This window comes from Pinus tabuliformis, chromosome 9 (genome assembly GCF_031772625.1).
Source record: "Pinus tabuliformis cultivar Carrire ecotype Pingquan chromosome 9, CPIR1, whole genome shotgun sequence".
NCBI classification, from domain to species: Eukaryota; Viridiplantae; Streptophyta; class Pinopsida; order Pinales; family Pinaceae; genus Pinus; species Pinus tabuliformis.
The window spans coordinates 1,873,379,894-1,873,451,982 of record NC_142307.1 but is presented as its reverse complement, the minus strand read 5'-3'; positions in this window follow the sequence as shown (position 1 = coordinate 1,873,451,982).

The window sequence follows — 72,089 nt, the reverse complement described above, 5'->3', positions numbered from 1 at the left end:
AAGGAGAGGACTCTGTTGAGCAAAGCGACATTGAATGAGACGAAGTTTGCTTATGTAACCAAAGAGAGTAGTAGTTCAATTATCTGGTTGCAGGTTACAAATTCAGTTCACAGATTTGGACACAATGAGAGTAGTAGTTCAATTATCTATTTTAAGCTTGCTTGATTTATTTTAAGTTTTTCCATTTGTTTGGTTTTTTCTTCAAAGTATGCTTCTTTCTTCATTCTGCAAGACCAACCATGTATGCTAGAATCAACTACCATTCTGTTGTCATTTTGTTTCTTTCCTCGTATTGTTTCTTGAGACTGACCAACCAACTATGTTTGAATTAATGTCAAATTCATAAAGATGGAATGCGTGTGAGCCCATACAACTCACTGAGTGTTAGTCTGAGGCACACGTGAGAAGTAGTATCATTTTGGAATATGGAAAGAAAATGTAACAATCGTTTACTGATGTTTACCTGTGATGCAAATGTAACAATTATTTACTGATATTTACATGTGATGTGATGTAGATTAAGAGTCCCATCATGTGGTCCAGTGATGTAGGCAAAGAGTTTTGTCTCGAGTCTTTCCCTTTCTTGGTAGTCCTCCTAGGGGCGTTGGAGGCCCACATGTCCTGCCGCGTGTGGAAAGTATGGGAAAAGGAGAACCACCCATATAGAATGACTAGCTACAAGCCAACTGAGAGACTAGCAAGAGTGAGCCCGACCCTAGCACAAGAAGACCAGTGGAACCCAATCCCGACAGGAAGGAAGGGAAACAGTATCACCCGAGGCTTGACGAAGAAACTATGTGCAGTGAAAAACGACTCTGTTAATGTAGTGAACGACAACTATGTGATGCAGTGAATGACTTTGTGCAGTGAGTGACATGGGTGGTTTCATTCTTTGAATGGATTCTATGCGCTGTTACATGGCTTTTGTGAACCTTGTTTGTGTGAATTACTTATTTTTGCTGTGAAGTCAACAACTTTCTCTTTGATGTGATGTGGCTTCATGTAGTGAGTGAATGGCTTCTTTGACACAACTTCATGCAGTGAACGACAACTATATGCAAATGAGAAAGCTTGAATTTATGCAAAACCCTGAGGCCAACCATTGCATCTCTCCTTTACTGATTGCAGTCAACTTGATGGCTCTGGTCAGCTTTCTGCGACCTAGATGGCTGGGCTCGGCTTGCTGCGCCCTAGATGGCTCCACTTAGCTCATTGTGGCTTCGATGGCTCTGCTAAGCTTGCTGCACTCTCGGGTAGGTCTGGACATGAAATGTAGTTGAGTAAGGACTCTTTTACAATGTGAGAATGTGAGAACTGGAAGGCGTCTTTTACAGTGCCAGAATTGCATGCAAACATATAACGATGTGGAAAGGGCTACATAGGCATGTGGAAAGGGCCTTTGAAGGGTACCCTTGGTTGTAGTAACACTCGATATAAAGAAATTAAAACGTTGCACCATAAAAATTTAGATAGGAGAAAACTAACTTTGTATATTAAATATTTTGATCAATGAAAGTGCTATTATAAAACTTTGATTAAATTACAATGGAAAGAAAAAAAAGACCAAACCAAAAACCAGTGAAGAAATAAATTAATAAGCGGTCAACGATGATACAATCACTATAGTCCTGCTATAATGACTCTAATAAAAAGGAACTTACGATAAGAAGCTCAACGCTTCACGCTTAGTGCAAGTATACATTTAATAGGCATTACACTTAATATGAAGTGAGTGGGTTGTCTCAAAAATTATAGATTTTCCAGAGCTGCGAGAAGGGGGTTACCAAGATCGAAGCAACGATCGTTATGCGGAAAGTTTCAACTATTTACGTACCACCGTTGGAGATCCATTGTGCAGATTAATGCTACAAACGGTGTATTTTCACTTCGTTATTAGCAACCACATATAAAGGTGAAATAAAGAACATGTGTGAATGCTGTGAATTCTTTAGCTTTGTCCCACATTCCAGCATCAATTAAGCGAGTAGTTATCGTAGGTAGTTATCGTGTTGATTTACAATGGAATTATTTGCTCACCCCGGTGGAATACATTAACAAGGATTCAGCACACCAGATCGGCTGTCGAGTGGGATCCTGTGTTGGTAACACCTCGGCTGTATTGGTGATCAACCATCATTCCTCAGAGCTCTTTGCCATGAAGCTTTCAACTCAAATCCCTATTCTTGATATTGTTTACGTATTATATGTGCATAACTGCGGTAGTCAATTTGCAATATTTTATTTTTCTAATATAATGTTATCGTACCGCATTTGTGCTTCACTGGAAAGATTCCTCAGCACATGATAAAATAAAAATAAAATAGCATGTTTACTCATAGACTACTCCTATTGGAATTGGGCACTTTAATGATTTTACTAATTAAAAATTTTGATTTGATGGACTAGTTGCCACTATATCAATGGATAAAATTCATATCACTAACTTTTTTACATATCTAAATCACATATTCAAACCAACTTAAATTATTTTTTTACAAAATATGATTAAAAATTTACTATATCATTTATTAATTGACAACTCTCTAAATTAACAAAAAATGTAATAATATAAAAAATGAATCAAACTACAACATTAAAATGAAAATTTACTATGCCACTAATTAATATCCATCATCATTAACCATCAATAATAAAAAACAATAATAAAGAACATAATGCTACAGTTATGAAAAGTCCTCCATCCTCTATCCTTGTTAGCAACTTGGCATTCGAGCTTTTGAAATTCCCTCTAATTAGTAGTAAAACAAATTCCAAAAAAACTACACCATTAAAATGAAAATTTACTATGCCACTAATTAATATCCATCATCATTAACCATCAATAATAAAAAACAATAATAAAGAACATAATGTTACAGTTATGAAAAGTCCTCCATCCTCTATCCTTGTTAGCAACTTGGCATTCGAGCTTTTGAAATTCCCTCTAATTAGTAGTAAAACAAATTCCAAAAAATTGCGTCCTCCCGCATTACAAAATAAAAACAATGGCCATTGAAACTTGACACCTCGGTTATGTAACTCCTGCCTATTCGCCTTAAATAAATACAAGAAAATTAAATTTTCACGAAGAAACATTGTTATGGCACTTGGTTATGTAACTCCCATGACCTCGTGCCATTGCTCGGTTTGCCAAATGGCTTTCACTCGTATTTTTTAGATCAAGATTATTGCTTGCAACGAACTATTTTGATAATCCCATGCTATTACCATTTCATTTTGTTGTAGCAACATTGTTATGGCACTTGGGTTATGTAACTCCCATGACCTCGTGCCATTGCTCGGTTTGCCAAATGGCTTTCACTGGTATTTTTTTAGATCAATATTATTGCTTGCAACGAACTATTTTGATAATCCGATGCTATTACCATTTCATTTTCTTGTAGCATAATTGTTATTATGTGCATTTTGTTTTACTAAAGACATATTTATTAATTTATTAGCCTTAGTTTTCAATTGGTTTCATGAAAATCTTTTACACATTTAATAATTTTTGGTTCATAAAAAGCTTTGTAAAAGTTATAATGGTCTTGTTAGGTTGATAATTAATTGGTAAATACCTATTTGGTTTTAATATTAGGTTGATAATTTTTGTTTTTAGCTTTCTATTGTTAAAAATTTTAATGTTAGTGGATGTGAAGAGGCGCATTTAAGTAAGGCTACACCGTTGAAACTACCTCGATATTGTAAAATTTAGAATGTCAGGTTAATATTTAGATATATCATGCTTGTAAACAATTTACAAAGTTTATTTTTTAATACTATTAGATTTACTAATATATTATTTTATGTTTATTAAAATTTAGGTTAATAATAATAATAATAATTTTCTTTTTAAGAATTTAGTATAATAAATTTTTTTGCTAATACTATTATTAGATGTAATAATTTAAATTTAATATATTTTAGCAATTAACTTTAAAAAAAGGTTAATAAGTTACATCATTGAAACAAATCAGATATTTCAAATTTTAGAATGTCACTCTAATATTTGTCATATACTATGCCTATAAAGAATTTTCAATTTTTTTTTTTAATATGATGTTTAATTTTTTAATATTGTATTTAGTATTAGGTTTACTAATATATTGTGTTATGTTTATTAAAATTTAGGTTAATAATAATAATAATATATTTTTAATAATTTAATATAATATTTTTAGCTAATAATTTAATTTAATATATTTTAGCAATCAAATTTAGAAAGCTTAAGTACCTATCATATAAATATAAAAAAAAATAGATTAATTTGATTAAAAGTTTAAATTCATACATTACATAAATAATTTATTTTATTAATTATAATTTTAACGAAAAGAAGGATTAATTTAATCAAAATTTTAAATTTATACATTAAAATATTTAAATTCTTTTTCCTAATTACATTTTTTTTTCACAATGTAAAATTAAAATTACAATTTGTGCTTGGAAAATCTGGAAAAAAAAACGTTGAAATCTCACTTGGTTAAGAAAAAATGAATCTTGAATAATTAGCATTTATTGTTTAATAATATTAGAGTTAATATGAGTGCTTTAGTTCATCCACGCTTGGGTTTTCTATAAAGGTCTTAATATAGGTTTTTATATTACTTTAGGTTTTAAGGTTTGGTTTTATTTTTAATATTTGTTTTTTTTAATATTAGATTTTAATAGTAAGTTTATTAATAATAATAGATTTATATTAATGTTTTTTTATTGAGGTTAATGATTATAATATATTTATATTAAGGTTTATATTAAAGTTAATAATAATATTAGATTTAATATAATTTGTATTAGATTCAATATTTATATTAAGTAATGATTATTATCATTATAAATATTATTATTTTGATGATGATGATGATGATGATGATGATGATGATGATGATGATGATGATGATGATGATGATGATGATGATGATGATGATGATGATGATGATGATGATGATGATGATGATGATGATGATGATGATGATGATGATGATGATGATGATGATGATGATGATGATGATGATGATGATGATGATGATGATGATGATGATGATGATGATGAACCTCCACTGAGACCAAACTTTGGTCTATCAGACCTAAAGAAACAAATTATTTAGTTTGATTTAAGATTTTATTCCTATGCTCGAAAAGTTTGGAGAGAAGCCTCTAGAGCTCACTATAATTTTGACATTGTAAAAGGCTAGGAAGGTGAGTATTGCGACAAAGATTATGAAACTAAGATCTAATGTGGTTGTACGTGGGGCACTCTAATAGGAAGTGGTTTTCATCCTGGATGTTCCTATTCTCATAGATATGGCAGATCCTTTCCATCCATGGTGTTTTAGGAACTGCCCAACTACGTGTTTCACTATGAAGCTCATGAGAGTTTGTTCTAATCTTCGCTGTATTAATTTTCTTCTTTGAACTAGTTAAAATAGAGAGATACTTTTGATCTTCTAGGGAGCTGATTACCTTCTTATAATAACTTAACTTAAGTAATGATTATTAATATTAATTTTATTTTAATATTAAATATTATAAATACTAATATTAATTATTATATAAAAATGAAATTTATTATTTGAAATATTACTATTCTTAATATTATTAACATTATTAATGACTAATAACATTATTAATGACTATTAAGATTCATAGTATTTTAATATCAAAATTTAATATTATTTATTGATATTAATTTTAACATTATTATTAATTTTAATTTTAATTTAATATATTAAAATTAATATTAATTTAAATATTAATTATTAATATTAATATCAATTAATATAAATACGAATATTGATATTAATTTTATTTAAGTATTGGGGGTTTTCGTAGTGCGTTATATTAGATATCATTTTTGGGATTCAACTGCATTAAGTCATTCATCTATGACTATTTCCATGAGAGATAGTTGTAATTGACTAATTTCTCATGAATTTTTAATATTTATAAATATTAGTTTTAATGTTAATTATTAATATAAATAACATTAAATGATATTAATTGTGATGATTATTAATTAAAGAATTAATATACAATGTGAATTATGTTTAGAAAATTAATATTGATGATATTATTAATCATAATAAAATTTTTGAATTGTTAACATAATAGCATTAATATTATTAATAACATATAAGTTAGAAAGCACCCCTTGAGTGCTTCCTCGGAGCCCTGAGTTTTTCTGAGAACTGCGAGATTAGGGTTCGGGCGATGGCTTTTTCTCTGGTGAACAGGGTATTGTTGTGGTCACCAACAACCCCCCTCTTTGTTTGATATTAGTAATAACATCAAGAAAAGGGGGACCCTTAACCAAAAATCCAAAAAATATTTTGTTTAAAAAATCTTTTGTATTAACTCCCTAAGAGCTATATCGTGCCGAAAAGGTAGAGAGAAGCATTTTCCCAAAGCGCATAAATACACTGAAAAAAAGAGCGACGCGAGAACCCATCGCATCGCATGCATTTAAAGCGCTCAAAAAGGGAAAACCTAAGGAATCGCCGACGGCCGATATGCGACGTCGCACGTCGCAATGTCGCATAAGCAGCACAGAGTGATAAAGCGAAAACCTTGCGATCTTGCGATCTTGCGATCTGCGACCTGCGATCATACAAAACTGCGATCTGCGATATTGTCAATTTTCGATAACACTTAATGACGTCGCAGTCCTCGATACTGTGATTCCAATCGCAGAAAGGACTCATCGCAAGAATTCTCTGACATAAACGGTAAACCCAAAATTAGGTGTGCACCTTACGGGAAATTAATAATTGTATGCCTGTGTATCCAAAGATGATTGTGTTGCGTTTTTCGAAGAGTCAAGTCATAATGGGTGACATAATTATGCATTCATTGGAGCTTAATGCTTTCATGTCAATCTTTTCTTCGTGTCTCTTTTCATTTGCGTGAACTATAAGGCAGCAACTAATATAAATCTATATGCAGGAAACATCTAAGGAAAAGTGCCAGAGCTAGAAGAACAGAGAGGAGATGACTTCGAAAATGGATACCGCATACAGCAGGACTACGGATTCCAGAGTATCACTCAACAAATACTGATGGAAATAGACTATCCAGGACTCAGAGTCAAAGGCGCACAAAAGCAAAGCGTTTACGAAAAATCCTGAAGCCTAAATAGGGTAAAGCAAAAAGAAAAATGCTTAAGGGGAAAGACGTTTCAGAAAAGCCTGGAACAAAGAACGGAAACAAGTTTCAATTCAGAAAATCGTTCAGGCAACAAAGTCCCCAACTCATTGAGTCATTCGCACGGCCGAAAACCGAAATAGCAACAGCACAATCAGTTTGAAAGAAATCTTAGTTGTACTAAGTATACACGCCGTGAAGACACTCCTCCAGAAGAACACTTTCAAAAATATCTTCTAGTTTGTCAGAAAGAGGTGCCAGCTCTTGTTATTTCTAATTTTCAAGCTCGAACAAAAGGAAAGGACAACCAGCCGACTCTTTCAGGGCGAACAACGCATCGCTTATAACACTGAGGAGCAGATACAGAAATGGTTAGAAATTAGATTCAATTTTTAGAAATAAATTTGTTTTAGTAAAAGGGCGGTCATTTGAAGCCGTTCCCTAAATTTGTGTAATTAAGATTAATTAGTTAGTAGTATTTAACCCTTCTTATGGCATTTGGAGAAGGGCCCGGAAATCTGTCAAAAAACTTGTCCTCCGAACATGCACTTTTGGACCCTCGGAGGGGGTTTTTGATGAATGGATGGATCGAGATTTATTTATGTTTGCATTTTAATGTCTGTTACTAATGTTGCACTTCTGTACTCTTAGCAGATATTAGAACAAGTAGAAATAAATCGTTATTGCTTGAATTTTATTAGTGAAATCAGTCATAAATGGTACTTTTATCTCTTGACTAATTTCTGCTTATATTCCTAAAGTGATATGCAGCTGAGTTCTTTATATGTTAATGTATGAATGTGTGTATTACCATTTGGCACTTCTGTACGGTGGAGTCATTTATTTGTGCTTGACATATGAATAACTAATTATGCGATATGTTGTTCACAACTGTTTTGCCTAACTTTTTATGCAGAATGGTTTATCTTAATGGATTTCTATTCTTATGATAGTTGAATGATCTTTATTACCAGCTATTGTTCGAAATCTTTCTAGATCGCATAATAGAAGAAAAATACCCCAGGTTAGTGTAGATTAGATGTATTGTTTTTCATTAGATTACAATAGCATAGAGTTAGTTTAGAAGTTAGAATTAAATTATCTTAAAATACCCCTAGATCAATACCATCAAACTCTACACACACACACACACCTCACATTGGGAAACTGGTCGCATTACCCCCAGTCAGACCCGCTACTCCAAACGGGCAAGGAGCCGCCAACCAGGTTTTGGACTGGGTGGGTATCCCCGTTGTTGTTGACCCGATTTCGGGACCCTCAACATATTTCGCGCTAGAAGGAGGGTATGAGCTATGAATGGCGCATAAATCAAAATCTAAATACCATTCTGAGAGCAAATCACCCTCACCAACTCCCCCGACTTCTCCGGTACGATTAAACTCGGAGCTAGAAGTCGCTCGGGCATCCACCGCTGCTACACACTCTAATATATCAGACCAACTTATCATTGATCCCCCTAAACTTCAAACTTTGATTCGTAAACTCCAGGGATTCTCTATTTTTACTCAGAGGTCTCATAACTCTAAAGGCAGCGTGACTTCGCAGTACAATCCTGCTCATCCCCTAACCAGATTGAAGAGTGAAACGTTCGACATCCAGCCAACTGAAATCCCTCTCCCCACTAGGAAAAGAGAAAGGAAAGCACTTCTAGAGTCTGACAGAGAGACTCTTTCATCTACCTCGTCCATTTCAACTCCCTCACCACGAAGTCAGCCACCCACATCTTCACCCCAGATCACTCACTCATCTTCCGCAACCCTTCCTCTTCAAACATCAAAGACCTTAATATCTTCATTTTCTCAGCATCAGGGATCATCTTCTGCACTTCCATTGACTAGCAGCTCAACGATGGCCCAGTCTCCATGGAACAATCCTAGGGCGGTTTTAATGCCTCCACCCCTAAGCCCTATACCGACCCATCTTGAGAAATGGTTGCCTAAATTCAATCCAGAAGCAGGCATGCTAGCCGAAGAACATATCAATAATGTCATGCTTTCTGTTAATCTCAACGGAGTTACTAACGAAGACGCTGTTGTCCAGCTTTTCCCTTATACAATGCAAGGAACAGCCGGGTCGTGGTACTTTTCGTTACCTTCCGGATCCATCACAAGCTGGGACATTTTTCAAAGTCAGTTCCTCACCAAGTTTGGTGATGACAGATCCACGGCGACATTGATCAATGACCTATCTAATCTTAAGGCTGAGGCTAGAGAACCCATTAAAGATTTTAACTTACGGTTCAATAAGATCCTCAACAAAATCCCCGCTGCTTCACAACCCAGCGAGGAAGTAAGATGTGAATGGTACATCACGGCTTTACCTCCAAACTTGGCTATCTTCGTAGATAGGGCAAACAAGACCACCTTAGTTGACAACTTGACATAGGCGTTAGCAGTGGAAAAACGTGTGGTAGCCCTAGAAAAGAGATCTACTATAGAAGAACGCAAATCTACGAAGATCTCTTTCAAAGAAGACACCAAGAAGAAGCAAACGAAAGATCCTTTCGATTTGGAAGGATTACAAAAAGTGTTGAAAGCCATGTCCAATGAGATGATTGATATTAAGAAACAAGTAGCAGAGACTTCTTCGAAAAAGCCCTATAGGAATTTTAAAAGAAATCCTCCCATGGAGGTAAAACCACCCAGTGCTGTCTCAAACGTTGAATCTGAAGAAGACGAAGAAGAAGAGAATACCACTGAAGGGCAGACTGACGATGAAGAAGTTATAGAACTACAAGGAATGTGGGACTTCATCCTCCCACAAGAAGAGGATCAAGAAGAATTTCCTGTTAGCACGAGAAGAAAAAATCAACTTGATCCTCCCCAAACTACCTCAAAACAAAAGGGCGCAAGCCCTGCAACAAAAGATAAGGTCGCAACAAAAAAGACAACTGCTAAAGCGACCCTGTTTAGCCCAGTCCAATCTGATCAAGCACCTCCATCAAGAACACTGATAGTGTCGGATGAAATGGAGTATAACATCATTGATGACATGAAGAAGACTAGGGCTAACATCACTCTTTATGAATTGAGTAAATTGAAACACCAGCAGAAAGTAATGATGAAAGAATTACATGCTGTGCCTACTACATCTTTACCTACAGTTGTAGCTTCCCACAATCTGGGAAGGCCTCCAACCAACGCGATCAATAAGATTGATCCAAATGACATCACCTTGATTGGAGGAAGATCAAGATCTCATAGTCCTCCTTTTCTTCTCACATATGAAATCTTCAATAAAAACGTGCACAATTGCTTGGTTGATTCTGGTGCTTCAACGAATATTTTACCCAGGTCAATATGTGCCAAATTGAATGTGAAACCTCAAAAATCCACAGTACGTATAGTTCAACTTGATCGATCCCAAGTCGAAGTGATTGGTGAACTTAATCAGGTGACCATAAGATTGTCGTCTAACCCAAAAGTGTGTCAGGTTATCGACATTCTAGTAGCTGATATCCCTGAGTTCTATGGTTTGATTCTTAGCAGGGATTGGTCGGAGAAACTCCACGGATATTTCTCAACCGACTGGTCGCACATGTGGTTACCATACAATGGCAAACCAAATCAGATAAAGGTTGAACGAGAGTTGCACCAAAAATACATAGTGACAGAACTGGAAGGAGAAAATGAAGCCATAACATACAATAGTAGCATTGTAGGCAATTACGCAGTAGATTCTTTCCTCGGCAATTTCAATGCCCATATTTCACCTTACTTAGAGAATTCAGTTTTATCCCAAGTTGAAAATTTCTCCCAAACTGATGACTCAAAATGTTTTAGTTTTTTAGATAATTCTGTAAATACATCTTTATTTTGGAAATTATATTTTGATGGGTCTAAATCCAATGAAGGAGAAGGAGCAGGATGCGTTCTGATTAGCCTGAACGAGAACAAGATTATGCTCACATGCAGACTTGAGTTCGATTGCACGAACAACACAGCGGAGTACAAAGCCTTGGTTCAAGGCCTATACAAAGCAATCGGATTTAACGTTAAGTATCTTCAAGTCTTTGGAGATTCTGAGATCGTCGTAAAACAGGTACGTAACACCATACATTGCCTGTCAAGTCCTTTAAAGCACTATCAATCGTTAGTTCAAGATCTCACTGCACATTTCATAGCATTCAACATCTCGTCAATTCCAAGAATTCAAAACACCAGCGCGGACCTGTTAGCTAACGTAGCCTCTAGACTTATTCCTTCTGAAGATTTTAGTCCTGATAGGTTTTCAATAGAATTAATCTTTAGACCATCCATCCCTAACAACATCACCAATTGGAGAGTATTCAACGACGATCCTGGCATCGTAAATTTCCTTACTTCTGAAGGATCCTACTCAAATCAGATAATCGACGAAGGCCATCATGATCACCAAATACAACAAAATGGCACTGACAATGCTATACGGAAATCAGTGGTCAGGTTAGAAGATTTATATGATTTGAAAAGTCGGTTTAAAAGGTCCACCAATGCTAAACTTTACAGTTCTACCCTGAATTATGAATTAGTAAACCTAGGGATCGATTAGAAGCCACAAAACGTTAACCTAGGCCACAACCTAGCTCCAAAGAGAAATCAGCATATATCCGTCTTCTAAGACAGTAGAAAGACGTTTTTGCTTGGAATTACGATGAGCTGAAGACTTACAACACTTCTATCATTCAACACACTATCCCTATGATTGACAATGAAAAACTTGTCCAACAGAAGCTCAGGAAAATCCACCCCAACTTGGAAAATTAGATAAAAACTGAGCTTAATAAGTTGTTGAGAGCCAGAATAATTTTCCCCGTCAGGCATTCCAAATGGGTATCCAATATGGTACCCGTTAGGAAGAAAAACAAAGACATTAGAATCTGTATCGATTTCCGAAATCTCAACAAAGCCTATCAGAAAGATAACTTTCCCCTCCCACCTATGGAACAAATATTACAGGCAGTAGCAGGCTCAGAATTAATGTCTTTCCTGGATGGATTTTCAGGATACAATCAAGTACTGGTGCATCCCGATGATCAGTTAAAGACTACGTTCCGAACCAAATGGGGCACTTATGCATATCGGAAGATGCCATTTGGTCTGATCAATGCCGGAGCTACCTTTCAAAGAGCCATGGACATTGCATTTAAAGGTTTAGTCAATAAATCGGTAGTGATTTACCTGGACGATATAACAGTGTACTCCAAGAACTGAAGCGTGTTGGAAATAATACTGAGAGGGGGGGGTGAATCAGTATTATCAGATCAATCAAACTTTTTCAATGCTCAGAAACATATACGCTACTTCAGTTAGGTGAACCAGCGTGTACACGCTACTGTGACTAAATAAAACAGCGTATAAGAAGAAAACTCATAATTTAGTTAGCTTACTCTTCAGTTAAGTTCATCAGGACATTATTCACCACATTAACAGTAAACAGGTGCAGTATAACAGAACAGATCAAAAGCCACACACATGAACACCAAGATATAAGGTGGAAACCCAATGTGGGTGAAAACCACCTGCTGCAAGTTGTCTCTATCTTTCTTTAATATGAAACTTCAGTTTACAATATTTTGTACTGGTGCAGCCTTATACCAGTACGCAGGCTACAACCTGCAGAAGGCTACAACCTTCTCTCGTTCTCCAAACTTCCTTGGAAGGGAGCTCCAACCCCCTTTGCTCTTGTACTAGCCAAGATACTAGTACGTAGGTGCTGACCTACAATCTTCTTTCCTTCAGATACCACCTTTCATACATTTTCAGACTGGATATTCCTGAAGCACAACATTACAATCTGTAGACCCCAATTCATTCAACTTTCACAACAGATCATTGAAGCATAAAACAACCAAACTTTGAATCACTGAATCACTGAACCCTGTCAATCACCAGTTACCAGAACACAGAGCAGACTACAGAACTCTGCAATAACAGTCAGACCCCACTGTAAACCCAAAATCAAGCTTCAAAAGATATACGCTACTTCAATGAGCAAAACCCGCGTATACACGCGTTTTTACCGAAGCCAACCTGCGTACAGATCTAAAAATAAACTTTCTCAATTTGCAGCTGTACCAGACATCAGTTAGACCCAGAACATAACATTGCGACAATATGCAGATCTAGAAATACGCATAATCAACCATATCATGATAGTGCATTTCAAACCATTAGATCCCGATCTATCCTTAGATCTAGTCTTCCATCAACCGATGTGATCTCTCCTTGGCTTAGATCAAGCAACCCAGAACCTGCATATCAGATCTCTTTCTCTTTTAGATATTCAAGCCTTGTCGAAAGATGATTTTGCCTAATGATCTTCTTCTCCTTATATAGTCTTAGGCCTTGCTCAATACCAAGAGCCAAAACCATAGTAACACAATACCATCAACTTCAAAACTAGGGATCGACACGCCCGTCGAGACACAATGGTCCGAAACCATAGGCACAACTTCCAAGGACTAACCACCATGGACCAAAGGTACTTTTCCACATACACGCGCTTTTTCTGAATCCAACTAGCGTGTACACGCGACTTGGGCTTAACGAACCTGCGTATATGAACTTCCTTGGCATGCTGTACTAAGATCTGTCTTCTGATTAAGTTGCCATCACCTGTACCAACCTCTGAGTGAGTTGCCATCAAGGACAACACTTGAATCATAATGCCAACAATCTCCCCCTTTGGACTTGATGGCAACCACCACACCAAGTCACTCTCCCCCTTTGACATCAAGGGCAAAGGGCTGTGCTCCCCCTGAGGACATGCTGATACCTCTGCTTGGCTGTGCTGACTCATGCTCCCCCTGACAGTAGGCCAGATCTGCAAAAGATGTTCTTCAACAAGAACCAAGACTTATACACCATAAGGGACCTTCCTATCACCAAAAGACTCAATACATACATCCATACTCCCTACCAAGAGGGGACATATCAGAAACAACCAATTATATTACAGCATTCATCCCAGGCATAGTGGGGAAACCAACATAGGCCGTTACATGACCTTGACACCATAAAAGAGATATCACAAGAGAGATACATGACATAGAGACAACAGATCTAGACCAAGACTTATGAAAGTCACCAGCAGCATATTATAAACATCTTTTTAGATCAGCAACCAGGATTTCTTTCTGAGCTCCTTTTCCTGAAATCAACAACCAAAACATCTGAATGCCAACAATGCTTTATGAGACTTTTAAGCTGCTCCCCCTGAACCTGTGCCTGCTGCACTCCCTGAAACCATGCCTGAAGAATTCTGACATACCCATTGCTGTTCAGAACTCCAGAGTTTGCCCTTGCTGTTCAGAACTTCATATACGCGATTTCTCCTGCATGAACCAGCGTATGGACGCGGATATACTCTCTGCAACAAGCGTACACCATACACGCGACTTTCCCAGCATAAATCCGCGTGTATACGCGTATATACCTTTCGTAACTTGCGTATACCAACTTTTCTGTAGAACAGACAAGCTTCAACAGCAGGATGAAGCATCTACTACTCCCAGCTTTTGTCTGAGATATTCAAAAGTTTCCCTGGGCAGTGGTTTTGTGAGAATATCAGCAACTTGTTCCTTAGAAGGAACATACTCCAACTTGACCTTCTGCTCAAGCACTTGTTCCCGAAGAAAATGGTACTTGATTGGTATGTGCTTGGTCTTTGAGTGCATGACTGGATTCTTTGAAATGCTGATTGCACTTGTATTATCACATAAGATAGAGACGGGTGGAGTGCAAGTGATTTGAAAGTCCTGCAAGGTCTGCATCATCCAAAGAAGTTGTGTGCAACAAGATGCTGCAGCCACATATTCTGCTTCAGCTGTAGATAAGGCAATCGAACTCTGTTTCTTGCTGAACCAAGATACTAATCTGGAACCCATGAAGAAAGCACCACCACTTGTGCTTTTCCTATCATCCACACTTCCAGCCCAATCTGCATCTGTGTAAGCATGAAGAGTGAGATCTGTATTTCTAGGATACCATAAGCCATAGTTTTGGGTCCCTTGAAGATATTTGAAGATTCTTTTGACTGCCTGAAGATGAGTTTCCTTTGGGTTGGCTTGAAATCTTCCAACCATTCCTACTGCATGTGTAATATCTGGTCGAGTACCTGTCAAATAAAGCAAACTCCCAATCATGGATCTATAAGTGGGTTGGTGAACTGCTGCTGATTCATCATTTGCACTGAGGCTGCATCCTGTAACCATGGGTGTACATACTGGCTTTGACTCTTCCATGCCATACTTCTTCAAGATCTGCTTGAGGTATTTGGTTTGAGACAAGAAGATACCTCCTTCATTTTGTTGGATTTGCAATCCAAGAAAATATGTCAATTCTCCAAGAAGTGACATTTCGAATTCTTTCTGCATAACCAAGGCAAAGTTTTGACTCATAGTCTCTTCATTGCTGCCAAAAATAATATCATCTACATAAACAACAAGAATTAGCAATTTGTTATTTTCAACTTTTATATAGAGATTGCTATCTGCTGATCCTTTTGAAAAGCCTTGTTGGTGAAGATATTTGTCCAACCGATAGTACCAAGCCCTTGGAGCTTGTTTGAGTCCATAGAGTGCCTTTTTCAATCTGCATACAAGGTTTGGATCATTCCCAAGAATGAAACCATCTGGCTGCTCAATATATACTTCTTCTTCTAAGTCTCCATTCAGGAAGGCTGATTTCACGTCCATTTGAAATACCTTGAAGTTTTGAAAGCTTGAGAGAGCAAGGAACATTCGGATGGCCTCAAGTCTTGCCACAGGAGCAAAGGTCTCTTCAAAATCTATTCCTTCTTGCTGTGCATACCCTTTACAAACAAGTCTGGCCTTGTTTCTAATTACTTCTCCATTTTCATTTAATTTATTCTTGAAGACCCATTTTGTTCCTATTACATTCTTATCTTTTGGTCTAGGAACTAATTCCCAAGTGTTGTTCTTTTCGATTTGCTCAAGTTCTTCATCCATTGCTTTGACCCAACATTCATCTTTGCATGCCTCTTTCACATTTTGTGGTTCAATGGAGGAGAGTAATGCCAAGTAGCTTGAAGCTTCTGCAAGTGTCCTTCTTGTTTGTACTCCTGCTTCTTTCTGCCCCACAATCTGAGTTTCTGGATGATTCTTTTGAACATATCTGGATGGAGTCTTCTCTTCTATTCTTGTCTGCTCCTCTGGTTCTTCTTGAGATTCTTCTTCTTCTTGAGGTTCTTCTTCTTCATCATTTCGCCTTTGAGAGTAACCTTCATCTTCTTCAATGTCTTCATGATGAACTTGCCTAGGAATATATCCCTTCTCATCAACCACTATATCAATACTGTCAACAATTCTGCCAAGTCTTTTATTGTAGCACTTGTATGCTTTGCTATGTGGAGAATAACCAAGAAGAATGCCCTCATCTGCTCTAGGTTCAAGTTTGCCAAGTTGCTCATCAGTATTCTTAATATAACATTTGCTCCCAAAGATTTTGAAGTGCTTCACGGAAGGAGTTTTACCACTCCAAAGCTCATGAGGTGTTTGAGTGCTGTTTACTCGGACATTTGTTTTGTTAAGAATAATAACAGCAGCATGTGCAGCTTCACCCCAGAAGGTTGCAGGAGTACCTGATTCATCGAGCATAGCACGAGCCATTTGTTGGATAGTTCTGTTCATTCTTTCCACAACCCCATTTTGCTGAGGAGTTCTAGCTGTAGAGAATTCTCTTCTTATCCCATGTTCATCGCAGAAATCGAAAAATTCATTTGATGTGAACTCCCCACCTCTGTCAGATCTGAGGCACTTAATTTTGTGTCCTGATTCATTTTCAGCCAATGCTTTGAAGGATTTGAATTTTTCGAATGCTTCATCTTTGTGCTTCATAAGCCCTAACCAAACAAACCTTGAGAAATCATCAATGAATAATATCAGATATTCTTCTCCTCGAGGTGTCCTTTTCCTAAATGGACCACATACATCTGTATGGACTAGCTCAAGAGGCAAGCTAGCTGATCCTTCCTTCTCTGGAAAGTTAGTTCTGGTTTGCTTTCCAAACTGACAAGATTTGCATATGGTGTTGTCTGGAATTTTGATATCTGGAAGATCGCGAACTGCCTGATATTTGCATGCTTTCCTTATTTGTGAGAAGCTTAGATGTCCCAACCTTCGATGCCATAACCAGTGCTCTTCATCCTTGCTAAGATAGCATTGTTGTTGTCCTTCTTCAAATATGTACAGATTATTTGGAGTTCTTTTGCCTTTGAGAACTGTTTTACCTGTATCAAGATCACGAACAAGACATCCATTCGATCTGAAAATAACCTCGGTTTTTTGATCACACATCTGGCTGACACTTAGTAGATTATGCTTCAATCCATCAACATACAAAACATTTCCAGCCTTGACCTTTTCTTTCAAAGGAGCAATACCTTTTCCTTTTATAGTTGCAGGAGTATCATTTCCAAAAGAAACTTTCTTTCCCTTTTCTAAAGTAGAATAAGATTCAAGTTTTTCTTTATCACCTGTCATATGTTTCGAACATCCACTGTCAATGTACCATAGATTTTCCTGTCCTTCTGCATAAAATGCTATCCCACATCTTTCTGTTTGAGGTTCCTTTATTCTCCATGTTTTGGTGCTCGTGGCTTGTTCCTTTTTCTCCTGAAACCTGCTCCTGCATTCAGAGTCTTTATGACCAAAATTATTGCAAATAGAACATTCAACTTCATTTTCAAGAACCGAAAAGTTGTTATAGGTCCTTTTTGTAATCCCTGTCATACTTCTTTGTTTTTGAGCTTCCCTAGTCATGATTGTTTTATATGCAACACATTGAGCTGCTTTGTGACCAAAGTTATGGCAAGAAAAGCATTGTCCATTGAAGAAGCTTCTGCGGTTATTGAATCTACCAGCCAACTGATTGTAATTTCTATTTTCATCTATTCTTGAGCCAAACTGAGAAGATTTTACCTGTGGTTGGTTGTAGCTTTTGTTCACCCTTAAGAAGGATTGTCCCTGATAGTTTCTGTTTGTAATTCGTCCCTGCTTTACCTGATTATCTTCATTGTTCTTCTGCTCATTTCTTCTTGCTGCATCAAGATAACTTTTTGAGGTGGATGCTTGAGAGGTTTCTCCATTATAGCCCAAACCTGTCTTGTTTAGAGGAGACCGCTGCACATTGATAATCTCATCCAAAGTTTCAGATCCTTTGACAAACTTAAGATTAATAGCTTTTGTTTTCTCAATTTCTTTTCTGAGACCAACAATTTCACCTTCTAGTTTTTCAAGATGTTTTTCCTTTTCATCAATTTGAAATTGCAAAGTATCAATGATCACATTCTTTTCTTCTATGCATCTCTTGAGTCTAGTAATTTCATTATAGAGATTATCCACATCTACAGCATCCTCATAATCATCATCTTCAAATGCCATTAACAGCTTATATTTATTACCTTGTTCATCTTCATCACTGTTTGATAAGCCATCACTATCTTCATGGGTGTAGTAGCTTTTCTTATTTGCACTTTGTTTCTTGTTCCATCTAGCAGGTTCTTTTCCTTTATCCTTATAAGGACATTTTGCAGCATAATGACCTACTCTTCCACAAGCAAAGCATTTGAAAGGTAGCTTACCTCTGAACCTTCCAGAACCCCTTTGAAGATTTCTGACAAAATTTGATTCTTCTTCCTCTTCTTCTGGAACATGGCTTGCTTCATAGTAATCTTCTTTTCCTGATGCCTTAAAAGCAGCTTCCCTTCTGTTAGATGGACCTCCCTTTCTCATTTCATAAGCAGTTAGAATTCCATGTAGCTGAGACATAGTGAGAACACGGAGATTTTCTTTTTCTTCTATTGCAGATACTTTAGATTCAAACTTGGGGGATAATGATCTTAGAATCTTTTGAACTACTATAGTCTCTTTTATTTCTTCACCCAAATTTTTCATACAATTAACAATCTCATCTACCCGAAGAAAATAATTAGCCACACTTTCATCATTATACATCTTGAGAGTCTCATATTGAATCCTGAGAGTTTGAAGTTTAGCTTGCTTTACCTGTTCATCTCCTTCATAGCTAGTGATCATTTTGTCCCATATCTCTTTTGCTGATTTGAAGTGCATGACCTTCATGAATTCTGTTTGGGATATACTTCCTAATAGAGTACTGACTGCTTTTGCATTTGTTTCATATTGCTTTTTCTCAGCTGGATCTGTAGGAGTAGCTGAAGGAAAAGCATAGCCTGTTTCTACAATGTTCCAAACTTCTGTACCAAGAGATTGAAGATATGCAGTAACTCTTACCTTCCAATAATTGAAATTTGTCCCATCAAAAATCGGTGGCCTGATTGATGCTTCTTTCTCGTAGTTGCTCATGATGAATGATCTACCTTCAAGCGATCAAGCTTCTCTGAAGGACCTGCTCTGATACCAATTGTTGGAAATAATACTGAGAGGGGGGGTGAATCAGTATTATCAGATCAATCAAACTTTTTCAATGCTCAGAAACATATACGCTACTTCAGTTAGGTGAACCAGCGTGTACACGCTACTGTGACTAAATAAAACAGCGTATAAGAAGAAAACTCATAATTTAGTTAGCTTATTCTTCAGTTAAGTTCATCAGGACATTATTCACCACATTAACAGTAAACAGGTGCAGTATAACAGAACAGATCAAAAGCCACACACATGAACACCAAGATATAAGGTGGAAACCCAATGTGGGTGAAAACCACCTGCTGCAAGTTGTCTCTATCTTTCTTTAATATGAAACTTCAGTTTACAATCTTTTGTACTGGTGCAACCTTATACCAGTACGCAGGCTACAACCTGCAGAAGGCTACAACCTTCTCTCGTTCTCCAAACTTCCTTGGAAGGGAGCTCCAACCCCCTTTGCTCTTGTACTAGCCAAGATACTAGTACGTAGGTGCTGACCTACAATCTTCTTTCCTTCAGATACCACCTTTCATACATTTTCAGACTGGATATTCCTGAAGCACAACATTACAATCTGTAGACCCCAATTCATTCAACTTTCACAACAGATCATTGAAGCATAAAACAACCAAACTTTGAATCACTGAATCACTGAACCCTGTCAATCACCAGTTACTAGAACACAGAGCAGACTACAGAACTCTGCAATAATAGTCAGACCCCACTGTAAACCCAAAATCAAGCTTCAAAAGATATACGCTACTTCACTGAGCAAAACCCGCGTATACACGCGTTTTTACCGAAGCCAACCTGCGTACAGATCTAAAAATAAACTTTCTCAATTTGCAGCTGTACCAGACATCAGTTAGACCCAGAACATAACATTGCGACAATAGGCAGATCTAGAAATACGTATAATCAACCATATCATGATAGTGCATTTCAAACCATTAGATCCCGATCTATCCTTAGATCTAGTCTTCCATCAACCGATGTGATCTCTCCTTGGCTTAGATCAAGCAACCCAGAACCTGCATATCAGATCTCTTTCTCTTTTAGATATTCAAGCCTTGTCGAAAGATGATTTTGCCTAATGATCTTCTTCTCCTTATATAGTCTTAGGCCTTGCTCAATACCAAGAGCCAAAACCATAGTAACACAATACCATCAACTTCAAAACTAGGGATCGACACGCCCGTCGAGACACAATGGTCCGAAACCATAGGCACAACTTCCAAGGATTAACCACCATGGACCAAAGGTACTTTTCCACATACACGCGCTTTTTCTGAATCCAACTAGCGTGTACACGCTACTTGGGCTTAACGAACCTGCGTATATGAACTTCCTTGGCATGATGTACTAAGATCTGTCTTCTGATTAAGTTGCCATCACCTGTACCAACCTCTGAGTGAGTTGCCATCAAGAACAACACTTGAATCATAATGCCAACAAAGCGACCACCTCAAAGATTTGAAACAAATATTTCAAAGATGTTTAAGGTATGGGATCTCACTTAACCCGAAGAAATCTTTTTTCGCATTAAGTGAAGGGAAATTGCTAGGATTCATAGTGTCAAAATCTGGTATTCACATTGAACCTGACAGAATCAAAGAAATTTCCGAGATATCCATGCCCCATAACAAAAAGACCATGCAATCTTTCCTGGGACAGATCAATTTTGTAAAAAGGTTTGTCCCGGATTTTTCCCGTATTATTTCTCCTTTACAAAAAATGATAAAAAAGAATTCAAACTTCAAATGGGGTCTAGATGAGCACGAAGCATTCAACTTAATCAAACAAGCTATCATCAACGCTCCATCTTTAGCAACCCCAAATTTTTCAAAACCTTTTATCTTATACACGTTTGCCTCAGAGAAATCTTATGTTGCGATTTTAACTCAAGCGAATCAAGAAAAGGCAGAAGCTCCAATCACATTCTTTAGCTCGAACTTACAAGGTGCTGAACTTAATTACTCAGACGTAGAGAAACAGGCATATGCCATTTTCAAAGCGATCAAATATTTCAGACCTTTCTTGCTAAAAGCCCATACCAAAGTCATAGTACCGTTCCCAACGGTAAGAAACCTCCTGATACAGAAGGACGTGGGCGAAAAGAAAGCGAATTGGATCATCGCCTTACAAGAATACGATCTTGAGATCAAGCCAGCACACATCGTGCGAGGTCAAGGCTTCTGCAAGATGTTAGCTGGAGCATCGCAAATTCCTAAGAACTTGTCTGAAGAGGTACACATGTATGAGGTAAGCCTAAACGACGCAGAATCATTATATGCTGACACCATTTATTTTCTTAAGAACAGGTATGCTCCATTTCACCTGGATCACACCAAGAAGAGAGCCTTGAGATTGAAAGCTAAACAATACCAGCTCATAAATGATGTTCTGTTTAAAAGAAATTACGATTTTGTGCTTCTTAGATGTCTTGAGAAAACTGAAGCCGAAAAGGTTTTGCAGGAACTTCACGATGGACCAGCAGGTGGACACTATGCTGGAGAAGCCACCACACATAAAATCTTGCGTGCAGGATATTACTGGCCCACGCTGTTCAAAGACTCATACAATTACGTAAGGAAATGCCAAGTCTGCCAGACTGCTGCAGGGAAACAAAAGAAGTCATCCATGCCACTGCAACCGGTTAACGTTGAGCAACCCTTCAGTCAATGGGGCCTGGAAATAATAGGTGAGATCGTTCCTCACTCTTCTAAACAGCATAGGTATATCCTCACGGCAACTGACTATTTTACCAAATGGGTAGAAGTAGTTCCTCTCAAGACGGCTAATTCTGAAAACATTATTGAATTCATAGATCAGTTTATCATCACTAGGTTTGGATTGCCAACGGCCTTAATGTTTGATAATGCATCATATTTTTCTGGAAATGCAATGACTGAGTTTGCGCTCAAAAGAGGGTTCAAACTGAAATATTCTACGAACTACTATCCGCAAGGTAACGGGTTGGTCGAATCAACAAACAAGAACCTAATCAGGATTATTAAAAATACAGTCGACCAAAACCAAAAGAATTGGCACAAAGCGCTGGTAAATGCCTTATGGGCAGATAGAATTACAAAGAAGGCTTCTATCGACATTTCTCCCTTTAATTTAGTTTATGGGAGAGAAGTGGTTCTTCCGACTCACCTAGTCATTCCCTTTTTGTCTTTAGTGCAATATATCGATGAAGTATATACTTCCTCTTTACGATTAAGACAAATGGAAATAATCAAACTAGAAGAGCAAAGAGAACAAGCTAGGAAAACCCATGCTCATCACCAAGCGCTAATAAAATATTCTTTTGACTCAAGCATCATAACCAAAAAAAACTTTCAGATGGGTGATTTAGTTTTAAAATGGGATAAGGCTCATGAAGAAAAGGGCAAACATACGAAATTCCAGAAGCTGTGGCTTGGTCCTTTTCAAATTGTAGAGGTCATAGGCCCATCGACTTTTGTGTTGCAGGATTTAACAGGCAGGAGAGATTCTCTGCCTGTGAATGGACAAATTCTCAAAATGTATTTTCCATAGAAGAGAATTCTTCTAATTTTTGTAGGATAGATTTAATTTTTAGTTTTTATTTTGTTTTGTTTTTCTCTTTTTATGAATAAAACCCGTTGTAAATGATCATTTAAAAAGGATTCATGAAAGAGCATGCCAATTCTCTATCAGATTTTGATTTCGCTTGTACAAATAGAAATTTTTTTGAAAAATCTGAATTTTATTATTGACAAATAGAGTTAACTTCACCTTGATTACGATGCTAGTTTCAACCTCTAAAAACTTTGACAAAAGCAACCTTTGGTAAAGAATTGTTTTGTATCAGCACAATGAAAGGTATCATCAATAATAAAATAAGTATTCTCTGCAAAACTGTTGTTTTCAAAAAATTCTATTATTGTCGTCCAGAGCTTTCTTAAGGAAAAGCAATGACTTCCTCCCTGCTAAAAGGAAATTGCAACATTCAGAGAAACAATCCAAGGAAAACACTATATCTCAAAGAATAAGAGGTCTCATCACAAGCCGGCTTATCATGATCACAGATATTATAACTTGCTGACTTTGCCAATACTATCTATCAAAACAGGGCAACGACTTAAGATTGTTGCAATCAAAAGACAAGAGGTCTCATCACGAGCCAGCTTGTTCAGCAAAAGTGTAAATCAAGTGAATGACTGTGTCATAATTTGGCCACCAAACCAAGACATTGTTCTTTAGAGAATTAAAAAAGGAAAAGTGTGTCAAAAAGGATTTTTTCTCTGGAATGTTGCGAGTAACCTCAAGCAGGAAAAAGGATCATTGCTGGATAACATGGTAACCCTGTCGAGGCTATGGACGCTTGCGGGCAGCAGAGGCTCTACCTACGACAAATGAGCATACTTTTAAGCCAGTACGCAGAGAAGACCTTATTTTATATTTAATCAAGACCAAGTAATGTCTGGTGCGAATGCAAGAAAAAGCCTGAGGAAGCAAGCAATTGGGATATAAAAAGGTTGAGACAAAGTATCGTTGACAAGGTGAGGGGTAATCTACTCTATCTGTCCATAACAAAATTTAGACATATAAAAATTTTGTTGTTTCGGAAGTGAACGGTCAATAGAAAAGCAGAGATAACTGGTTCTTCACAGTCAATCGCCATTGTTGTGGTCACCAACAACCCCCCTATTTGTTTGAAATTAGTAATAACATCAAGCAAAGGGGGACCCTTAACCAAAAATCCAAAAAATATTTTGTTTAAAAAATCTTTTGTATTAACTCCCTAAGAGCTATATCGCGTCGCAAAGGTAGAGAGAAGCGTTTTCCCAAAGCGCATAAATACACTGAAAAAAAGAGCGACGCGAGAACCCATCGCATCGCGTGCATTTAAAGCGCTCAAAAAGGGAAAACCTAAGGAATCGCCGATGGCCGATATGCGACGTCGCACGTCGCAATGTCGCATAAGTAGCATAGAGTGATAAAGCGAAAACCTTGCAATCTTGCGATCTTGCGATCTGCGATCATACAAAACTGCGATCTGCGATATTGGCAATTTGCGATAACACTTAATGACGTCGCAGTCCTCGATACTGCGATTCCAATCGCAGAAAGGACTCATCACAAGAATTCTCTGACATAAACGGTAAACCCAAAATAAGGCGCGCACCTTACGGGAAATTAATAATTGTATGCCTGTGTATCCAAAGATAATTGTGTTGCGTTTTTCGAAGAGTAAAGTCATAATGGGTGACATAATTATGCATTCATTGGAACTTAATGCTTTCATGTCAATCTTTTCTTCGTGTCTCTTTTCATTTGCGTGAACTATAAGGCAGCAACTAATATAAATCTATATGCAGGAAACATCTAAGGAAAAATGCCAGAGCTAGAAGAACAAAGAGGAGATGACTTCGCAAATGGATACCGCATACAGCAGGACCGTGGATTCTGGAGTATCACTCAACAAATACTGATGGAAATAGACTATCCAGGACTCAGAGTCAAAGGCACACAAAAGCAAAGCATTTACAAAAAATCCTGAAGCCTAAATTGGGTAAAGCAAAAAGAAAACCGCTTAAGGGGAAAGACGTTTCAGAAAAGCCTGGAACAAAGAATGGAAACAAGTTTCAATTCAGAAAACCGTTCAGGCAGCAAAGTCCCCAACTCATTGAGTCATTCGCACGGCCGGAAACCGAAATAGCAACAGCACAATCAGTTTGAAAGAAATCTGAGTTGTACTAAGTATACACGCCGTGAAGACACTCCTCCAGAGAACACTTTCAAAAATATCTTCTAGTTTGTCAGAAAGAGGTGCCAGCTCTTGTTATTTCTAATTTTCAAGCTCAAACAAAAGGAAAGGACAACCAACCGACTCTTTCAGGGTGAACATCGCATCGCCTACAACACTGAGGAGCAGATACAAAAATGGTTAGAAATTAGATTCAGTTTTTAGAAATAAATTTGTTTTAGTAAAAGGGCGGTCATTTGAAGCCATTCCCTAAATTTGTGTAATTAAGATTAATTAGTTAGTAGTATTTAACCCTTCTCATGGCATTTGGAGAAGGGTCCGGAAATCTGTCAAAAAATTTGTCCTCAGAACATGCACTTTTGCACCCTCGGAGGGGGTTTTTGATGAATGGATGGATCGAGATTTATTTATGTTTGCATTTTAATGTCTGTTACTGATGTTGCACTTCTGTACTCTTAGCAGATATTAGAACAAGTAGAAATAAATCGTTATTGCTTGAAGTTTACTAGTGAAATCAGTCATAAATGGTACTTTTATCTCTTGACTAATTTCTGCTTATATTCCTAAAGTGATATGCAGCTGAGTTCTTTATATGTTAATGTATGAATGTGTGTATTACCATTTGGCACTTCTGTACGGTGGAGTCATTTATTTGTGCTTGACATATGAATAACTAATTATGCGATATGTTGTTCACAACGTTTTTGCCTAACTTTTCATGCAGAATGGTTTATCTTAATGGATTTCTATTCTTATGATAGCTGAATGATCTTTATTACCAGCTATTGTTCGAAATCTTTCTAGATCGCATAATAGAAGAAAAATACCCCGGGTTAGTGTAGATTAGATGTATTGTTTTTCATTAGATTACAATAGCATAGAGTTAGTTTAGAAGTTAGAATTAAATTAGCTTAAAATACCCCTAGATCAATACCATCAAACTCTACACACACACACACCCCTCACATTGGGAAACTGGTCCCATTACCCCCAGTCGAACCCGCTACACCAAACGGGCAAGGAGCCGCCAACCAGGTTCCGGACCGGGTGGGTATCCCCCTTGTTGTTGACCCGATTTCGGGGCCCTCGGCAGGTATCTGAAGGCCCAGATGTCGCCGCTGCTCTCAAAGATCAACACTGCGCAGCAAAGGAGGGGTACCGAGCAGATGGAATTGCGATACATGATCGCTTCAATCAGATTTGGCCCGGACTTACCAACGGAAAGCAGTTACAAGAACTGGATCATAGCAAATAGAAAATGGGTTTTACCCACCCCATCGCGGCTCAGGAGGTTACATACATGACGGATCAGGGTGCTCATCGACACTATACTCGGATTCTCGCATCAAATAGGTTGGATCTCATCCACTATCGAACGGAGGCGACAGTGAAGGCGTTCTACAGGATCACAATAGATCTGGTTTGTGCCGCCGCTAATCACATAGAACAACACGGGGTAGAAACTGATAGGGCCCTGGTAAATGGATGCGCAGAGTACCTCTCCATTCGGGTTTGGTCCGGATCCACCACCGGAAAGCAGCCTCAAGATTGGGAACTATATAAACAGAGATTGGGATTGCTGCCCCGCTTCTTACGCCCCAATCGCATCTATAAAACCCACGATACGCCCATAAGCCAACAACTTGGAGCTGCAAGACCAGCACTGGCCTTCTTTGCGCCGCCGAGAGCAAGGGTTACATTTTATTTGCAGGAGATAAGGTTCAAACACAGCTCGGAGGCTCGGATCCGGCCGGATCTATTACAGGAGGCGAAAATTGGTGGTAAACCCCCAATTGGCACAAATAGATCGGCTATATTGCTGAAATGCACGCGGATCGGACGGGGGAAAGCTTGCTCGGTGCACGCCGTCTTCATGAGGACTGAGAAGCCGCCGCAGACAACAGAACCGGGTAAAGCGGAGGTGAGGGCAATAACCTGGACCCAGCCAGATCCAGAAAACGAGTATGCAGCAGAAGACCGATACTCAGGTGGAACAACACATAGATCTATAGTAATTGGTAACAGATCGGGCCATAGGCTTTCAGATCTAGACCTCTGTAGAGCAGATCTACCTCTATGCAGGTCAGATCTGGAAGCACACTCACCAGAAAAGACGAGTAAAGATAAAAAAAGCTCTCTCTTTATTAAATCTATGGGAGGGAACACAATATGCATCGAAATAGGGACATGGGAGGCAACAGAAATCCTCAAACAGAGGATACATGAAAAGACTGGAATCCCACCATACAAATAACTCCTCATCTACGCAGGGAAGGTAATTCAGGAGGGGTTCAAACTAATGGAATACGGTATAGCAAAAGACTCCACCATCTGTCTCAGCACAAGATTGCGCGGAGGCTGCCCCGACTCAAGTTCAAAAAGACCTGTTTCCTTCAAAGATGCAGTCAAAGGGAAGATGGAACCACAAAAGAAACCAGAACAACAAGCTACAGCACCAGGGGCATACATTGTTGAGCAGACAACACAGAACCCTGCATTAGCAATCTCCATACCAGAGGTAAATGAAATACAAACTGATTATTTAAGTAAAGCAGTGATATGCAGGTTCAATGGATTTTGGCCCAAACCGGAAGCCCTTCATCAATGGATCTACTCCATATGGATAGAAAACTGTGATATCCATCTCTGTTCAAAAGGATTCTTTATTGTCAAATTTGACACCATAAAGGACAAAGAATATGCTTTGAATGAAGGGCCATGGTTTTGGGGAAACGCTGGCCTTTTCGTGAAATCTTGGTTCCCGAATTTCGATCCAAACAGCATGGTGGTCACCAAAATGCCTGTTTGGGTAAAATTGTTTAATCTTCCTATACACGTTTGGCACTACAAAGTGCTGGAAGGAATAGGCAATACCCTGGGATCTTTTTTAAAAGCAGATCAAGAGCGCCTATCCAAGGATATCTACACATTTGCCAGGATATGTGTGGAGGTAGACCTCAGTCAAGGCCTACCAGAGCACATTATCCTAATACACAATGGAAAACAATGGGAACAACCATTGGATTATGAAAACACCGCCTTTTGCTGCCGCATATGTCGACAAACAGGTCATCTACAGAGTACATGCCCACAAAACAAAAAAGATAGGAAAAGGAGACAACCACCAAAACCGAAAGGATGGCAATTTTCAGCCACATGGACAGAGGATAAATAAGAGGAAAGGAATGCGAGAACCAACAGCAATATACAAGAAGATGAAGACGGAAAGATAAACCCAGAAATCAGCCAAGCAAGCTATCCACACCACCTACAGAACAATGAATATCTGATCGAGGGAGCAATAGACACAAATGTAGGTAACCCACAGCAGCAATATGAGAACACCAAGCAGGAAATTGGAGGCAGCAAACGAGCATACTCGCGAACAAGCACATATTCTGAAAAGGATATCATGGCTGCCACAAATGAAACACAAATGATTATTGTAACAGCTCCGCCTAACAATGAAGGTTGGCGGAAAGTGGAAAAAAAAAAGGGTAGGAAAGTCTAGATTGTCTAGTTGAATGATTTTTAGCTCCTGATTAGCAAGACAAGTTTTGTTACTATGAACATCACAGCAATGCCAACGGCATCTACTATATGTAATTTTCTAATCTTAGTGAAAATTACTGATTTTTCCAGTGGAAAAAAAAAACATTTAAGTTACAATATTAAATTTAACAATATTTAATTAATATTATTAATGCCATTAACGTTATTACTAGAAATATTATTAATGATATTAATAGTGATAATTATTAATTAAAGAATTAATATACAATGTGAATTATGTTTATAAAAAAAGTTAAGCATATGGCTTGAAAGTGAAGGTAAGCGGGCTAAAGGCCAAGCAGGTTTCAGAAGGCATCACTCAACAACAGACCACCTTGTTACGCTTAGGATCATTGCGGAGGAATGTCGTAATGATAAATCCAATTTATTTTGTTGCTTTGTGGACTTTAGAAAGGCTTTCGATACGGTTCCTAGATCCAACCTTTGGAATAGATTAGAAGAGCTAAAGGTTCCTCTCGAGTTGAGAGCTGCCGCTATAACGTTATACGAGAATGTAATTGCCAAGCTAAAGAGCAATGAAGGGTGGTCGAAAGATATTAAGTGTAGCATCGGAGTCAAACAAGGTTGCCCCCTCTCCCCTACCCTATTTGGAATTTACATCGATAAGCTCGAAGGCTCTTTAGAGGAAGCAGGATGTGATGGCACAATCTTAGCTCGGATAGTCGTCATCCTTCTTCTTTATGCTGACGATATTGTTCTTTTGGCAAGGTGCCCATCTGATCTTAATAAGCAACTCAGGCTTCTTAAGGATTTCTGCTCTACCATGGGTATGACTGTTAACACTGACAAAAAAAAAGTTATGATTATCAAATCCAAGAAGGACACTTACGCTAATTTTATGTATGACAATAAGAACTTGGAGGAAGTGTATTCTTACAAGTACCTAGGAATTTATATTCATCACAAGCTCAAATGGAACCATAGCATTGAGAAAAGGATTAATGGGGGGTGGAAAGCTTACTATTGTCTTGAAAATAATTGTAAAATTGCAAACCTTGTAATGTGGGATAAAAAGAAGTTCCTCTTTGAAACTTTAGTCACTCCTGTTATCTTATATGGCTGTGAGGTTTGGGGTTGCAGCATCTCCAGAGAATCATGGAGAAAGATTGAGCAAATCCAGAAGCGTTTTATAACTTATAACCTGAAAATTAAAAGTAATACACCCTATCCTATTCTCCTTATAGAAGCAGGTCTATCCCCTATTGAGAGCATAGCTATGCTTAGGTTTCTGTTGTACAAGCACAAAATCAGTAACATAAACGATCATAGACTTCCTAAGCTAGCTTTAAATTCTAGCCAAAACCACCTAAGGCTCAATCGAGGGTGGCATAAAGACACAAGGGCTTGGTTAAACTATTGGGAGATCAACGAAAATGATGCATTGCAAAACATAAATAACATTAAAGATATTGTTACTTCTAAGTTCAAAGAAAAAATGTGGTGTGAGAAAGACTTAGCGGCTAAAAGAAAATTAAGTTATTATAAGAAGGTCATCAACCCCACCCTAGAAGATCAAAAGTATCTCTCTATTTTAACTAGCTCAAAGAAGAAAATTAATATAGCAAAGATTAGAACGAATTCTCATGAGCTCCATAGTGAAACAGGTCGTTGGGCAGTTCCTAAAACGCCATGGACGGAAAGGATCTGCCATATATGTAAGAATAGGAACATCAAGGATGAAAACCACTTCCTCTTAGAGTGCCCCGTGTATAACCACATTAGATCTCAGTTTCACAATCTTTGTTACAATACTGACCTTCCTAGCCTTTTACAATGTCAAAATTATAGTGAGCTCGAGAGGCTTTTCTCCAAGCTTTTTGAGCATAGGAATAAAATCTTAAATCAAAATAGATAATTTGTTTCTTTAGGTCTGATAGACCATTATTTGGTCTCAGCGGACGTTAACCATCATCATCGTCATCATCATCAAAATTAATATTATTAATCATAATAAATTTTTGAAATTGTCAACATAATAACATTAATATTATTAATAACATTTAAGATACAATATTAAATTTAACAACATTTAATTAATATTATTAATATTATTAATGATATTAACTTTATTACTATAAATAATATTAATAACATTTAGTATTAATAATAATATTAATAAATTTTAATTTATTAATATTATTTTTTAGTATTATTTTAAATTTTTAATATTATTAATATTAATATTAATTAATGGCGATGGGACTTGGTTTGACCATAAAGGGTGCACTATTAAGGCACTTCATGCGATACGTCATTGGTTCCATTCCCCCTGTGGGTGTTGACTTACCAAAAAAAGTATTAATATTAATTGATATATTTCAACATTAGTATCATTAATGTTTACATAAATAATGTTTTAATATTAATTAAGATGAATACAAATATTAATATTACTTTTAATATTATTAATATTTAGAAATATTAATTTTAACATTAATTACTAACATTAATAACATTAAATAATCATGGTTAATCAAGGTCAATGATGGTCAATAATCATGGTCATATTGTGATGAATATTGTCTCTTGGTCCAACATCACATTATCACAACCATGGTCATCCATGATCAACTATGGTCCAACTATGGTGACAAAGTTTGTCTCAATATCATAATCAACCCTCGTCAACCATGGTGTGAAATCGCATTGTGACAAATATTATCTCAATATGAAAATCAACCATTGTCAACCATCGTTCAACATTGCATTGTGACAAATATTGTCAATATAAAAATTAACCATGGTTAATATTGGTCAACCGTGTTTCTTTTAGCGTTTATAATATTTATCTTAGGGTTTATATACATTGGCTTTATAATATTAAATCCTTGGGTTTAATATTTTTCCCTCAAGTTTATAATCCCTTGGGTTTTTAGTGTTAATCCCTTGTATTTATTAGTCCCTTTGGTTTACAATGTCAATCCCTTGGGTTTATTAATATAAGGGTTCATATATTCTGAGGCTATAATATTATTCCTAGGCTATATAATATTAATCCCACAATTTAATATAAATCCATTTGGTTTATAATCTTGGTCGACCATGGTTAACGAGTGGTCAATGTCACATTGAGACAAAGATTGTCTCAATATGAAAATCAACCACGTTCAACCATCGTCAACCATGGTCATTCATGGTCGACCATGGTCCAATATCACATTGTAACAACGATTGTCTCAAAAAAAAATTCAATCATGGTAATATTAATACAATGAGTTTATTAATCCCTTAGGTTTATGATATTGATCCTATGGTTTCTAATATTAATCATAGGGTTTAATATTAAGCTTATTGTTTATAATATTAATGTTATGGTTTAATGTTAGCCCCTTAAGTTTATAATCCCTTGGGTTTATAGTATTAATCCTTCGGGTTTATCAATCTTAGGTTTTATGTTCCTAGGATTTAATATTAATCCTGAGGTTTAATGTAATTCCCTTCGATTTTTAAAATTAATCCCTTGGGTTTATTAATCACATATGTTTATAATGTTAACCCTAAGGTTTATAATATTAATATTAGGGTTTATTATTTATTTTAATGTTTATATCCCTTCAATTTATAATATTAATTCCTTGTGTTTAATATTATTCCCATGGGTTTATAATCTGTTGGGTTTATTAGTCCCTTGCATCTATGATATCAACCCCTTTGGTTTATTAATCTAAGGGTTCATATTCCTAGGAGATAATATTATTCACAAGATTTATAATATTAATCTTAGGGTTCAATTCAAATCTCTTGGGTTATAATCCATTGGGTTTATAATATCGTGTCAATATGAAAATCAGCCATGGTCGATAATGACCAACCATGTTTATTATAGGGGTTATAATATTTATCTTAGGGTCTATATACATTGTGTTTATAATATTAAGTCTTTGGGTTTATAATCCCTTGGGTTTTTAGTGTTATTTCGTTTATTTTATTTGTCCCTTTAGTTTATAAAATCCATCCCTTGGGTTTATTAATCTAAGGGTTCATATTCCTAGGGTATAATATTATTCATAGGGTTCACAATATTAATCATAGAGTTTAATATAAATCCCTTCGGTTTGTAATCAAGGTAAACTATGGTCAACAAGGGTCCAATGTCAAATTGTGACAACGATTGTCTCAATATGAAAATCTACCATGTTCAACCATCGTCAACCATGTTCAGCCATGGTCAAACGTGACATTGTAGCAAATATTGTCTCAATATGAAAATCAACCATGGTCAACAATATTCAATCATGGTCAACCATAGTCAAATGTCGCATTGTGATAAAGATTGTCTCAAAATGAAAACCAATCATGGTTAATCATGGTAAATATGTCTCAAAATGAAAACTAATCATGGTTAATCATGGTAAATATGAAAATCAATCAATGGACAATCATCGTCAACCTTGGTCCAACATCACATTATGACAAATATTGTCTCAATACAAAAATCAACCATGGTCAACCATCATCAACCATGGTCGACCATGGTTAATCATTACCAACCATGGTCCAACATCACATTGTGACAAAGATTCTACCAATAAGAAAAAACCATGGTCATCTATGGTCAATCATGGTTAATGATCGTCAATAGCCATGGTTACATTGTGACAAAGATTGTCTCATGGTCCAATGTCACATTGTCATAACCATGGTCATCCATGGTCAACCATGGTCAACTATGGTCCAATGTCACATTGTGACAAATATTGTCAATATGAAAATCGTCCATGGTGAACCATGGTCCAATGTCACATTATGACAAATATTCTCTCGATATGGAAATAAATCATGGTCAACCATGGTCCAACGTTACATTGTGACAAATGTTGTCTCAATATGAAAATCAACCCTGGTTAACAATGTTTGTTTTACAATTTATAATATTTATCTTAGGGTTTATATACCTTGGCTTTATAATATCAATCCTTTGAGGTTTTAAGTTTTTAGAATTAATCCCTTGATTTTATTAGTGCCTTTGGTTTATAATATCAATCCCTTGGGTTTATTAATGTAAGGGTTCATATTCTTAGGGTGTAATATTATTGATAGGTTTTTATAATACCAATCCTAGGGTTTAATATAAATCCCTTGGGTTTATCAACCATGGTCCAATGTCACATTGTGACAAATATTCTCTCAATTTGAAAATCAACCATGTTCAACAATGTTTATTTTATGATTTATAATATTTTTCTTAGGGTTTATATACCTTGGGCTTATAATATTAATCCTAAGGTTTATAATATTAATCTTATGGTTTATATTCCTATGGTTTAGTATTAATCCTAGGGTCTAATGTTATTCCCTTGAGTTTATAATCCCTCACGTTTTTAATATTAATCATAAGATTTATATTCCTAGGGTTTAATATTAATCCTATGGTTTATAATATTAATATTAGGTTCAATGTTAATCCCTTAAGTTTATAATTCGTTGGGTTTATATTATTAATTCTTTGGGTTTATTAATCTTAGGGTTTATGTTCTTATGATTTAATAACAATCCTAAGGTTTAATGTTATTCCCTTGGGTTTAAAATCCTTTGGCTTTTTAATATTGTCACTTGGGTTTTTATTCACATAAGTTTATAATGTTAATGTTAAGGTTTGTAATATTAATCGTAGGGTTTAATGTTTATTTTAGGGTTTATATTGCTTTAGTTTATAATATTAATTCCTTGTGTTTAATATTATTCCTATGGGGAAGTAAAGTTACATTGTTATAGAAAATTTACTTAGTGTGAGCGATGGTGAATTCAGGAAAGAGCAGCGAAAAGGGCGAGCGACTTGGAACAGGCTCCAAGAAGCAGCCTGTGCGCAAAACAACAAAGGTAGGATTGCAGATCCCGGCTAGGAGAAACGCTAGGCACTTCAAGAAGGGATGCAATGATAAGGTGGTTAGAGGCAGTGTAGTCAGCTGCGTCGCTGCTACCCTAGGAGAACTGGCTGCCGCAGGGTTGACTCTAGACAAAACAAGTTGCCGTCAGACTGCATGCATAGCCCATTGCATGGATCTCTTAACAGTGCGCACACAGGCCCGTATTGGAGCTTAGAAAGAGGAGATCTACCTTGCAACCTGCCACATCATAGATCTCAGTCAAACCGTATGGATTTTCCATGAGCACACCAACGAGCGCTAGAAAGTAGCACGCGAGGAGCTAGCCATGGAATATAGCCCAGATCTGGGTCTTCAAATAACTGAGGCAGCCATGGCAAAGATGGAAAAGGTCGCGGAAAATGGTAGTGCTATTGCTGCTATTGTCGAAGGCATCGAAAGACAATTTAGAGACGCTTTGGTCAATGCTCAAAGACTGGTGAAACTGGACTTGGATCTATCTGCTATTGGTTGGAAGTGGCTTCCTCTCTTGAACTAGCCATATTTTCCTGAAGAAACACATGCATTTCAGATCCAAGTCAATCTCTCGGGCAAAACGACAATGCTATGGGTACACGCAATAGATCTCATGCAAGATCTGTTGCAAAAACTCGAACACTAGCTGGGGATCCTCGCCTCTTACCTCAGATTGCTATATAAGGGTAAGCAACTTATGAATCCCCTTTCTCTCTCCTCTTAAAGCATTCATAAGGATGCTTCTATTGTGGCTGCCTTTGGTTTAAGAGGTGGTTCCTTTAGGCAGACCTCTTCTACCCCTTCTTTCTCTTATAAAGATGTAGTCCGCAAAGAGGCTGCCCAACCGCAGCCCTCCGCGAAAGCAGCCCAACCATCTGGGGCTCCAAAGCCATTTTTGGTAGACAAATTAGAGGAAATTCCTTCCATCAATCTCTCTCATTATGGCATTGACAATCGCTATCAGATTTTTGCAGAATCCGCACTCATATGCAGATTTAATGGGCTCTGGCCTCACACATCAGATCTATACCAATGGATCCATATCAATTAGACTAAAAAAAGAATGATCTACTTATGTTCAAAAGGATTCTTCATTGTGGCTTTTGACTTAAATGAAGATTACCAGAATGCCTTAACGGGAGGCCCTCGGTTCTAGGGATCGACTGGGCTTTTTCTCATCCCCTGGTTTCCAGACTTCGACCCTTCTACAGCTGTCATCACCAAGATTCCCATTTGGGTCAGGCTCCCGAACCTTCCGGCGCATCTATGGCATACCTATGTCTTCTTAGCCATTGCAGACACTTTAGGATGCTACCTGGCTTCAGATTCTTCACGAAAGGAAAATGGACTCTACACCTATGGCAGAATTTGTGCATAAATAGATATTAGCAAAGGACTGCTGGATCAGATTAATCTCAAGTATGGTGATTTCCATTGGACTCAAACCTTGGATTACGAGAATACAGCCTTCCGTTGCCGCCATTGTCATCAAACGGGGCACCTCAAGAGTTCCTGTACCCACTTGCTCAACAAAAAGAAGAATTTGAATTGCAAGCCCAAATCCAAAAGCTGGAATCCATGTGTGCCTACCCCTCCTATGGACGATACAGATTCCTCTAGTTTGGATGAGGAAGAAATTGTAGCAGATGGGAAAAATGATGAGATTCCACTAGACGCTCCCTCGGTCGGTTCGGCAAACCCCTCCGGCCCTCAGATCTCTCAGAAACGTTCTCATTTATCTTTGTCCTCAGACTCTGATAAGGATATTCTGCCGCCAGGGCGGAATAGTATACAACTTGTAACGGCTCAGCCAAACTCCTCTGGATGGGTCAAAGTAAGCAAGACAAAAGGCAAAAAATGTCGTAGGGCAGTAACTGCCCTCTCAGGGTAGATATCTCTGCTTCATTCTCGCTTTTTGTATTCCCATGTTCTCTATGGCCCTTTCCTTATTTGTCTATTTGGAGCGAGGTGGATAGCCTTTCACCTTCGGCTCCCTTGCTTTGCTGCTTAGCTTGCATGCAAGCTTGATTGCACTATACTTTCTAATTTTAATAGAATTAGTCTTTATTCAGAATAAAAATATATTATTCCTTTGGGTTTATAATCTCTTGGGTTTATTAGTCCCTTGCATTTATGATATCAATCCCTTATGTTTATGAATTTAAGGGTTCATATTAATAGGGTACTAGGGTTTAATATAAATCCCTTGGGTCTTAAATATATTGGGTTTGTAATATAAATTCATTGGGTTCATAATATTAATTATAGGGTTTATATTCCCAGGGTTTAATATTAAGCCTATGCATTACAATATTATCCCTCAGGCTTATTAATTTTAAGGTTTATATTCTGAGGGTTTAATATTCATCCTAGGGTTTAATTTTATTACATTGGGTTTATAATACCTTGGGTTTTTAATATTAAGCTCTTGGGCTTATTAATCCATTGGGTTTATAATATTAATAATAAGGTTCATGACATGAATCTCTAGGTTAATATTTATTTTAGGGTTTATAATATTTATCATTGGGTCTATATCCCCTTGGTTTATAATATTAGTCCCTTGGGTTTACTAGTATTCACTTGGGTTTATAATCCTTAGGGTTTTTAGTATTAATACATTAGGTTTATTGGTCCCTTGGGCTTATAATATCAAGGGTTTAATATTGTTACCTTTGAATAGTACAAAAATGTATCTAGCATCACATTGTGACAAACATTGTCTTAATATGCAAATAAGTCTAACAATCATTATCACAATGTTACATTACATTGTAACTTATTCAATTTCGGATTGTTGCAATACAAACTTGGATTTTATACAAGGTTTATAATATTAGGGCCTTTTAATATTTAGTTTATAATATTAAATTTTAATATTGGATTTATGATTTGTAGTATTAGGGTTTATAATATAAATATTAGGGTTTACTATTAATCCATTGGGTTTTTCATATTAACCATCTGAGTTTATCAATCCCTTAGGTTTATAATATTAATCCCTTGGGTTTATAACTATCCCCCTTGGTTTATAATCCATTGAGTTTATAATATTGCTCCATTAGGTTTATTAACTCCTTGGATTTGTAGTATTAATATCTTGGGCTTATAATATTAATCCTAAGGTTTATAATATTAATCTTAGGGTTTATATTCTTTTGGTTTAATATTAATCCTAGGGTCTAATGTTATTTCCTTGAGTTTATAATCCCTCGTGCTTTTAACATTAAGTCAATGGGTTTATTATTCCCTTTGTTTATAATATTGATCCTAGGGTTTCTAATACTAATCATAGGATTTATATTCCTAGGGTTTATAATATTGATCCTATGGTTTATAATATTAATCTTCGGGTTTAATGTTAATCCCTTAAGCTTATAATTCCTTGGGTTTATAGTATTAATCAATCAGGTTTATTAATCTTAGGGTTTATATTCCTACAATTTAATATTAATCCTAAGGTTTAATGTTATTCCCTTGGGTTTAAAATCCCTTGGGTTTTTAATATTGTCACTTCAGTTTTTATTCACATAAGTTTATAATGTTAATGTTAAGGTTTGTAATATTAATCATAGGGTTTAATGTTTATTTTAGGGTTTATATCGCTTCAGTTTATAATATTAATTCCTTGTGTTTAATATTATTCCTATGGGTTTATAATCCCTTGGGTTTATTAGTCCCTTGCATTTATGATATCAATCCCTTATGTTTATTAATTTAAGGATTCATATTACTAGGGTATGAGGGTTTAATATAAATCCCCTGGGTTTACAATCTATTGGGTTTGTAATATAAATTCATTGGTTTCATAAGCCTAGGGTTTAATATTAAGCCTATGTTTTACAATATTAATCGTTTGGGTTTATTACTTTTAAGGTTTATATTCCTAGGGTTTAATTTTATTCCCTTGGGTTTTTAACATTAAGCCCTTGGGTTTATTAATACATTGGGTTTATAATATAAATAATAAGATTCATGACATGAATCTCTGGGTTTAATGTTTATTTTAGGGTTTATAGTATTTATCATAGGTCTATATTAATCCATCGATTTTATTATTATTCGCTTGGGTTTATAATCCCTTGGGTTTTTAGTATTAATACATTGGGTTTATTAGTCCCTTGGGCTTATAATATCAAGGGTTTAATATCACATTTGAATATTAAAAAAATGTATCCAACATCGCATTGTGAGAAACATACTTTGAATATGAAAATAAGTCTAAGAATCATTGTCGCAATGTTACATTACATTGTAACCTATTCAATGTCACATTGTTACATTACACAACTTGGATATAATACAAGGTTTATAATATTAGGGTCTTTTAATATTTGGTTTTTAATATGATATTGGGTTTATGATTTGTAGTATTAGGGTTTATAATATTAATCTTAAGGTTTTCTATTCATCCCCTAGGTTTCTAATATTAATTATTTGGGTTTATCAATCTCTTAGGTTTATAATATTAATCCCTTGGGTTTATAATTAACGTCTTTGATTTATAATCCATTGAATTTATAATATTAATCCATTAGGTTTATTAATTCCTTGGATTTGTAGTATTAATATCTTAGGATTATAATATTAATCCTAAGGTTTATAATATTAATCTTAGGGTTTATGTTCCTATAGTTTAGTATTAATCCTAGGGTTTGATATTATTCCCTTGAGTATATAATCCCTCATGTTTTTAATATTAATCCAATGGGTTTATTATCCCTTTTTTTTATAATATCGATCCTAGGGTTTCTAATATTAATCATAGGATTTATATTCCTAGGGTTAAATTTTAATCATATGATTTATAATATTAATCTTAGGGTTTAATGTTAATCCCTTAATTTTATAATTCTTTGGGTTTATAGTATTGATCCTTTGGGTTTATTAATGTTAGGGTTTATGTTCCTATGATTTAATATTAATCCTAAGGTTTAATGTTATTCCCTCAGGTTTAAAATCCCTTGGTTTTTTATTCACATAAGTTTATAATGTTAATGTTAAGGTTTGTAATATTAATTGTAGGGTTTAATTTAAATATTTTGGGTTTATAATCCATTGGGTTTATAATATTCTATCAATATGAAAATCAACTATGGTCATGATGGTCAACTGTATTTATTTTACCGATTATAATATTTATCCAGTGTCAAATTGTCACAACCATGGTCCAATGTCGCATTGTGACAAATATTGTTAATGTGAAAATCATCCATGGTGAACCATTGTCCAATGTCACATTATGATAACTATTCTCTTAATATGGAAATCAATCATGGTCAACCATGGTCCAACGTCACATTGTGACAACTATTGTTTCAATATGAAAATCAACCATGGTCAATAATGTTTGTTTTATGATTTATAATATTTATCTTAGGGTTTATATACCTTGGGTTTATAATATTAATCCTTTGGGTTTTTGGATTTTTAGAATTAATCCCTTGATTTTATTAGTGCCTTGGGTTTATAATATCAATCCCTTGGGTTTATTAATGTAAGGGTTCATATTCTTAGGGCATAATATTATTGAGAAGGTTTATAATACCAATCCTAGGGTTTAATATAAATCCCTTGGGTTTACAATATATTGGGTTTGTAATGTAAATTCCATGGGTTGATAATACTAATTGTAAGGTTTGTAATGTAAATACCTATGGTTGAAGTAACACTCGATATAAAGAAATTAAAACGTTGCACATAAAAATTTGGATAGGAGAAAACTAACTATGTATATTAATTTTTTTCCACACCAAGACTTAAGATAAAATAACTGCCCCTAACGTCATTACAATGGGGGACTTGATGTTTGGAAAAAGAGATGAGATTTTTTTTATCCCAAAAACTTGCTTAAAATTTTGATGAATAAAATTTCTATAATAAAACGACTCAAGAATTAAATTAATAAGCGGTCAGTGATGAAACAATCACTATAGTCCTGCTATAATGACTCTCTATTAAAAGCAAATTACGATAAGAAGCTCAACGCTTCACGAGTGGAAGTATACATTGAATAGGCATTATACTTAATAGGAAGTGAGTGAGTTGTCTCAAAAATTCTAAATTTTCCGCAGCTGCCAGAAGGGGGTTACCAAGATCGAAGCAACGATCGTTCTGCGGAAAGTGTCAACTATTTACTTACCACCGTTGGAGATCCGTTGTGCACATTAATGCGACAAAATGTGTATTTTCGCTTCGTCAGTAGCAACGACATATAAAGGTGAAATAAAGAATATGTGTGAATGTTGTGAATTCTTTAGCTTTGTCTTTCATTCCAGTATCAATTAAGCGAGTAGTTATCGTAGTCGTGGATTTTGTTATTGCAGAAATGGGCCATGGTGTAGGTAGCCATCATGCTGATTTACAATGGAATTATTTGCTCCCCTCGGTGGAATATCTTAACAAGGATTCAGCGCACCGAATCGGCTTTCGGGTGGGATCCTGTGTTGGTAACACCCGGGCTGTATTGGTGACCAACCGCCATTCCTCATAGTTCTTTGCGAGGAAGCTTTTAATTATAAACATTATATTTGATATTGTTTAGGTAAGAACACAACCACATTTACTAAAGTGGTTGATATACAATGTGATTGATATAAGCTAATAGCATTATATCAACTACAATAATGAGTATTTATTTAAACACTAATTATTTATGATTACTAATAATATAATAATAATAATATCCATTTTTAAGGTCACAGCCAAGTCAGATACCAAATTGGTGTATGAGACCTCTTTGTTTGTGGGACAAGGGAACCACTTCCGCGCAACGATTTGATTGCTAAGTCTACAAAGGCATACATACTTTACCCCCTCAGGTTTTGAAGCTCTGACCTCTTAAGAGTAAACACATGCTCGTAACCATTAGGCCCACTCAAACTGTATATAATTATATAAATAATAACATATTATTGTATAATTATTATATTAATATTATAATAATAACAAAAATAACTCATAATAATATTATCATTATATTATTATAATGACATAATAATATAATTATTATTATATTATTATAATAACAACCACAACAACATAATAATAATAATAATAATAATAATTATTATTATTATTATTATTATTATTATTATTATAGTATTATAATAATAATATAAAATTATAAAAATAATAATAACAATTATATTTTTTGTATTCAAGCTTTTATGGTCCATAATGAATTAAACAAAGTCTTTTGGTAGAAACATCATGAGAGAATTTTTTGGCCTACGTGTTTCGAACCAGCAAGTGTGGTTCATCATCAGAACTAGATGAAGAGGCACACCATGGCAAATGCTAAAATTTTTGATAAGGTAATTATTATGTGTAATTTTTCAAAGATGAACTATTTATGATTATTAATAACTGTATAAATAATAACAATGATATTGTTATATATTTATGATTATTATATTAATATTATTATTAATATAATAATAATATAATATTATAAATGTATAACAATATTGCCTTGGATTCATAATCCCTTTAGATTTTAGTATTAATCCCTTGGACAATAATATATATATATATATATATATATATATATATATATAGTATTCTTTTGGGTTCATAATCCCTTTAGATTTTAGTATTAATCTTTTGGGTAATAATAATAATAATAATAATAATACACATCAGAAATATTCAAAGAGACTTTTTTTGGAGCAAAGGGGAAGAGAAAGAAATGGGCTTTGGTAGCATGGGATAAGATCTGAAACCTAAGACACATGGAGGTTTGGGACTTTATGACCATGAAATCTTAAGCAAAGTTTTGAGGGCAAAACTATGGTGGAGATGGCTAAAAGAATCGGTAGCCCCTTGGGCCAAGGTCTGGAAACAGATGTATGCAAATAATTGGCAAGAAAGAGATCACATTCGAATGTCTGGGCTTATCAAAGCCTTCCAAATTTGGAACAAAGCATGGGAGAATAGAGCCATTGTTCAGAAACACAGTTTCTGAGAGATCAGAGATGGAAACCTAGCTTGGTTTTGGGAGGACAACTCGCAACAGGAACCTAACTTGTTAAGAGAAGAACTAGAAAATCTCAAGAATGACACTGACAACAAAGGTTTACTCAGGGTAAATGACTTCTTGGATCAGACTAGGAGCAAGGGAAAATGGAGAATATGGAAGAACGTGGTATATAGTGAAGAAACTCATTTGAAGGCCCAGGAAGAAGCTCTTGCAGTAATCTTGGAACAGAGAAATATTTTGACATCAACTTCGTCAGACCAGCTGAGATGGGGAAGGAACAACGAAGGTAATTTCAACCTTAAAGGTGCTAAGAGAATTTCCCTAGGGCATGATTTTACAAACCCTGATAAGGTATGGAAGGACCTATGGTAGAACCAACACTGGATGAAAATCAAACTGTTCATATGGTTGGTGCAACATAAAAATATTCTGACTTGGGAAAACCTTCGGAAAAGAGTTGTAGTCGGTCCATCTAAATGCCAACTATGCGAATTACAAGAAGAAACAATGGAACATCTACTCAACCTCTGTCCATTCACATCCACCTTGTGGAACTGGGTGGCTTCAATCTTCAAAAAAACAGATAGGGACAATTTCAGCATTACTAACACTTTGAAGAATTGGAGGAGAAACTTCTCTAAAAATGAAATAATCGAGAAAGCTTGGACTATGGTTCTAGGCTTTCTAATCTGGGATGTCTGGAAAGAACACAACAATAGGATTTTCAAGAACATAATTGGCTCAACCCAAAGCACCATAGCTCAAATCATTAGACAGCTCAAAGAGACTGTAGGAACCCTTTTAAAGAAACCCCCCGAGAACCCTCCTCAAGACCAGGATGCTCAAATACTATCACATTTGGGTCTACAGGTGCCTTTCCCCCAGGGCATAAGCAAGGTTCTAAGTCATATAGTAGAAGATAAGGACTTCTGCCAACCTCTTCCTCATGTTTTTTTGAAATTCAATATAGAATGGAGCTTCTAAAGGAAATGCTGGGGTGGCTCGGTATGGAGGAGTCATAAGAGATGAGCAGTGATACATAAAAGTCATATTTCATAGTCATTTGGGAAAGGGCACTAATAATATGGCAGACCTCATGGCCCTAGAGCAATGCCTAGAAATGTTGATTGAATCTAATTTATATAACACCATCATTAAAGCTGACTCTGATTGATAATTAATTCAGTCAAGAAAATATGCAATGCCACAACACTATAAAGAGTGTCGAAACACTGGAGGCTTTTGCAGGTCTATCAAAGTATACAATCCCACCTAATAGCCCTGAGAACTCTCAATTTTGTTCATGTGCGTAGAACAACCAACATGTTAGCGGATCGCCTGGTGAATGAAGGAATACTCTATTCCAAAGTAATAGAAGATATGACTGGATGTCGACTCCTCCAGGAAGATTGTGGGAAGAATGTCACAGACAGGTTACCATAGACAAGGAATATTTTCAAAGCATGAGGAATAAGTAGAGAGGTGACTAATGGGAATAGAATAAAGTGGAACAATCACAAGGAAGTAGTAAGTGGTAAATAGCAAGTAGGAGGATAGGCACCTGACTAAAATTTTCCTTGAAATCCATCATCATATGGATTTCGGGCTGAAAACTGGGATTTAAGCGTAATTTCATCAATAATCAGAAGATCATTGAGACAGAGAGAAAGGACCTGGTACCATCGAATCTTTCAGATCGATGGACAGTTTTGGGAAAAGAGCGCGAAGTTAATTCACAGAAAGATAGTTTTGCAACAGTAAATGTGGTATTTCGGGCGCCCTCAAACCCTTAAGCAGTTTTGAAGTGCAAGAACCCGATGGCACTCAGCGAGCAACACGTAGTAGCGAGGAGGAGAGAGGATACCACATTTTTGGGTGGTTACTCCTTGTGCTACTAGTCCACCCAAAATCCCTTATAGTCATTGGATCCATCACGTGCAGATCAATGGTTGTGGTTTGTCGTGCAAGTTGGTAAATCTAGTCAGTAACCATCGTTAGATCGAGCGCCAGATCAACGACTAAGATTTAATCACAAATCACATTAGAGAGTGGTCAAGGGATGGCAGCGTTATTTTTACAATTTGTCAATGGTTGTTTTAGCGATGCACCATTAGCTGTTAGATCGAAAACTGGAATCGATGGCGGAGATTGGGCTGATCGAAGATCGGTAATTGGAAGGCGCAGAGAAACATTGTTGGACCGAGAGTGCAGACCCGCCGATATTTTTTATCATGGGTGTAAAAGTTTTGAAGTCCGGTGTTTTGGGTTTGAGCAAGAATTACTGAGTTTTCCTTTATTTTCCGATATCATGAAGGGGCCCAGTTTTTAAAAGGAAACCCATTAAAGAGTTGTGGTGGGGTCTTAAGGCTTAAAGCCTCATTTGAACACTTTTGATACGTTTTGTAGGCCATTACCCACAGGCGGATGTTTTGTTTACAGATCCTTTGTAATCTTGTTCAAGTTTTTCATAGGTTTTGGCGTTAGATTTGGGTTCTGCCAGTGCAGCTGACTGTCAAATTTCCAAAGAGCTGGTGCTGCTCTTTGTAAATGATGTATTTTTCTAGATTAATGGAAGATCCCACTCTTACTTGACCAATAATAATAATAATATTATATTATTATTATAATAATATAATATATTTATTATTATATTATTGTAATAATAATAATATTACATTATAATATTAATATTACATAATAATATTATATTATCATTATAATACTATAATAATATAAAAATATAAGTATTATATTATTATTATAATAATAATATAATAGCTATTATATTAATAATAATAATTATTATTTTTATTATTATATTATTTTATTATAATAATAATAATAATAATAATATATTATTATTATTATTATTATTATTATTATGGTGGTGGTGGTGGTGGTTAACGTTCACTAAGACCAAACTTTGGTCTATCAGACCTAAAAAAATGAATTATTTAGTTTGATTTAAGATTTTATTCCTATGCTCAAAAAGCTTGCAGAGAAGCCTCCCGAGCTCACTGTAATTTTGACAATGTAAAAGGCTAGGAAGGTCAGTATTGCAACAAAAAATTTTAAACTGAGATCTAATGTGGCTGTACACGGGGCACTCTAAGACGAAGTGATTTTCATCCTCGATGTTCGTATTCTCACAGAGATGGCAGAACCTTTCCATCCATGGTGTTTTAGGAACTGCCCAATGACCCGTTTCACTATGGAGCTCATGAGAGTTTGTTCTAATCTTGGCTATATTAACTTTTTTCTTTGAGCTAGTTAAAACAGAGAGATACTTTTGATTTTCTAGGGTGGGGTTGATGACCTCCTTATAATATCTTAATTTTCTTTTAGCTGCTAAATCTTTCTCACACCACATTTTTTCTTTGAACTTAGAAGTAACAATATTTTTAATGTTATTAATGTTTTGCAATGCAACATTCTCGTCAATCTCCCAAGGGTTTAACTAGGCCCTGGTGTCTTCATACCAACCTCATTTGAGCCTTAGGTGGTTTTGGTTGGAATTTAAAGCTAGCTTAGGAAGTCTATGGTCTCCTATGTTATTGAGTTTGTGCTTGTACAACAAAAGCCTAGTCATAGCTAGGCTCTTGATAAGGGAAATAACCACTTCTCTAAGGAGAATAATATAGGGTGTGTTGCTTTTAATTTTGAGGTTATACATTATAAAACGCTTCTGGATTTTCTCAATCTTTCTCCAGGATTCTCTAGAGATGCTACAACCCCAAACCTCACATCCATATGAGATAACAAGAGTGACTAAAGTCTCAAAGAGGAACTTCGTTCTATCCCACATTACGAGGTTTGTCATTTTACAATTATTTTCAAGACCAAAATAAGCTTTCCATCCCCCATTAATCCTTTTCTCAATGCTATAGTTCTAGTTGAGCTTGTGATGAATATCAATTCCTAGGTACTTGTAGGAAGACACTTCCTCCAAGTTATTATTGTCATACATAAAATTAGTGTAAGTGTCCTTCCTGGATTTGATAATCATAACTTTTGTTTTGTGAGTGTTAACAATCATACCCATGGTAGAGCATAAGTCCTTAAGAAGTATAAGTTAATTATCAAGATCAGATGGGCAACTTGCGAGAAGAATAATATCGTCAACGTAGAGAAGAAGGATGATGACTATCCCAGCTAAGATCATGTCAGCACATCCTAATTCCTTTAAACAACCTTCTAGCTTGTCGATGTAAATGCCAAATAGGGTAGGGGAGAGGGGGCAACCTTGTTTAACTCCGATATTACACTTAATATTTTTGCGACCACCCCTCATTGCTCTTTAACTTGGCAATTACATTCTCGTATAACCTTATAGCAGCAGCTCTCAACTCAAAAGGAACCTTTAGCTCTTCTAATCTATTCCAAAGGTTGTTTCTAGGAACCGTATTGAAAGCCTTTCTAAAGTCCACAAAGTAACAAAAGAGATTGGATTTATCATTGCGACATTCCTCCACAATGATCCTAAGTGTAACGAGGTGGTCTATTGTTGAGTGCTGCTTTCTAAAACCTAATTGGCCTTTAGCCTGCTTACCTTCACTTTCAAGCCATATGCTCAACTTCGTTTCCAAAATAACACATATAACTTGGCTAGGAGAGGGCTGATCATAATTGTCCTGGGTTATTTGTATCCCCACTTTTAAAAATAGGGATAATGAGGCTTTGAGTCCATGGTTTAGGGCACCCTTGCTTGACCACTTGATTGAAAAGCTTGTGAATGTGGGGGATGAGGACAAGACCTCCAATTTTTAAGATTTCCACCTGGTAACCTTCAATGTCCTTAGATTTACCGGTAGCCAATCGATTAACCCCAAAATCAATGTCTTCTAATCAGAAATTTTCTTTCGTTGTGTACAGGGTTTCAAAGTTATCCATGACATTTGGAGATTCATAAAGCTTTTTAAGATAGGGATTTCTGTCGTGTAAAGAAATTTTATTATTATCTTTAGTTTTCCTAGTTAGAATTTGCCTCCAGAATTTCTTAGGAGCTACCTTAGAGAGGTGTAAGAGATTCTCTTGTCTTTCATGAATATACTATCTTGTTTTCCTTTTAGTTAGGGCTTTGTATATTTTTATCTTGCCAATTTTAAGAGATTCATCAACAACTTCCTTAATTTCTCTCCTCGCAGTTTTACGATCTTTGTCATACCATGGGTTGGTTTTGCTATTTCTTTTATTACTTGAAACTTCAATTGAGAACTTGTTAATAGAATATGAGAGGGTTGTAGTAAAATTATGATAGATATCTTCTATGTTGTCTATACTAGATAAAGGAAGCAAATTAGTTTTTAATTCATTTAGAAAGAGATATTTTTTATTTCTATCAAAGATTAAATTCTTTTGGCTATAAGGATTATCTTCTACGGGATCTCTATGTATGACAAAATTGAGAGTTATAAGTAAAGGCCTATGATCAGAGTTAGGCTCGTGGTCATTTAAGGTGTCAAAATTTGTTATTTTGTTGTATAGGAGGAGATCAGAGATAACATAGTCTACCATGCTGCTACCAAATCCATGGATGCAGGTCATCTCGCTAGAATTGGGCTACTTCTTTAGACCATTGCAAATTATGAGATCCTAAGCACTACAGATCTTGATTAGCTCTGACCCAAACCAATTCTCCCCAAGGTCTTTAGAGCTCCTTTTGTACTGACTAGCCAGAGGAAGGTCTTCATCTAACCAAAGAGGAATAGGGCTGGAATGATTGCTTAGAAGAATAGCTTGATTGCTTGAAGTTCGAGCATTAAAGTCACCCATTAAAAGGATATTTCCCATAATAATAATAATAATAATAACCCCGGATGCGGGTGGTCGCTAGACATTTGGCACACAAGGCTCGTCCAAAGGGCAGGTGTCCGCCCGGACGAGCCAAGCATGACGGAAGGACACATCCTCAATCCACCAACCTGCAGCATTTAAGGAGGGGAGTAAAGGAGGTTGACAGAGGCGTCCTGTCGACATTCAAGGCGAGTCTTGAGAAGCGCATCATGGCGCTTCATAACAGCATTCTCTCGGACATTCTTCCGCCATTCCTGCCTGCAACTGTTTCGTTCTCGCCGGAGGTAACGGAGGTTCTGAACTTCGAATGTGAATGTGGGTGTGTTGCTGCTGAGGAGTGGGGCAATTGGCAAGCTCACAAGCAAGCCAATTGCGCCTCTGAGAATTTGGTAACGCCTATCTGTATGCGTCTTTCGTTAGCTCCTGTTCTGGCTTCGTTAGAAGGTGAGGGGGCACAGAGTTTCAGCTCGTATCCGCGTCCATTGTCAGCTCCTGTTCTGGCTTCGTTAGAAGGTGTGGAGGCACAGAGTCTCAGCTCTCAATCAAACATTAAGAAAGAGGGTCAAGGCTCTGCGGCCACTGCTCTTGGCAATTGGGAAACTCAGACCTGGTCTGGCAGTATTTCTAGGCCGACAACGTTGTTACATTGTGGAATTGAGCGCTCTGCTCATAAGACCAGCATGCATCGCAATCGCGGAAGGGGCAGTAGTGGCAGGGGAGGTTATAGTGGCAGAGCCCCCTCGACTTCTTCCTCAATTGAGTAAACCTCTGAATGCAGAAGGCCGAGGGGAAGGCCCCTGGGCAGAGGTAGATTGGGGGAACCTCCTGCGCGCATGGATTGTGGGCATACGGAACACCCAATGGTGAGATACCGCCTCCCCTGCACCTTAGCCAATTCTACTTTCTTTGTGACTGTCTCTGTAGAGCATTGTAGCAATCCCTGGGAAGATGAGGACGACAACCCTCGGGCCAACCCTCCGCGTGTTCCTGGGATCGTTCCCATGGTGGATATGGAATTCCCTGCTGTTGAGATGATGCGGCCCTTACATGACCCGGGAGCGAGCCTGAGAGAGCCTGTTTGTGACTCAGGCGCTGGCCCAAGCGACCGTGGAGCGCGCAACCTTGGCAAAGCTATCCTACAGCCTCCACGCTGCAAGGCAGAAGATGAGCCGCAGACCACTGATGAAGATTGACATGCCCAGCTCGCGCTCCAGGTTTTACAGCAAGAATTTTTCTCAGTCAGCTTCCTATGCGGTTATATATGAGTCTGTCACTCTGTCTCTATGTAATTGTGTCGGTTTTATGTTATCTCTGTTCTGTGTCGATGTTATGCAAGTGTTTATGTCCATGTGTCAGCTGCATGAGTGTGGCTCTAAGTCTTTATCCATGTGTCCTATGTCCAGGTGTCCTATGTAATTCTGGCATGAATTCTCAAGTGTCTACTGTCTGTCCTCGGACAAATTTTACAGGGCCGTGGCCCCGTTGTAATTTTCACAATGTAACTCTGCTCTTGCTGTAATATAATAGTTTAGTATTACTTAGAAAAAAAAAAAAAAAAAAAAAAAAATAATAATAATAATAATAATAATAATAATAATAAACACAATTATATTGAATTATTATTATAATAATATTATATTATTATTATTATAGTAATAATATCTACTCATAATAACAACCATGATCCAATAATAATTAGAATTGTGATAAGGGAATTATTATGTGTAATTATTAGAATTGTGATAAGGTAATTATTATGTGTAATTTTTTAAAGACGATCTATTTATGATTATTAATAACTATATAAATAATAACAACGATATTGTTATATATTTATGATTATTATATTAATAATATAATAATAATAATAATAATAATTATTATTATTATTATTATTATTATTAGGCTCTATTAATTCAACTATGTTTATTATTATTATATATTTTATAATAATAAAATATATTATAAAATATATTTTTTATTATATTATTGTAATAATAATAATATTATATTATAATTATAATATTAATCATAATCAAATTATATTATCATTATATTACTATAACAATATAAAAATATAAGTATTATAATAATAATAATAGGATTATTATTATATTATTATATTATTATTATAACAGTAATATAAAATAATAATAATAATAATAAACACAATTATATTGAATTATTATTATAATAATGTTATTGTATTATTATTAAAATAATAATATTAACTCATAATAACAATCATGATCCAATAATAATTAGAATTGTGGTAAGGGAATTATTATGTGTAATTATTAGAATTGTGATAAGATAATTATTATGTGTAATTTTTTAAAGACGAATTATTTATGATTATTAATAACTATATAAATAATAACAACGATATTGTTATATATTTATATATTTATAATTATTATCTTAATATTATTATAATAATATAAACTCATAATAATAATAATAATAATAATAATGCCCATGGGGCTTTGGATGGACAGTGAATGGGTGGGCTGTTAAGGCACTCCTTGCGATAGGTCACCGGTTCAAATCCCCCGTGGGTACTTAGGTTAGTCTTAACTAGAAATAATAATAATAATAATTATTATTATTATTATTATTATTATTACGCTTTATTAATTCAACCATGTTTATTTAAGTATTTTTAATATTTATTTTATGGTTTGTATACATTGGGTTTATAATATTAGTCTCTTTTGTTTAGTATTGTTCCCTTTGATTCATAATCTCTTTAGTATTAATGCCTTGGGTAATAATAATAATAATAATAATAAATATATTGTATTATAATAATAATAATTATATTGTATTATTATTATTATAATAATATAATATATTTCTTATATTATTATAATAATAATAATAATAATATATTATTACTTAACCTCCCAAGGGATTATGAACCCGAGGCAATAATATTAAACAAAAGGGCTTAATATTATAAACCCAAGGAACTAATAAACCCAACCATTTAATATTACAAACCCAAGGAATTAGTGAACCCAAGGGATAAATATTAAAAACCCTAAGGGGTCAAGAAGTGCAAGGGATTGATATTACAAACACAAGAGATTAATAAAACTCACCATGTTTGATATTATAAACCCAAGTTAATAATAAACCCAAAGGATTAATACTAAAACCCCAAGGGATTATGAACCCAAGGAAATAATACTAAACCCAAGGGACTAATATTTTAAACCCAACATTGGTAAACCCTAGTATAAATATTAGAAAGACAAAATAAACATGGTTTATTTTGATGGTGAGCCAATCCTTGTCACAATGTGACATTCAAACATGGCTAATCATGGCTGGCTATGATTGTCAATGGTTGAGCATGATTGATATTATAAAACTAAAGGAATAATAAACTAATAAACCCAATCTATTGATATTATAAACCCAAAGGAATAATAAACCGGAGGGATTAATACTGAAACCCTAAGGGATTATGAACCTCATAGAATAATATTAAACCCAAGGGGATAATATTATAAACCCAACGTATATAAAACCTAACATAAATATTATAAACACTAAAATAAACATGATTGACCATCATTGATTTTCATATTGAGACAATCGTTATCACAATTCGATGTTGGACCATTGTTGACTATGGTTGACTTCATAATAAACCATGGTTGACAAACAATAAACCCAAGGGATTAATACTAAAACCCCAAGGGATTATGAACCTAAGGGAATAATATTAAACTCAAAGGGTTAATATTAAAAAAACAAGGTATATAAACCATAAGTGGAGAAAATTTGTTTCACAATGTGAGATTGGACCATGATTGACCACATTTGACCATGGTTGGTTACAGTTGACCATGATTGATATTATAAACCAAGTTATTAATAAACCCAAGGGAAACATATAGCAAAGGGATTATGAACCCAAGGGAATAATATTAAACCCAAGGGACTAATATTAGAAATTCAACATTGTTAAAACCATATATAAATATTACAAACACTAAAATAAACATGATTTATTTTCACAATGAGACAATCTTTGTCAAAATGCGACATTTAATCATGGTTTACCTTGGTTGGCTATGATTGACAATGGTTTACCATCATTGGTATTACAAACCTAATGGAAAAATAAACCCAAGGGATTGTTATTATAAACCAAAAGGAGTAATAAAACTAAGGGATTAATACTAAAACCCCAAGGGATTATGAACCCAAGGGAATAATATTAAACCCATGGGACTAATATTATAAACCCAACATTTGTAATTGCAAATATATATACTACAAACACTAAAATAAACATGGTTTATTTTGATGGTGAGACAATCCTTGTCACAATGCGACATTCAAACATGGTTGACCATGGTTGGCTATATTGACAATCGTCGACCATGATTGATATTATAAATCCAAAGGAATAATATACCCAAACCCAATATTCATAAACCCAAATATAAATATTACAAACACTAAAATAAATATGGTTTATTTTCATTATGAGACAATCTTTGTCACAGTGCAACATTCAACCATGGTTGACCATGGTTGGCTATGAATCACAATGGTTGACCATGATTGATATTATAAACCTAAGGGACTAATAAACCCAAGGAATTGATATGAGAAACCCAAAGGAATAATAAACCTAACAGATTAATACTAAAACCACAAGGGATTATGAACCCAAGGGAATAATATTAAACCCAAGGGACTAATATTATAAACCCAACATATATAAACCCTAAGATAAATATTATAAACACTAAATAAACATGATTTACCATCATTTATTTTCATATTGAAACAATCCTCCTCACAATTCCATGTTGGACCATGGTTGACATCATAATAAACCATGGTTGACTGGGGAATAATAAACCCAAGTGATTGATATTATAAACCCAAAGAACAATAAACCCAAGGGATTAATACTAAAATCCCAAGGGATTATGAACCCGAGGGAATAATATTAAACAAAAGGGACTAATATTATAAACCCAAGGTATAAAAACCCTAAGATAAATATTAAAAATACTAAAATAAACATTGTTGAATTAATAAATCCTAAGAATTAATATATTAAACTCAAGGGATTAATAAACCAAAGGGATTATTAATATTATAAACGCAAGGAACAATAAACACAAGGGATTAATACTAAAGCTCTAATGGATTATGAACCTAAGGGAATAATATTAAAGCCAAGGGACTAATATTATAAACCCAAGGTATATAAACCCTAAGTGGAGATAATTGTTTTCATAATGTGAGATTGAACTATGATTGACCACATTTGACCATGGTTGGTTATGGTTGACCATGATTGATATAATAAATTCAGGTTAATAATAAACCCAAGGGATTGATATTATGAAGCCATGGGAAACATAAACCCAAGGGATTATTACTAAAACTCAAGGGATTATGAAGCCAAGGTAATAATATTAAACCCAATGGACTAATATTAAAAACCCAACATTGGTAAACCCAGATATAAGTATTCCAAACACTAAAATTAATAAGTTTTATTTTCATGGTGAGACAATCCTTGTCACAATGTCACATTCAACCACAGTTGACAATGGTTGGCTATAATTGAAAATGGTTGACCATCATTGGTATTATAAACCTAAGGGAATAATAAGCCCAAGGAATTGATATTATAAACTGAAGGGAACAATAAACACAAGAGATTAATACTAACACCCCAAGGGATTATAAACCAAAGGAAATAATATTAAACCCAACGGCCAAATATTATAAACCCAACATTGGTAAACCAAATATAAATACTACAAACACTAAAATAAACATATTTTATTTTCATGGTGAGACAATCCTTGCCACAATGCGACATTCAACCATCGTTGACAATGGTTGGCTATGATTGACAATGGTTGACCATGATTGATATTATAAACCTAAGGGAATAATAAACCCAAGGGATTGATATTGTAAACCCAAAGGAATAATAAACCCAAGGTATTAATATTAAAACCCCAAAATATTATAAACCCAAGGTAATAATATTAAACCCATGGGACTAATATTATAAACATGACATTGGCAAACCCAAATATAAATATTACAAACACTAAAATAAACATGGTTTATTTTCATGGTGAGACAATCCTTGTCACAATGTGACATTCAACCATGGTTTAACATTGTTGGCTATGATTGACAACCCAAGGGATTATAAACCCAAGGGAATAATATTAAACCCAAGATACTAATATTATACCCAACATTGGTAAACCCAATATACATATTACAAACACTAAAATAAACATGGTTTATTATCATGGTGAGGCATTCCTTGTCACAATGCGACATTCAACCATCGTTGGCCATGGTTGGATATGATTAATAATGGTTGACCATGATTGATATTGTAAACCAAAGGGAATAATAAACCCAAGGCAATAATAAACCCAAGGGATTAACACTAAAACCCTAAGGGATTATGAACCCAAGGGAATAATATCAAACCCAAGGGACTAATATTATAATCCCAATGTATATACACCTTAAGACAAGTATTATAAACACTAAAATAAACATGACTCACCATCATTTTTTTCATATTGAGACAATCCTTATCAAAATTCCATGTTGGATCGTGGTTGACCATGGTTGACATCATAATAAACCATCGTTGATAGGGGAATAATAAACTGAAGCAATTGATGTTGGGCAATGGTTGATCATGGTCGAACATGTTTTTTATTGTTGACCATTGTTGAATAATATTAAACCCTAGGAATATGAACCCTTATATCAATAAACCGAGAGTATTGATATTATAAACCCAAGGGATAAAAATTATAAAACCAGCACATAGAAACCCTAACATGACTATTATAAACCCTAAAATAAACATGGTTGACCATGGTTTATTTCCATATTAGATTAATCTATTGTGATATTGACATAATCATAAATAATTGGACAAATATTTAACCCTTAATATTGGGGTTTTATAAAACAGATGGATTATTAATATTACAAACCCAAGACACTAATATTATAAAAAAATGATTAATAAATGCAATATATTGAAGAAATCAATAAACCCAACGAGCTAATATTAAAGACCCAAACGATTTATAAACCCGATGAATTAATATCTTAAGATCACGAGATTAATAAAACCACGAGATTAAATGATAAAAGAAAGGAATTATTAATATTAAAAACTTGAGGAATGAAGAATCCCAAGCATTTGATATTATAAACCTAAGTAATTGATAAACCCTAGGGAAAAATATTAGAAACCCAAGGGATAAAAAACGGAAAGGGATCAATATTAAAAACGGAAGGGATTAATAAAACATAGGAATTAATATTTTAAATATCAAACCACATGACTATGAACATTATAAGCCTAAGGGATCAATAAACCTTAGGGATTGTTAATATTATGAAAAAACACGGTAATAAATTGAAGGGATAAACATTGTAAACATAAGGGATTAATATTAAACCTTAGGACTATTATTTAAATCTTAATATTGAGGATTAATACACCAAAGGGAGTAAATGATAAACCCAAGGAGTTATGAATATTACAAACTTAAAGAACAAATAAACCTAATCATTTAATATTATAAACCCAAGGAAATAGTAAATCGAAGAGAAATAGTAAACCCAACAAGATAATATTATAAACACAAAAGATTAATAAACTCGAGGAATTAATAAACCGAACAAACTAATATAATAAGTGAAGAGATTAATAAACACTAAGAATTAATATTTTAAACTCGAGGGATTAATAAACCAAAAGTATTATTAATTTTATAAACCCAATGAACTAATAAACCCAACCATTTAATATTATAAACCCAATAAATTAGTGAATCGAAGGGATAAATAATAAAAACCTAACTAAGTATACGTAAGTGTATGTAGTCAATTTGTAATATTTTATTTTTTAATATAATGTTATCGTACCACATCTTGGCTTCGCTGTAAAGATTCATCCACACATGATAAATTAAAATAGCATGTTCATATTTATACATAATTTATAAAGGGTTGATATATATAATTATTTTGAATCTAATAAAATTTATCGTAATTTTATTATTAATATGAAAGTTATCTTATGTTAAGTTATTGATCATAATTTAGTAATTTCACAAACTATTAAGAAATATTTGTCCAAGGCTTTTTATTTCAACTTAAGGTGGATGAGGATCTGTTGACTTTTTTTTTTTTTAAATTCACGACTAGATTGATTTTCAATGGAATAATCATATACTTGGTCTGAATTCTTATCAAATGTTGTAGTGTGTTATAGAGTTTCTTAGGTTGCATTAACTTTTAATAAATTTAAAAAATTAGATTTCTTCCACTTAGCTCCCCATCCACCAATTTCCTAGATATTTGAGATTATTCCAATTCTAATAAGTTCCTCATTATTATTTATAACATTCATTATATATATAAAAAAATTATTTAGCAAAATGGTCCATTATTTTTAATAAATTAAAAAAATTAGATTCCTACCAAGTGGCTTCCCACCAACAAATATCCTAGGGATTTGATATTATTTCAATTCTAATAAGTTCTACCATGATAAGTTCCTCATTATTATTTATAACATTCATTTATATATAAGAATATTTTATTTAGAAAAATGGCACATTTTACAATAAGATGTTCAAAAGTTATTTTTGTTATTTTTATGAAGCCTTTGTCTATATCAACCACATTAATATTTTATTAAAAATAAAATGTTAAAATAAATAAATAATTCTTAGTATTATTTTATAAATTAAATAGATAGGAAAATATTTATTATTTTATAAAATAAATATATAGGAATCTAGCTATTGTCTTCCTCTCCATAAAGTAAGTCACATCAAGGGGATTTGAACCTTGGATCTCTCAATTTTTCAAGACTCACATTTCTTCAATCACCAATTGGGCTAAGTCTTGAGATGGATACATCTTAACCTTTGGCATGAGAAAAGACAATCTAGGGAAATCTAAGTCCTCAAAAGTGAATTGCATGTGGCTTTGGCCACACCAGTCCTCAACATAGTTGGATTTTTAAGTGTATTGCATGTGGCGTGCTCCACCAACCCTTAACATAGTTGTATTTTTTCCCATGAAATTTCCAACCAAACATCACAAAGTGCCTTAACAATGTACCCATCACTATCTATTCTACCTCACATGAGCTTATAATAAAATGGATTCTATAAATATCATCTGTTATATTTTTGTATTTTTATTAATTATATATTTTGAATATAAATCATTATTATTTAAAACTTAAATTTATTTTAATATAATAAAATTTTATGTAAAAAATTATTTATAGCTTTATTAGTAAAATCTAAATAAAGTAAAATAATATAAAATAAATATTTATTATATTATTTATAATATTTTATTATTTTTATTTTTATTTAATTGCTTATTTTACCAACATTACAGCATATTGTTCATTATATATAATGAATAACTTTTATTTTTTAGATTTGATGCATAAACCCTCGCATCCTACTTTTTGCAACCGTGGGTGTAATTGCAAATTGAAAATTAAAATCAATGATCCGATCGATATTTGGCAACTAATATTAGTAATGTGGACATTATACTTTGTTTATTTATTATTACAATTTTTATTATTTATTATTACCATTTTTATTTATTTATACTTATATTCTTTCATATTTGAAATGTTAGGTTAAGTTATTAGTCATGCTGTACTATATTTTTTGTTACATAATTAAAAAATATACATATGGGTGTTTAATACATATATCCTTTTATAACTAATAATAAAATTATTATTTAATTATTATTGTTTTATTTTTTAATATAACATGTTTAATAAAATAAATATGTTGATGTTATTCATAAATTGATATCTAATTTTTTAACTATATTAATTTATTTTTCAATATTCAATTTATTACCATTTTATTGATAAATTATATGATAAAATATTTATAAATAATATATATTGTAACAAATATATTGATGAAGGAGCATGTGACTTGGAGGGGAAAATCTTCAAACTTATTCCAAAAATCTAAAAAAAACTACAGGCAAAGGAGTGGGATCCTTTAGTCATCGATTTCCATACTTTTTTAGTTTTGCATAGGGATAAGATCATATTGTAATAATCATTTTATGGATAAGTTGTAGTGGAGGTTTTAAAGGGGGATGTCTCGCAAAACTATAAATCATAATAACTAAGTTTTTGTTTCAGGAACTCGTTGCTAAAATGAACCAGTAGATATGTAATTGGCGGGCTATTGTAAAGGGATAAGGACCGAGTGGGCTTTATCTCTTATTTTAAAAAGGAAAGGAGAGGACATCTCTGTATTGGTTGACCCCAGAGACATTGTGATCTTTGAAAGCTCTCTCTGTGCATCTGAACTTACGGTTCTCTATTAACTGGTATTTGTATGTGTATTTGGTTGGGTTCTTTTCTTTTGAACCTTGTCAATGGTGATTTAGCTTTGTTTTCTTATTAATACTTTCTTTAAGCTTGTTGTTGTGGTTTTTCCTTATATTGCCACGCCCTGTTTCCCATTAAGCATTATTGAGTTCCACAAGCGGAAACTATATTTTACACAGGAAAACTGTGAAAAGGCTTAGCCTGAATGAAGTTCTAGACCTGAAATCTTATTAAACCTGGCTCATACCCGTATCGGGTCCAAACCATTATCACATCGCCAAACCACACTTGAGCGGGAAGGACCTTTGGAACCGCCGAAGTCCGAAACACCAATAGCTTGAACCCGAAATACTATAGAGCAGGGTGGATAAGTTGTCGGGTCCGCAAGGCTTATCGCATTGCAAGACCGGAGTGGGAGGAGCCTAGCATTTGGGAATTTGGAGTCACCGATTGCGATTTCCTATAACACTACATGTTATCACATCAGGGAAAGGAGCATTGGAAGGCTGATAGTTAAAGTGCTGATAGTGTTAATGCGTATAGTGCATTTCTTTGAAAACTTGCACCGATAGTGTATGTCTGGGTATTAATATTTCCCTTTGTAAACCCGCTAATAGTGTAATTCTTGGGAATTAGCACTATGACCGTTTATAACTGTCGATAGTGTATTTTGTAATTCCTATGAAATTACGGTTCCGATAGTGGAAAAGAAGCTTTGTTGTGAAATTTGTTCTCGCTAACAAGGGTTGGGTGATTTAGAAGGAAAACATGATGATTTTAGGAAAAAAGGGAAACTTATGAAGTAGTCAGTATAACAATAGATGACTAATACACTAATTGATGCAAAAGGATAAATTCAACTAGAGTTAGAAGAAATTATATCAGGTTTTAGCCGTTTGTCTATATCGCCTGCACCCAGGCCACCATTAGTGGTATCAGAGCAACCTGTTGACATTGAATTGAATCTCAGAAGAAGGAGAAGGAAAGTTAATATGGCTTTTGGAGTTGGAAGAGGACGAGGACGTGGTGGAAGAGGACGGCCAGTTGCAAATGTTGAAGTGATGGAAGCTATGCAACAAATGCAAGCTAGATTGGATGCATTAACAACAGGGAAAAATATAGATGATGGAGATGTTAGTGAGCCTGAGGTTGAAGCTGCAGAGGAGGAAGTTGTAGAAGTTACTCCTGAGATGATATTCTTCGAGTCAGTGTTGAGATCCATAGCTAGGCCAAAGACCGAGGTTTCCATATGTGAAAGAGGACTGAATCCAGAATAATTGATAGACTGGATTAATGGCATGGAGAAATTCTTTGACTACGAAGAAACAGAAGATGAGAAGAAAGTAAAGCTTGATGTCACCAAGCTAAAAGGCCATGCAACACTTTGGTGGGATGAAGTGCAGGCAGAAAAAAAGAGACTTGGCAAGCAACCTATCAAAAACTGGAGTAGGATGGTAGCAAAGCTAAGAGGTAAGTTGCTACCAAGTAATTATCAGCAAACCTTGTTTAGACAGATGAAGAATCTTAGACAGAGATCTATGACAGTGAAATAATACACAAAATAATTCTATAAGGTAAGCATAAGAGCTGGAGAAACTCAGGATATAGATGAAAAGGTGGCTAGATATGTGAATGGTCTTAGGATGGACATTCAAGATGAGATATGTATACTATCTCCTAAAACAGTAGAGGAAGTTTATCAGATGGGACTGAGAGCTGAAGAAAAACTCATGAGGAAGCAGTCTGCCAGAGGAAGAGGTACTTTCCGAGGAAGGGGAAGTCAAGGTGGTAGAGGAAGATCTACAACACCTAGAGATGGAGCTAGCAGTAGCTCAACCCAGCATGCACCCACAAGAGGTGATGCAAGAGGCAGAGGGAGTTTTTCTAGAGGAAGAGGAGGCAAAGGAAGAGGAATAGAAGTAAGATGTTACATATGTAACAAACTGGGACATGGAGATTTTGAGTGCCTAGAGAAAGCAGAAACAAGTAAGAGGAATGCAATTGTTATTGAAGATGAGGGAGAAGCAACAGTAACAACAGTGACAGAAGAAGAAAATATATCCGAGAGAGGAGAATCTTTGGTAGTTAATAAAGTTTATCTCAAGCCAGGAAAGGAGATAGTTGAGCCATCACAAAGAAAGACTTTGTTCAGAACAATGTGTAAGGTTCAAGGGAAATGCGGTCAGATGATCATTGATAGTGGCATCATTGATAATTTGGTCTCTATAGAAGTGGTGGAGAAATTGAAGCTGAAGACAATGAAACATCCAACACCTTACAAGGTGTCATGGTTACAAAAGGGTCATCAACTGTTAGTGAATGAATAGTGTGAAGTGGAGTTTTAGTTGGGCAAGTATAAAGATAAAATTGTATGTGATGTGATGCCAATGGATGTGTGTCACATATTGCTTGGAAGACCTTGGAAATATGGCAGAGAAGCTATGCATGATGGGAAAAGAAACACCTACAAGTTTGGAAAGGATGGTGTCAATCATACGTTGTTGCCTCTGCAAGAAGAAGATGCATCAGGAAAGAAGACTAATCCAAAAACTTTGTTACTAGGAGGAAAGGAATACTTGAAGCATATTGAAGAGAATGAGGTAAATTTTGTTGTAATTTGCAAGCCCAAGGTAATAATGACTTCTACTAAAGTTTCTGATTTACCCATTGAAATTCAAGAAATGTTGGAGAACTATTGTGATATTATTGTTGATGATTTGCCCAATGAGTTACCACCCATTAGAAGAATTAGCCATGATATAGGTTTGATTCCTGGAGCAAGTCTACCTAACAAAGCAGCTTAAAGAATGACTCCTACAGAAAATGAAGAAGTTAGGAAGCAGGTGCAAGAATTTCTTGACAAAGGGCTAATCAGAGAAAGCTTGAGTCCTTGTGTAGTACCAATAGTGTTGAGTCCAAAGAAGGATGGAAGCTGGAGAATGTGTATAGATTCAACAACCATCAATAAAATCACAATCAGGTACACATTTCCTTTACCTAGAATTGAAGATTTAATGGATTGCTTGAGTGGAGTAAAGTATTTTTCAAAACTAGATCTTAAAAGTGGGTATCATCAGATAAGGATAAGAGAAGGGAATGAGTGGAAATTGCCTTTAAGACAAATGAGGGATTGTATGAGTGGAGAGTAATGCCTTTTGGGTTGTCAAATGCACCAAGTACATTTATGAGACTCATGAATGAAGTTCTTAAAGAGTTTATTGGTAAATTTGTAATAATATATCTAGACGATATATTAGTTTACTGTAGATCTAAGGAGGAGCACATGAGACATCTAAATTATGTCTTACAAAGGCTACAACAGGAGAAATTGTTGTTGAATCTGAAGAAGTGTTCATTCATCAAAGAAGAGATAGTGTACTTGGGTTTTGTTATTTCTGTTGAAGGACTAAAGATGGATCAAGAGAAGATCAAGGCAATCATGGAGTGGCCTTCACCTAAAATTGTTTTGGAGGTAAGAAGTTTACATGGTCTTGCTAGTTTTTATAGGAAATTTATAAAGAATTTTAATAAGATCAATGATCCTATTATTGAGACCATCAAGAAAGATAAACAACCATTTAAATGGACTGCTGAAGCAGAAAAGAATTTCCATATATTAAAGAAGAAGGTCACTGAAAAGCCTATTTTGGTTCTACCTGATTTTAGTAAACCTTTCCAAGTGAAGTGTGATGCCAGTGGAGAAGCTATTGGAGGTGTATTAAGTTAGGAAGATATACCTATAGCTTATTTTAGTGCAAATTTGAATGATTCAAAGAAGAGGTATTCTTCTTATGATAAGGAGTTCTATGCAGTTGTGCAGGTCATTGAAGAAATGGAGGCATTATTTAATGTCAAAGGAATTCATCCTTTATTTAGATAACCATGCACTACATTGTATTATGCAGTAGTCAAAGCTTAACCAGAAACATGCCAAATGGGCAAAGTATCTTCATGGTTTCCATTTTGTCTTAAAGCATATAAATGGCCAATCAAACATAGTTGTAGATGCCTTAAGTAGGAGAAGTGTATTATTTCAAGAGAGTCAAATCCAATATTTGGGTTTTGATTTTCTTAAAGAATTGTATGAAACATATCTAGATTTTAAAGAGGCATTTGAAGCCTTTAAAAATCCTGTTTCGGTGGATAGGAGTAAATGGTTGGATTACTTCTTACAAGATGGACTGTTTTTTAAGAGAAATCAGGTGTGCATACCTAAATGTTCTATGAGGGAGAACTTAATCAAAGAGAAACATAGTGGAGGACTTGCAGGACATTTTGAGTTTAGAGAAGACTTATGAGCAGTTAAACAGATTTTATTTCTAGTCGAAAATGAAATCTGAAGTGGAGAAGTATGTGAAAACTTGAAAAGTCAGTCAATATGCAAAGGGAAGAAGCCAAAACACAGGTTTGTATGTTCCATTACTAATTCCAGATAGGCCTTGGGATATAGTAAGTATGAATTTTGTTTTGGGCTTACCAAAGACTCAAAGAGGTAATGATTCAATTTTTGTTGTAGTGGACAGATTTTCAAAAATGACACACTTTATTCCATGTTATAAAACTAGTGATGCTTCTCACATTGCTAATTTGTTTTTTAAGGAGGTTGTAAGATTACATGGGTTACCTAATAGTATTGTCTCAGACAGGGATTCCAAATTTGTTGGAAATTTCTCAAGGACATTATGGAAGAAGTAAGGATCTAAACTAAGTTTCAGCTTTGCCTATCATCCACAAATTGATGGACAGACTGGAGTTGTGAACAAGAGTTTGGGCAATATTTTAACGAGTCTTACTGCAGAACATCCAAAGCAATGGGATCAAGTGTTGGCACAAACTGAATATGCATATAATGACTCACCTAACATGAGTACAGGACAAAGTCCATTCCATATTGTTTATCGAATGCATCCAAGAGGAGTATCTGAGTTAAGAAACTTGGGAAAAGATGAGATGAGAAGTGCATAGGGAGAAGATTTTTCTTCAGAAATGCAAGCAATACATGAACAAGTGAAACAACAGCTGCAGGATAGCAACATCAAGTACAAAACCAGAGTAGACATGAGAAGAAGAGAGGTGAACTTTGAAGTTGGAGATTTGGTTTTCGCACACCTCAGAAAGGAAAGGTTTCCAAAGAGGGAGTATAACAAATTGAAGTTCAAGAAAATTGGACTGTGAAAAGTATTGAGAAATTTTCTGCAAATGCTTATGAGATTGAATTACCCCTTGATGTTGGAATATCACCAATTTTCAATGTTGCTGACCTATACAAGTATGAAGGTGTAACTTCAAATGATCCAGAAAAGGATCAAGAGACCCAAGAGATTGACTGCGTAAAATAGTTACCCACAGTAAAGGAATTTCAGTTAGAAAGAATTCTGGACAAGAAGGTGTTTAAGAAAACAAGGGGACGAGAGTACTTCCAATATTTGGTAAAATGGAAGGATCAGCCAATCGCTGAAGCTACTTGGGTTACAGAAAACATGCTACAGAAACTAGGGAGTTCTGTAGATGCGCTCATGGACAGGAGCCCATGAAGAATTGTTTCCTCAGGAGTGTGATGCAGAAGCATGTGCCTTGGAGGGGAAAATCATCAAACTTATTCCAAAAATACAAAAAAAATCTACAAGCAAAGTAGTGGGGTCATTTAGCCATCAATTTCCATGCTTTTTTAGTTGAGCATAGGGATAAGATCATGTTGTAATAATCATCGTATGGATAAGCTGTAGTGGAGGTTCTCGAGGGGGATGTCTCACAGAACTGTTAGTCATAATAACTAAGTTTCTGCTTTAGGAACTGGTTGCTAAAATGAACTAGTAGATATGTAATTGGCATGCTATTGTAAAGGGATAATGATCGAGTGGGCTTTATTTCTTATTTTAGAAAGGAAATAAGAGCACATCTCTGTATTGGTTGATCCCGGAGACATTGTGATCTTCGAAAACTCTCTCTATGAATCTAAACTTACGGTTTTGTGTTAACTGGTATTTGTATGTGTATTTGGTTGTGGTTCTTTTCTTCTAAACCTTGTTAATGGTGATTCGGCCTTGTTTTATTATTAATACTTTCTTTAATATTGTTGTTGTGGTTTTTCCTTATATCGGCACACCCTATTTCCCTTATAAGCATTGTTGAGTTCCGGAAGCAGAAACTCTATTTTACATAGGAAAACTGTGAAAAGGCTTAGCCTAAATAAAGTTCTGGACCTGAAATGTTATTAAATCTGGCTCATACCCATATTGTTTCCAAACCATTATCGCATCACCAAACCACACTAGAGTGGGAAGGACCTTTGGAAATGCCGAAGTCTGAAACTCCGATAGCTTGGACCCGAAATACTATAGAACAAGGTGGATAATTTTTCCGGTCCATGAGGCTTATTGCATCACAAGACCGGAGTGGGAGGAGCCTAGCATTTGGGATATTGGAGTCACCAATTGCGATTTCCGATAACACTACGTGTTATCACATCAGGGAAAGGAGCATTGGAAGGCTGATAGTTAAAGTGCCGATAGTGTTAATGCATATCGCACATTTATTTGAAAACCTGCACCGATAGTGTATGTCTGGGTATTAATATTTTCCTTTATAAACCCGCCGATAGTGTAATTCTTGGGAATTAGCACTACAACCGTTTATAACCGTTGATAGTGTATTTTGTAATTCCTATGGAATTACAGTTCGATAGTGGAAAAGAAGCTTTGTTGTGAAATTTGTTCCTGCTAACAAGGGTTGGGTGATTTAGAAGGAAAACGTGATGATTTTAGGAAAAAAGGGAAACTTATGAAGTAGTCAGTCTAGCAATACATGACTAATACATTAATTGATGCAGAAGGAGAAATTCAGCCAGATTTAGAAGAAATTATATCAGGTTTCGGTCGTTTGTCTATATCACCTGCACCTAGGCCACAACATATAGTGATGAATGATTTTCCATCATTGATGAGCGAGTATTGATTAGCTCTCCTCATTAATATTGCATTACACATGTACATGTATGGAGTCCTAAACACGAACCCAGATACATCAAGGGGAACCACATCCATATCTACTTCGTCAATAAAATCAGCACTGCCAACAAATCTAATTTTACACAGTTTTGTTGCCTTCAACTCTGCATCCTTATGTACCCATCGCAATAGATATGGGTTTGGATTATCATGAACTTTTAGCCCCAACTTCTTGACTATATTTGTTGCAATGAGATTTGCCTGCATTCCTGAATCAAAGAGAGCACCAACCTTCATATTGTTGACATGTATCTTTAGATGGAAGAGTTTGGTCATTTCTTTCTATTCCTATTGCTGAAGGCTAATCAGATTCACCTCCTTCTACACTGATCTAAAAATGGTTTTCTCATCCATGTCTGAGATGCTTTCAAATTGGTTTCTTGAATCAGTGGCCATGAGATTCTTCTTCTTATTATCTTTCTTCTTGTTCTTTGGGTTTAGCTCTAGTTTCAACTTCCATCACTTCTCCTCTGTATGGCCATTAATGTTGTAGTGGTTATGGTTTCTAGGATCTTCGCACTAGTGTGATGTGGTTGTCGTCTTTTAATCTTTTCCTCCTTTTTTATTTTTCTTCCCATCCTTAGAAGAATTTTGTTTCTCCCTCTTCCTAAATCCACTTGATTGCACTCTTTTTAGGCCTATGTTCTATAGGTACTGTTCCTGTACACAAGCCTCGTCCACCATTTTGGGCTTCAACAACATTACTTTCTCACGCATATGGTGGTGCAAACCTTCCAAATACTTGAGGAGTACATCTAGGTTCTTTGGAGAGATACCCAACATTATAACCATATTTTTGAATTCTGTGGTGTACTCCTACATGCTTTGGCCTGGATTTTTCCCGAAGTAATGCTACCGGATCCCCTGGTCTTCCATAAACCCAATGGGATAACACTATGACATAATGAGGGTTTCGAAATCCTCGCACTTAGCCACTGGATGTTCTCACTCCAACCTCAGGGTTTTTGTGTGGATCTCCCACCAAGTTAGTGCATGGCCCTCTAATTTCAGCCGCATGAATGAGATATTCTACCCTTCCTCAATCTGATGGGCACTGAAATAAAATTCCAGTTGGCGCAACCAGTGGTTCATCTTTAGAGTGTCGATCTCATTGTGGTATCAATTGATATTGACTTTTTCTTCCAATTTAAACATGGATTGGTTAACGACACTCGAACTAGTTTGATATTTCCGAGCTCTTTCCTCAGCTAGTTATCTACATCTTCTTGATCTCTTGATCCCCCTTCTCATTTGTCCTCTACATTCGAACCCCCTTCTTCTAAAAATATCCCCATATTATTGCTTAGGGCTTCCATGAGGAGGTTTACATTCGAGTTTATATCCTTGAATTGTTCTTTGAGCCTCAAAAATCTCACCTCAACAGGATCACGAGGTTATTTATAGATTTGTCGCCCATGATTAGGGTTTTAGGATTTTCAGCCTCACCCATCTAGATCCTTGCAACCTCCACAAAATACTGAATAAACCCGCTCTGATACCAAATTATCCATAAACTACCATGGATATTCCACTAGACAATTAGTCACAACAAATCTCATAATATTATATTAAAAATCTAAGATTCTAGAATATTACAGCTTTATTTAATTTCTATATTTGTAAAATTAATTGTAATTAGTGCATGCATGTAAAAGTAAATCAAGAATAAAAGTAGAGAATGAAAAAATAAGTTCACACACGTATAATACACAAGATATTCTCTCTCGAAAACCCTTTAGGGAGGAAACCCAGATGGAAGGTGAGATCGCTTCCCTCTCTTTCAACGTCTAGAAATATGGTTGCAGATACAAAGAAGTAATGTTTGTGGCCTATGGGCTGCTACAGTGCATAGATTCTCTCTGTGTGCTCTACCTCCTATATCTCCTGGCTATCTTTTCTCAATTATGGAACAAAATTATCTTGAAAGAATGGAATGCCTCTTCCTCCTAGTGGCTTTGTTATAACACAACTCGATAGCCTACTAATGGTTAAGTTTGACTACATCAACTCTCAACTAGAGTTACAAAATAGACTCTTCTAGACTCTTTTACATTAGAAACATGTGGCCAGCCCCTTTTCCATGAATAATGGGGGATGATGTGGCATCCTCCCGAACTATAGGTGTGAAAACAAGAAGATAAACTTCTCAATGGCATAAATTTTTCATACAAACTATGATTGACATGATTATTGCATCTTTGGAAAGCTCTATGTGTGTAGAATAGTATGAAAATATGTTACACTCAAGATGAAAATTTTTACCCCCAAAAAAAATTGTTTGATACCTCAAAATGCTCCCAAAATATTTCAGACCTTGTTTTGCCAAAGTGGTGCCCATAGGCAAAAATGGTACCGTGAGTTAATTCATCCACTTGTTCCACTCCAAATGCATCAATATGGATGAAAACGATTTTAATGATGCAATTGAGATCATTCTCATAACATGGATTTTTTTTATTTTTATTATTTTAGTTTGAAGTTATGAATTTTGTATCTTCCATACTAGGAGAGCACCTCTCGATACAATAAAATATTTTTATTGTAAAATAAGTTATGTTTTTAGGGCATGTGGTATTGATAAGCCATGTTATTGGCCCATGGTATTGTAACAAATCCTATTTACAAATTAATAATATCCATGATAAAATGAAGATGAATATACATGATTAATAATCTTGTTATATTGTAAGTATTATATTTTTATGTGCTTATTAATTAAACCTAAATATAATTATAGAATCATTATTTTAATTTACATGATAAAATAAAAATTAATCTATAGCTACTATTTATATTTTTATATTTTAATGTGATATGTATATTATAATATTCTTTTATCTATAAGTTCCTAATTTTATTAATAAGAAACAAAAATTTACAATATAACAAATTGAATTTTATTATTTTTAACTTTTAATTATCAATTGACCCAACATTTAAATATTTAAACTTATTTACCGACACTACAACATGTCTCATAAGGCTAACTATTACTTTTAACCTTTTATTATTTTTACAAACAAACATTTACACCATGACCCCTATATTGGGTTCTAAAGGGTGTAACAAGAAATTTGATTTGGAAACAAGGAATTTTTTTTATTTGGAGTGTCTCGATTGACAAGAGATTTGTATGGGTATGCCACAATTATGCTCATTGACTCTAATATGGATTGTAAATAACATTCTTCATGTGATTAATTCTATCACTTGCCAAGATTAATTGCTATACTTATTCATCATCTGCTTACTAGATACATTGCAACATTTCTTTAATGTGTTACCCTTCTATTTTGAGCTAATGCCACAATTCCTTCCTACCAAGTTATATTCCATATCATAGGTTAGAGATTATATGAACTTTGACTTGCTTTGATTTTCATCATTTGTATCATAACAAGAAGTAGATGAGAACCTAGAAACAAGACACCATTGACACGATTACTGACATACAAGAGTAAAATTCTTTCCTTAATGCTTTATTTGTTACTGTATGTAGGCCCAAATTATAGTTTTAACAAAATTTCAATTTGAATACTATTAGAGACCGAGTCTTAATACATTATTCATAGGTTCAACTCAACTCCCCTATAAATCCTCTAACGTAATGAACATGACCTAAATCGACCAAATTTATTAGTTTCCATTGGATTATGGCATTAGTGTATATGACCAATAATTGATGAAACCTTTGAGGGGCATTGCAATGAAAACCTTATATAGTATGTGAAACCATATGCGAGACTTATGCATCAATTTATGATTTGTTCATTTCTGCCACCTATGTTTCATACCAATAATTCTTTTAACGTAAATATGAACACTGAATCTTAATTTTAGAAGAAAAAGCTAAGCATAGGTAGCAAAATAATGGTTCCTCACACTCAAATTTACCTTAAATCCTAATTTTTGAAGACAAAACTAAGCAAAGGTAGTAAAAGAATGGTCCCTCACACTCAAATTTTAGTGTCACATAAGATCAAGGTAGTAGACATGAAGTTTCCACTTACCACATATAGTTTACAGGAATCCCATATGCATATAACATTATCTTAAGTGGATCAAAACATTTATAAGCTTCATGGAAGCTATACAAAAGAAAAAATATATGTTCAATTATTATGAAGATTAATAAATGAGATGAAAATAATTTTACTAGAGTCATGACTAGTTATAATGAGCTCCATATTCTTATGATTTTTTTTGTTATTATGGAAATATAATTAAACATTCACCTTTAACAATAGAGGGGATTACATAGTTTAAATAAAAGATCAAAGAAAATCCCATGTGTAAGAACCACAATAGTCTCATAGGTGACTAGCCCACAGGAAACACAATAGAAGTAAACCGATAAATTATTTGGCATGCATAAGTTGATATGACGCTTAATCAATAAGTGTTGTGTGTGAATTTGACTTATGTTGTAAACCTCTATTCCCTTGACATGATATTGTAGGAATTAAGTGACATCCTTAACACCTAATTGCTTCCACTCTGCAATTTTCGTTTCATAAAAAGTACTCAATTAAATCCAAAATAAATGAAATGGATTAGTGTGGTTAAATAAAATTGCATCACCCATTAATGCAAGTTTCAATATGCCATATACCCATATATAAAGTGGAAAGTCACATGTGACAAGTAGATTGGACCTCTAAGCATCTACATTGTGTTGTTAGGAAAAGCATACTTAAAAGGACACTACAACATTTATGAGTCTATACCTTGGAGTGTGTTGGTAATTGACATCAAAGGAAGATTGTTCAATATTCATAAAGGAGAATCATAACTCAATTTTTTATTTATTTTAGTTGTGTATTAATATAGCCATATTAGTCATACAAATAGATTCCTCGTATGTGCAACCAAACCAACAATGACATATAATATTGTTCTAAGCATGCATATATTCATATGGCGAGGAACCCACACAGATGAACTTTATCTTGTAACCCATCCAACAAAAATAGATCAACACATATTTCATGGATTACATGATATTTTAAAAGACCTATGGAAGTAATTTTACATTCCTAGGTTTGAAGTCACGTTGATCTTGTTCCCAGAGCTCCATTACTCAAGAAACCCATACAACTTATTGCTAGAGAATGAGAAAATTCAACAACAAAGGAACAATATTTTATGGAAGGCATGGGACAAGTTGATTGCTTCTCCATGCAAAAATTGTAAAGTGGTCATGCTAAACAAGGATAATGGATGACATTTGGCTCTTATCCATTAATTATCACACACTCTACAATACCAAAATTAGAATAGATACCTACTCTCTCACATTGAAAACCTTTTGGACACTTTGAAGGGGGGATATATTTCCCAAGATTGAACTAAAATCTAAGTAACATCAATCTCATGTGTGATTATATTTAAAGAGAGATGTCTAATCTTGTAGCAAACATCCCTCAAGTTACTTGAATCTAATGATACTAAAAGTTAGAGTTCCCACCGATCTAAAATTTTATTGAATTTGTGAAGATACGAGTCAATTTAGAATTGGGGAAAGCCCCTATTATCATTATTCCACTATATATGGGCATCATATCATGATAAATCTATGCTTATGGTTCAAATTTCTATTAGATTCTTATTAAATTTTGTTAGAATGAGAGATTATTTGCTATAAGATTACCTTAGATTTATTTAGAGGCTTAAACCTTGTTAATTAAGGTGAATGATGGATTATATGGTTATTATTGTCCAACAACAAAAATAAAGCTATATAATAACAACGACATTATAGGCCTCTATATATATATATATATATATATACACGTAATAACCTAATAGGTGCAAGGCTAGGTGAAAACCCCAAGGCACATGTTCTCATTCTAAAGGTGGTACCCAAAGTAAACCTTAGATTCTTGAAGGCACAAGGACAAGTCAACAAGCTCTTGCAATAATACTTATTAAGAGCTCAACTTATCATGAGTGGGAATTTAAAATAATATACTTATTAAGAGCTAAAACACATCATTCACTCAAATTTCCAACACTATACTCATTATAAACTTACCATATCCCTTACACATGAGAAAGATAATACTCCATCCCAAAACCAATAAATTAGACACAATTAAAGGTCTAACAATATATATACATACATATACTATCATTAATTCTTTACAGCGAAACACATATCATTTATTGTTATTAATATCT